Source organism: Epinephelus lanceolatus, chromosome 10 (genome assembly GCF_041903045.1).
Source record: "Epinephelus lanceolatus isolate andai-2023 chromosome 10, ASM4190304v1, whole genome shotgun sequence".
Lineage (NCBI taxonomy): Eukaryota > Metazoa > Chordata > Actinopteri > Perciformes > Serranidae > Epinephelus > Epinephelus lanceolatus.
The window spans coordinates 13,948,663-14,014,459 of record NC_135743.1 but is presented as its reverse complement, the minus strand read 5'-3'; the positions used below and the strand labels follow the sequence as shown (position 1 = coordinate 14,014,459).

The 65,797-nt window shown below is 42.4% G+C and overlaps 1 protein-coding gene across 1 annotated transcript; it reads right to left on the bottom strand.

The window, feature by feature from the left end:
• Nucleotides 1-5,314: 5,314 nt before the first annotated feature.
• adamtsl4 (ADAMTS-like 4) lies at nt 5,315-61,873 on the bottom strand. Its single transcript, XM_033640604.2, has 17 exons — nt 61,443-61,873; nt 59,922-59,985; nt 53,191-53,801; nt 51,063-51,777; nt 31,986-32,088; nt 20,336-20,475; nt 19,683-19,887; nt 19,054-19,238; nt 15,795-15,948; nt 14,942-15,211; nt 14,649-14,778; nt 12,909-13,113; nt 12,044-12,217; nt 11,779-11,958; nt 11,501-11,680; nt 9,588-9,735; nt 5,315-9,496 (listed from the first exon to the last, which is right to left on the bottom strand). The coding sequence occupies exons 1-17, from the start codon at nt 61,463-61,465 to the stop codon at nt 9,366-9,368; spliced, it is 3,618 nt and encodes a 1,205-aa protein (XP_033496495.2). The 5' UTR covers nt 61,466-61,873; the 3' UTR covers nt 5,315-9,365.
• Nucleotides 61,874-65,797: the final 3,924 nt, after the last annotated feature.

Below are 65,797 nucleotides of genomic sequence, written 5' to 3'. Positions count from 1 at the left end.
CAGGCCTGACTCATCATCAGTTTATCTAGAAGCCTTGTAGTCTTTCCTTCAGGCTTTTTGTTTCAAGATGTCTTCTTCAAACAAGCTTGCTAAAAATGTTGGCTAATTATAGCTCGCTAGCAATGCTAATTATTGCTAGCTAGCTAGCTAATAACATTAGCAAGCTGTTAAAACTACAATACTATGCTACTACTATATGTAGATATGAACTATATAAAATCACATACAACTATATACTAGATAATCAAATTAAATGATATTGCAGCCTTTCTTTTTGTAAATGATTCAGCTCTTTAAATTAAGACTTTAAATATGGGAGTTAGAGTTGATGATCAGACTGTGGGTATATTATTATATGCGGATGACGTAGTTTTGCTTGCTGAAAATGAAGAAAATCTGCAGAGCATGCTGAACACTGTCAAGGAATGGTGCTGGAAATGTAGACCAGTGGTAAATCAGGACAAAATGTTTCAGAAGAAAATCAGTGGAAAGAAGTTAAGTTGTTTTCAATTTTGGTTCATTAGTGCAGTCAAATACTGACTAGTATAAATACCTTGGCCTGATCCTGGATGAACACGTCATTTAAAGGAACTGTCAGGGTTGTAGCTCATTCCGCAGATATAGCGCTAGGATCTGTACGAAACAAAGTTCATACAAAGTTTTCTGGGTGTCCAGAAATTTACTCAAGGTTTAGCCATTAGTGGAGATAGGCCTATGGGATGGGAACGTCCAAACACCAGACATAAACGTCACATGTTTCGGCTTTGGAATAGACTTGTGAAGATGTCGGATCAGAGACTTACTATAAAGATATTTAATTGGGACACCTCCCACTGTCATCCCTGGGCTAATGAGTTGAAATTATTATTTTATTTGGACAACTTGCCATTTATTTTCCAGAACAGGCTAACCTGTGATATTCCGGACATTAGCGGTGAAATATTTCACATTTTTAGAGAAAAATGGTCTGGTGACATATGGTATAAACCTTAACTTAATAAAAATACATTGATCAGTTTACATTTAAAACAATTCTGGCAGAATAAATCTCACAAATACAGCAATTCAGATGAAATATCGTTGTTTACTGGAGCATATGTATTCAATACATGTGTTGAGAGTAGACTTAGTGCCATATATTGGTTAGGAGAGGCATTAAGGGGGTGGGGGGGCATTTTACCCCATCATACCCTGTGTGCGTGTGCAGAGTCTTGGAGGGATAGATTGAGTGAAAAGAGAGAGTCATAGGGTTCATGGTAATTTACTGCTAAAGGTCACCATCTGCCTGCCTTGCCTCGTGCCCTCTGTGAGCTAGCATCCCCCGCCACATTTATCCACCATATACACCCCCCACCCCCCTCACAGCACACACACACACACACACACTTATATGTATATCATCACACTAGGGGCTTTCTTACAATAACAGCACCGGCAGAGGAGGCACGCAGCGCCCTGAGGATGTGAACGGTGTGCAGACAGCGGGCAGCACGCCACCGGGGCTGTTAAGCCTCCCTGCACGATGGAAGAGAAACAGCTACACCGCACGCAAGTGCAGGAGCAGGGGTGCTGAGGAGGGAAACTTTATGTTACTCAGCAGACTATTCCTGGCCAACACCTTTAGTCTACGGACTGGTCTACCTTGTGCATACAGATATCACAGGTATCACTGGTCTGAGCTTATTCATGAACATAATCCTATTATCCAAAATAAAATAGCCTTGAAATGTCCAGAAACACTTTAGACATCCCAGAAGGGAATTTAGCTACCATTAAGGACACAGAGGACACTGTTCTGTTATTTATTACACCTGTGGGGAGTTCATATCACACTATAGGTGTAGATTTTGGTCTCCCTCAGTATGTACAACATGTGCATTTGTCCTCCAATAAAAACATGAAAGTAGCAGAGGATTTTATTTTGACAAAGAGAAAGACATTTACACTATAAATGGATGTGGGAAAGGCACAAATTGGTTCATATATACTCACCAGAGTACAGAAAATGTAGTGTTTGATATTCATAATTTTCTGCCGGACCCCACCTTTTTTTTTTTAATGTGTCGTACATAATGTTAAACAAAACCTACATCATTGCATTCTACAATTAAAAACCTACACACGATGGATATTGTTCATACCACCAGGCCTATTATACCTCAGACTTGTTAAGGATTACATCTGCTCCCCACTACCCAGCACACACGCCATAGCACATGTCGTCCACATCACTTTCCTCTAGGCTCATCACAAAGCTCAAGAATCTGGGATTAAACACCTCACTGTGTATGTGGGTCCTTGACTTCCTGACAAGCAAATCCCAGGTGGTGGGAGTGGGCGGACACACCTCCTCCACCCTCATCCTTAACACTGGTGCACCACAGGGCTTTGTTTTAAGCCCCCTGCTGTACTCCCTGTACACGCAACTGTAGCCAATTTAGAGTCCAACACCACCATCAAGTTTGCTGAGGACAAAGCTGTGGTGGGTCTGATCACAGATAACAACGAAAAAGCCCACCTGAAAGAGGTGGTGTCAAGACGTCAGCAGCACTAAAGAGATGATAGTGGACTTTAGGGAGAAGCAGCAAAGAGAGTACATTCTCATAATATCAATGGGTCCTCGGTAGAGAGGGTGGACATCTTTAAAAACCTTGGAGAGCCTGACCTGGGTGCTGCATACTGACTCAGTGGTGAGAAAAGCAAGGCAGAGACTGTTTTACCTGAGACACCTGGGGAAATTCTGAGTATCCCCTCACATACTGAGGAATTCTACTCGTGCACCATCGAGAGCATCCTGATGGGGAACATCACTGCCTGGTATGAGAGAGGACTGCAAGGCCTTGCAAAGAGTGGTTCATTCAGCTGAACATATGCTAGGCGCTTCTTTACCCTGCCGAAAGGATGTTTACACCAGATGCAGCAAAAGTAAGGCCAGAAGAATTATTAAACATCCCGCCACCCGGGTAACTGTTTTTTCTCCCTGCTGAGGTTGGGAAGAAGGTACCAGTTGCACCAGGCCAACTTAGAGGATCAGGAAGAGCTTCTACCCTCACCCACATGGATTTTAAATAAGACCTAGATTGCATTTCACTGAAGTGAAATTCTATTCAGATGATTTCATGCGACAAATGAATTGAATTCAACTGAAAATGTTAGTTTAATACAGTTGCTCAACCTTTTAAACTTTCAAACTCTTCTTCCCTGCTTTCACTTTGTTTCTCTGTTGGCTCTCCTCAACATAGTCAGACGCTCCTACATTTACACCTCAGGCATGAAGACATATCCGACCTCTCTCAACTTGGCAAAGAATGCTTTCTGGTATTATGCACTGTGGGTTTGGAATAATCTGCCTGATGAAGTTGCTTTGGAAATGCTGCCTTCATATCAGACATTAAAACTCACGTGTAACATAAAAAATGCTTCATGTCATTCAGGTCGTATCATTTTAATTGCGAACGTTGTAAACTGACTGTGTCGTTATCATTTGATTACTGATTGAACTGATTTTATGATGCCATTTAGGCCAGGTAAGAGATTATGGGCCTCGTGCAGCAACATTCTCTTAAATGTCTCCTATATTTTCCCTTAATGTTCTTTTAAGAGAAAGAAGAGTTTGTGAACAGGCAGTGGGCCCATACTGTTTCCTGCATAGTGAATTAAATGAATGAGATCAAACTGTAAATCTAAGATTCTGTTACTGCGTTTACTTTTTCTTGCATAAAGTATTTCTAGAAATGTATTTTACTTACTGTTCAACTGTAGTTAGAGATTGTTTGATACCAGCCAGCTGCCATTGTGTCACACTGATGAGTTCAAATTGGTCCGGTGCTGCGCTGTGCATCCAACTTCAAAAGTATTTGCAGCTTTCTATGCATAGACAGCCCAGATGTATGAGAAGACCATCTCTTTAACCATCCAGATCTGCTCTCACCCAGGTGTGCTCAATGATGAATCCCACCTGATAATGAGTAACCTATTTGCATAGGTGACACCCCCTAAACACAGGATAAAGGGCAGGTATTATGCTATGTGCAAATGCTCTGGCACAGGCCCAAGAATGGGAGAGACGCCACCAAAGCAGTAGTGAAATTAGCTTACTGTTATCAAACCTTTAAGTAAACATGATTTTTCTAAAAGGGAGTTACAGGAAAATCAAAAACCCAGCAATGGCAAAGCTGTAAATGGTGTGTCAGCAGCAGTGATCAAGGAAGTATTCAGATCCTTTACTTATGTTAAAGTACTTATACCACACTGTAAAAATACTCTGTTACAACAAAAGCCCTGCACTGAAAATGTTACTTAAGTAAAAGTATGCGATCAGGAAAATGTATTTAAGTATAATAAAAGTACTCAATGCAGAAAATTTAAATAAATCTAATGAATAAAAATAAATAAAATAAAATTGACAGTGTTTCTTTAGCCCTCAAATGTAATAATCCTATCATTATAATTACTCTAAAAGTAAATTAAAAAATATATATATTTTTATGTTCCTCAGACTTAAACTTATGTTACCTTGCAATGCACAAACAATTTGGGGAAATAACTTTTTTTTTTCTTAACTTAGTAAGAGTGTTTTAGACCAGTGGTTCCCAACTGGTGGGTCGCAGTCCAAAAGTGGGTCATGGGTCCATTCTGAATGGACCATAAGTGACTCACAGTCATGTCAAGTTTGTAAAAAACACACTTTATGTTTAAGTACAGTACATTTTCCACACAGAACTTTTATTTTGAAGTACCGTGTCCTGCTATAGAGTGAGTGATTAACCGCCAGCTACTTGACAGAGACAACAAACTAGCTCGACGACATGGACAAGCACAAGCACAAGAATGATGCTAAATACATTAAACTGTGTGGCCCTTGAACTAAAGAGTAAGGAGAAATCTGGACCCTGTGGCTGGACCAGTTGGGAACCACTGCTTCAGACCACTTGTAAAATTTAATCTTACATAAGAGCAGAGCAAAAATAAGAAAACACACTGATAAGAAATCAGCTGGTACTAACAAAATAAGAACAGAAACAGAAAATCTGCCTGTATATCAGGTCTTGCATGATGCCCAAAGTAACTCAAGAGACTTCCTGGTCAAATAATTATGTTCATTCATTAATTAAAACATATTTTGGATGACCTCATCAAGCTCACAAGCAAATTCAACAAACTATTTTTATTTAAAAACAAAGAGCTTGTCCCAATGAAAGAGGCATTTTCCCTGCAGACCAAACTGGGCCTGTTCCCTCATGTATAAGACTCAACAGCGCCATCGTTTGGAGGAAGCTGGCTACATCACCCAAAAGCAATCATGACACACCACTTAATTTCGTGTTGTTTTATTTAAAATGAAGCTTTGAGATAATAATTTTTCCACACAGTTTTTTGTTTTCGCATAATAAAAAAAAAAAAAAAAATCTGTCTGTGTATCAACAATAACAATCTTATAAACTCTGGTGGTAACAAAGAAAATTTGCTACAGCTTCTTAAAACAAAAATAAATTACATGTTCTTTCGATAATAGATAAATTACTATCCTTTTTTTGTTTTTATATAAAAAGTAATTTTTTTACTACGAGGGATTAGAGACAAGAATGACACATTCAAAGCCACGATCGCAACACACACACACACACATTCACACATGCACATACATGAGCACACAGACACGTCACGCACGCAAACATCCAAATCTCACGAGTACGACGACATCACTGATTCTCTTGTCGAATGCAAAATAGTTATATGACAGTTAGATGTGGATAAATGTTGGATAATTGTCTACAACAACACTTCTGATACCTCTACTCAGTTATAAAACATAAGCACCTACTATGTTCAAAGAAATTATAGACATTAAAACATATCTGACAAATATACAGACTCCTCACCTTTGAGTGGGCAGGGTGTGTGTGTGTGTGTGTGTGTGTGTGTGTGTGTGTGTGTGTGTGTGTGTGTGTAAAGAGTAAAGTAACAACAGTAGAGAGAAAAAGCATAAAGAGTACTTACACACATATACAGAGGTTTACTCTCAGGTCAGAGCAGAATGACTGCGTTTAACGTATTAAAGGACTGTCGTAAGACAGCAGCTTTCTCCGTCTACATGAGGTTTACTAATTCTGGCTTCACCTACTCTCACAGGACAGATTCATCATCATCTCCTCCTCAGATGGTGATGACGGATGCATAAAGAGAGGATATTGAGATGAGGCGAGGAAACAGGGAGGATATAAAGATGAGGGTTTTTTTTAATACCTTGGCAAATCATCGTGGTGCTGTGATCACTAAATTGCAAAATTAGGTCACTGGAGCCCGGTGGCCAGAAGAAAATGTTGGCATTGTACATTTCTGCAAAGCACGAACGTTTCTTAAGTGACATTATATGAGCTGAGTTTGTCATCTGTAGGTGGAGGTGGGGTGAGACGCCTGCCAAGCCGCAGACCTCTGTTTGAGACCAACAAATAAACAAAACTGGTTGTTTTTTGGCGAGTTAAGCGGGTTGATTCCTGCCGCTTCTTAGGCACCAAACGTGGGTGTTTTGCAGCAACCCGCTGCTATTTTTCCAGCAGCTTTATTAGCAACCAGTTGCTGTTTTTCCAACAGCTTTTTAGGCTCCATAAGGGGTTGTTTATTACTGGGACATAACTGCTTTTCCCGCCCCCTAAACTGGGTATTTTAAGGCCAAAAATGGTCTTTTTCTAATCATAACAGTGTTTTTTGTGCCAAAACCTAACCACAGTTAACCACAGTGCTGTTAAGCATAAACATAAAGTTTGAACTGAACTGAGAATTGATTTCAAAATCTTGCCATTTGTGTAGAAATCACTCTGTGGCTCAGCACCCAACAAATCTCTGTCATGCTTGTGACATATGACCCTTCTAGGATCCTGAGGACATCTGGGGCTGTCCCACTGACTGTCCTAAGAGTCAGAACAAAACATGGTGAAGCAGTGTTTTGTTATCATGCAGCACAAACCTGGAATAACCTCTTAGATGATGTTAGACAAGTCCCAAAGCTATGAAAAATTCTTTTTTTACACTGCCTATGCCACTCTGCAATGACGGCAACCTTATTTTTAAACTAAATTTCAAATCATTTTAAATAACTTTTGTATGTTTGCACCTGTTGTCTGCACTTTTGCTAATTTAAATTATGATTTTTTTAAATTGTAAATCATTCAGTAATCAATTTTACCTTTTTTCTCTTTACTCTTTTCTGTATGTTTCATATTGTATTGCTCTGTAAAGCACTTTGAGTTGCCCTTGTGTATGAAATGTGCTTGACAAAATAAAGCTGCATTGCCTTCAAAGTATCTGCTACATAATAATGTGCAATTGTAACATAGCTGTGGTTTGCAGAAACGTACAATGGCAACATTTCATCTGCCGACTGAGTTGGCCAGTGAGGAGTGAATCGTTTTACATCTCCAAACCTGTGCATCACCAAGTTCATGGTTTAAAGGCGACATTTTAAATTTTTCCTATTGTCAAGAAATCCCATGAAAAAAACACATATAGGCTGAGTAGCCTCAAAGAGCTTATTTCTCTGTGCGTAAAACTCCTCTTATAACCATGTCTGTTAATCAGCAGCTGAAAATAGTCCCTAACAAAAACATTATTTACTCCTTTTTTTTCAGTAAAAACTACACTGTCCAGCTGTTTCAAGAAAATTACTGAGCATTTAAAAAACAAAAGAAAATGTATCACACATTGTTGGTTTGGTCTTTTCATGTGATTTGTTGACAAGGAGAAAAGTATACACCAGTCTTTTATCACTTGATTTGTGTGTGTGTGTGTGTGTGTGTGTGTGTGTGTGTGTGTGTCGGTTATTCAGTGAGCAGCAGCTTTAGTTTAGTAAAAAGAAAAAACTATGAGTCTTTACACCAGCAGCTCTCTTTAAAGTGAAACAGACAAGTCTTTAGCTTTAATTGATCATTATGAAGTAAATGAGGATTGCATATGTAATGGCTATAGAATAATGACACCATCTTGGTCTCCTGGGAAAATTACGGCTCATTTTACAGCACAAAGGGAGTGTGTCGACTGTGGCAGCGGCACCAACAATAACTCCACTTAAAAATTTGAGGGAGTGAAAAGTTAAGAAGTTGTCTGTTTCCTCTTTAAAATCACTACATGTGTATGTAACTGACATGAATATGTTGAAGGACTGTGCAGAGTCTGTGCTGCTTGTTTAAAGGTAAACTATGCAGGATTGTTGGTTACTGTTTGTAAAGACACACGCCATTGAAAGTAAAAGACAACCCTAGATTTATTCTTGTTTGGCGTTTTGCTTCGCTACATTTAAAATTTTTGGGTGCAGTGTCTCTTGGATGCCTGCTGCTTACTGTCTGACATCCTGATGCTACCTTTTCATAAACCCCCGCCCTCACCTGAGCACTGCGAGGGTACACGCCCATAAACGTCCTGTGCACAGAAAATAAAAGGAAATAAGAAAATACAAGCACCGCCACACACTTTTAGTGGGTCATAAGTGAAGACTGAGAGGGATTACTTCTGTATGAGTCTGTATTTGTTTCAGGAAAATCCTGCATAGTCTATCTTTAACGTCCATGTCTCATCATCCTTCTAGTTTGGGAGGATTCTCACCTCTTCCCGCTCTGATATATTTGGTCACGTACTGCCATGGTCACCCCACTCCTTTGGTTCATCTGTCCAAATACTGAACTAGACAATAAGAGGACGCTTGAGGAGAATTTTTTGGCAAACAGAAGAAGACGTACGATATGTTAATGAAATCCTTCTAGCTGAGCTGGGTGCACACAGCAGATCTATTCCAGTAGATCCTCAGCACACGTAGCACTACAGTATACACAGTTTGTCTAGCACACATGGTAATTATTTGTTCAGCACATTTCTTTTCATAATTAGTGGTATGCATGTCTAATTATGTCTGTTTTAAGATCCCGTAGATTAAAGAGAATCTTAAAAAAAGAGGATAAATTTGCTGTTGAAACACAGCTGTGTCCATAGTGAGCACCTTCCTTTATAATCTCTCAGCCTTAGAAATGAGAGTTGAAACTGCAGCGAATGCATCACCCAGCCCCGTGTGTGACACATTACAAACCTGTTAAAGCTAATGCACAAAGTAAACAGATGCAATCTCAGTGGAGTACGTGGTTCTAATAGACGATATGAGATCGTATACAGAGAACTGGGAAAAAGGAACCGGCTGCTTTCACAGTGTTTTACCTGAAGAATCAGGAGAAAATAGCTAAATGTTATCTGACAGCCATCACAGGGAATACGTCTACACTGGGCTGTCCTTTCTACAGGTTTATCATGTCGGGGGTGATCAGCCCTTTGACCTCATCCTTGACTTCTGGCACACCTGGGCTGTCTGTGTGATTGGCTGGTCAGTGCCTCTTGGCCCGCTGAGCACTCTGGGTACACGAGGCGCAGCAGTTGGTCTTATAGTAGGAGTAGACGCACAGCCTGGCCTGAACCACCATCACACAGTTGTGACGTCTGTCCCGGCAGTTTTCATCTGTGAGCAGACAGGCGGAGAGAGAGAGAGGCTGATGGTGAGAATTATAAAAGACACACATAAATATAAGGTCACATTTTCACACACGCACCTGCGACTTGTGGACTGCAGGGTATTGTGTTGCAGATTTGCTCCTGTGCAGGTTTGGTGTCCAAGTCACATTCTTGGCTGTGCTTTTTGTCTGGTGTCAGACACCGTACCTCCCTCATCTGTAAGCCTTTTCCACACGAACGTGAGCACTGAGAACAAAGAGGATGTAAATAATATGGTTATAGATTAAAATAATTTTTTATTTGTAGCAGTGTGAGCAAACATTTCAACAAGTTCTTCTTCTTCTTCTTCTTCTTCAGATGCCCTTCTAGTGTTGCCAATCTTTTTGTGATGATACATTTCAATTAATTTTCAAAGACTGTCAAGGAAAAATTATTTTGAAATTAAAGGTCCAGTGTGTAGGATTTAAAGGGATATAACTGAAAATAAGAATTGTTTTGTTTTCGTTACCTTAAGCCCTTTTCCACTGCACAAAAAACCTGCTAACATCTGGCTTTTTAATGTAATGGGAAAGGTTACAATCACCATTCTCACCCGCATCAAATGACTCTTCAGTATTAACAGGTAATTTATCGGCTCCGGCTCTGATCAGCATTGATGGAAACACAACACCTGGGTGAACTAATTGTAGCCCCCTTAATGGTGATATGTAGTGATGCACCAACACAAAATGCTGTCCGTCTCCGCCCAAGCAACGCTCAAACATCAACCCAAATTAGTCTGCACTGAGTTTGACAGAGACTGAATAAGTAAGATATAAAGATATATAAAGACATAACTACCACAACACTTTAACTGGCCTCCATGCTGCTTTCTACTGTTGACTACCCTGTTTTCCAGCCTGACGTCCAAAGTGACACATCAAAAAGAAACACAACCAGGTCTGGTCTCCTGGCGATGGAAAAGGAGTCTATTGCCTATTTTCTAGCAGGTTTACACATGTTTAAAAAACCCACATAAACGCACTAATTTTGGTGGAAAAGGGGTATTAGAACAAGCCGTTTATATCTACATAGAGAGTGGATTGTCATCCACAGAGTCTGCCATGTTGCTCTACCCAGAATGGACAAGCCAAACACTAGTTCTACACAGGGTGTTTTTGCATCAGCTGCTGTACTACCACAATGAGAGTGTCACAAAAAGACAGATTTTTTAATATGAAACTACTTTATTCAGTGTTTTTACCAGATTAAATCACTGAATTCGCTTGATTTGGACAAGTTATCAGAGATAAAGGTGAGAACACATTTGCAAGTGCTGGGTAGGCGGCTTGTTTGTGATGTGCCAGAGCATCAGAGAATCACTGATTTACTGGGAAGTTTCAGCTGACTGCAATCTGCAGTCTTTACTGATAGATGCCACTAAATCATCCTAAATCTTACACACTGCTTCTTTAAGGGATAATAATTTGCATAAATGCTCATATATACCAGTCTAAAAATAATCTAAAAAATCTAATCTAAAAAACAATGCCAAAAATGCCCCCTTGAGCAGGCCCTTGGTGAGAGAAAACTACAGTAAACTTTATCTTATATATATATATATATATATATATATATTATTATATAAGTGTTTGAATTAGCTGCACTGTACTTTGAAACCATCAATAAAATTCAGTAAGTAGCAAAAACTGTCCCTTTCATTACTTTATATTTACTAAATAAATATACAAATGTTAATAAGACGGTAAAAAATAAAGTTCAAAAAACTTTTGACTTGGACAGACTGTTTATACTGTATATGAAAACATCATTTTTTCTGTAGTGCAAATAAAATTTTAGCATCTTATAACATTTTTTTTTACATTACATTAATATCTAGATACCCAACACAAGCAACAAAGACTCAGAGATTCAAGTAGGCTAAATCTAAACACTTTTAAGGCCCTCTTTTAATCCAAGTACTTTCTAGACCCGTGGTAACCCTGCCCCTCCCTCTGCCCTCGTCTCTCACCGCGCTCCACTCTGTTGTGAACCACTGTGGCTCACACTCTCCCATCTCACACTCCTGGACCGCGGCAGGCTTGTCCAGATGAGCGCACTCGCTGACTGGTATGACAGAAAAATCATTCCCCATTCTCTGGACACAAATGATGTCTCGTCGCTGGGTTCCATTCCCACAGGGGACATTACACTGGAAAAAGAAGAAACATCTCACATCAGTCTGTCACTGCAAGATGAATTCCTTTTAACTGTATTCTATTCATTTTTTACCTACTCTATCTATCCTACCTGTGTCCAGGGGCTGCTGTACCAAATGGTTGTCGGCACACAGGGACCCCCGTTGCAGGCCTTCATCTCTGCCGGTTTATCCCCAACACAGTCCCCTGCCCCTCCTCCCTCCCTGACTCCTCCTCGAGTCAGACACACCACCTCCCTCTTCTGCACCCCAGGGCCACACGGCGCAGAACACTGAGGGACAAAGTGGAAGATCATGTCGAGGACTGCTGTTAAGTGCTGTGGATGTTTTCCTCCTGTGTGTCCGTGTGTTACTCACAGTGTTGGACCAGTCGGTGAAGTACCAGTTGGTTACACAGGGGCCCATGTTGCACTCCTCAGTTCCTCGTGGGCGAATCCTGGAGTTGCACTCCTTTTCGTTCACCTCGCTTCCTTGATCGCTGACGCAGCGCACGCTCCTCGTCCTCCTCCCGACTCCACAGTCCACTGAGCACTGTGACAAATGAAAAGGAGGAAAAGAGATGAGAGAAAGGGCGTAAACTGAGAGATCCAACACAAATCACATACCTTACTTTGATTAAAATCTAAAGTTGACCAAATACTAGTTGACAAAAAAGGTCGAATTAATCATTTAAACCCTTATTTGTTCCCAAAGAGCTACTAGTTGAGCAGGAACACGACTGGGAAACATGATATAAATACAAAAGAGAAACGCGTGACTCAAGTTAAAACAATTTGAAAACAAGTTAAATATGAAGCAATGTTTGCTGGTTAGAACTGTGTGCTTTTCTTATGATTCATATCTATTTTAATTTTACAATGTACCAAAAATATGTAACTGATTAACTGAAAATAATAAATTAACCATGATCTCAAGAACATATTTGTTGCAACCCCACCCATGGCACAGCGTCTGCAGCAGCCTTCAAAGTGCTTAAATTATTGTTCACTGACCTAATGAAGCAATTTAAAAATTTATGATAGAGACACAGATCCATAATGCCAAAATTAAAAATCCATGCACACACACACTCTTGTTTATTTTAACCCATCCCCACCCACTCCCCCTCCTTTAATCTGTGTTGTTTACAGATTCTCAAATACATCACTTGGCCTCTTTTTGCATGTACACACACTCATTTGCAGATGCATTTCCAAGTCGTATACTAGTGCTGTTCACCTACCGTGCTCCAATCGGAGCTGACCTCCCAGTGGGAGCACACGCTGAGCTGACATGCCTGCGTGGACTCTGGTGGGGTGAGGTTGGCACAGCGCTGGGGGTGGACCATAGTGGAGCGGTTCCCAAAGCTCTGCCTGCACTGGAGCTGCCTCTGCTGCATCCCGGGGCCACAGGAGACGCTGCACTCTGACCATGAACTGGCCTCCCAGCTGAGAGAAACAATGAGGGGGGACAGAGAGGAGAGGCACATGTTGAAGTTTACGGGAAAATCACACATACTCACATGTCTTCAGATGTCTTCGGATACACAGCTGCTTCAGTAACATCTAATACTGTGTGTCAGTAGTAGATGCATTTATCAGATCATGTATGCACTGACAATGATGTCAAATATCATCCAAAAACGATGGGATTTCTGATTTCTGCGAGCATGTTTCGATATCCTCCTGGCTTTTCATCATGTCATCACACCACTCTCAAAGCCAGTCCACACTGAAAGTGTTTTTATGAGCATTCTTGACATTCATCACTGCCACCTCTCATGGAACAGATACCCTTCCTTTCATTCATTCATTTTCCATAACCGCTTATGATCATAGGGGGGCTGGAGCCTATCCCAGCTAACATTAGGCGGGAGGCAGGGTACATCCTGGACAGGTCACCAGACTATCACAGACAGACACACATTAATACCTATGGGCAATTAGAGTCACCTTCCTGTGGGAGGAAGCCGGAAATCCAGGAGAAAACCCATGCAAACACGGGGAGAACATGCAAACTCCACATAGGAGGGCTCCTCTACCCCGGGTTCAAACCAGGAACCCTCTTCCTGTGAGGCGACTATGCTAACCATGCTGCCAAGATACACTTCCACTTAACTAAATGAATCAGTCCATACCGACTCTGTGAGATGCACGTTTCAGGAAGACACCCATGTTTTTTATGCTGATGTCTATTTCTGCCATGTTTATTTAAGGATAATCTGCATAGACAGCTGTTTAAATCACAGATATCCCACCGTATATGTGTTTTGAACTTGACTGATCAGCTCCCAGACTGTCTGTGAGCTCGGCTGTTTCACAACAGGCAAATCCCCCTCACTCGCTACAGCGGGCAGGGAAATAAAACCAGTGAATCAATAAATACAAACACCGCTGAAGCCAGGTTAGCCAGCCACTGTCCACTCAGCTCCACAGAAGCTGCTGCTGACAGACGGCTGAGACGTTACAGAAGACGGAGTCAGTGTGGATTGGGTAACAGAACGCTTCAAGTGGGGATTTCCGATCTCTGTAAACATGGCACAAACTAAAAGCAGATTGAACAAGTTCGCTCCAATTTTGTCTATTAGTCATACTTTCGATTTGAGTGGCAACAAGTTTCCATCTTATTGAGTCCTTTCTATCTGTGAATGAAAATTCCAGACAGAAACATCACCCTGTTTACAGCAGAAATCAACTTGTTTCAAGTGAGTGCTTGTATCTTGAGACAAGACAGAATGAGGCAGGTTTTGCGCCACTTGAACAAAGTAAGAAAATACCTTCGTACCATACTGACAGGTTTTTTTCTTGTCTTAAAAAACAGACTTAAAATGCTCAAAGTACAGAAAGATTTCCCAGTGTGAATTATCAGCTGTGAAAGTGTGCTGGCATCTGAAGTAAAGTGCATTTTTTCCACTTCCTGTGAAGCTAAATATATAATATAATGCATATGATGTGTATCTCAAAGTCACTGTGTGCTTTCTCACAATGGTGGGCAGGGAAATGTGTTACAGGGCTCCTCCTCAGGAACCGGCTTGGCTGCAGAGTCACACTTCCTGTCTGGGACTTCTTCGTCTGTGTGGCGGTTTATACACAGAATGATTCTGTTCTGAAAACCTGAGAAGAGACAGACAGAAAGATAGGTTGGCCAGCTGTTAAATGTTGTTGTACTTGCACCTAGGAGCCACAGGGGGGAGACATCACTTTATCCAACAGCAGTAGGTAGGAATATTTTATGCACAGAGTAATGAATTAAAAAAAACATCACATGAACTCTGACCTTTGCCACAGGACGCAGAACACTCTGTGAGTCCTCCTCTCCTCCATACAAATGGTGGCTGAGTGTCTGGTGGCAGGTCAGTGCGAGGGGGGATGCGAGCATTCCTATTGGGCGCAGAGCCCCGAGTACGTGACCTTCCAGGTGTCCATCGGTCCGAGGAGGGGGGAGAAAACACAGAGCTAGAGGAGGAGGAGGAGGAGGAGGGGAAAGAAGGGACCGAAATAGGGGGAGGAGCAGGGAGAGGGTCTTCAACTGACACTGTGAGAGGACCTGGGAGAGAAGAAAAAAAACAGATTGACACAAAGACAAATTAGAAAGGATAGGAAAGGTGGGAGAGCGAGGTGAACGTGAGGAGACAGACACGAGGAGGAGGAGGAGGAGAAAACAGTGATAAAGCATGAGGAAAGAGGCGAAACTCGCCTGTTGAAATACTGAAAACAGGAGGAAGGTAGTGAGTCAGACGCTAACGATGTCATGATGAGGTCAGGGTCTCGTGACAGCAAACGTGGACCAGATAGCCTCGCATCTAGGTCATACACAAACACACAAACACACTTGCACAATAATCCCTCCCACTTGGCCCGCAACCACACCCATCCAAATCCATAAACACATCCGTCATGTTCATGGTTCACAGTTTTGTTTCCTTGAGTAATTTGGAAAGAATGACTCTTGAGATGTCTGATTTACAGTTCAATTCTGCCACAGACAAGATTCAAGTATGTGCCGAACATGACTGCCGAGAGATGCAGCGCCTCTGTGCTACTGTGAAAAACATGCAGAAAACTCGGCAGTCAAAGGGTCTGCCAAACAGCAGAGGGGAAATTAGAAAGATGAAGTGCGATGGACGTACTGCGAAGGGGTGCCCTCGCTGGCTCTCGCTCCCTCGGCCTCTCTCTGGGTACCTCCCACTCCCTCTCTGTCAGCCTCTCCCTCTCTGCCTCCTTCTTCTCCATAGGGATGTAAAACTCGTAGTCGATGCCCGGGTTCTCCTTGTGGAAAATGATCTGCAGAGCAAAACAGGGTGAGAGAACAGACAGAGGTGAAAAGTAGCAAATGACAAGAACCACCCAAAACCAGCTTTACAGCTCTCCATAGAGAAATGTACTTAGAGGTCAGGATGAGTCAGAGAGCAGCCACTAAGGGCCTGGCAGGGCACCAGTGTCAGGCCCAAGGATGCCTCAGCAGGGTGTATGCTTGTCACTATGTGTTCCCCCTCTTATTATGAAACCCTGCAGACCGTCTTACAAGACTTAACATAGTCAAGGTCACCTAAACTTAATCAGCTGGAGTGCCATGGCAACAACATTTGGATCTGCTATTTTCTGCCAACATGATTCAGACAGTTGCTCAATCTGTCTGTGCTTAAAGACTGCGGTGTGTGTTTGTTAACCCCCACAGCGCCACAGCTGGGTGGTTTCTTTTCCACAGCAGCTTCGGGTTGCGCCTGACACACATGAAACCCACAGTGAGGTTAAACCCGTAGGAAGACGTTCTGGGTTAAGATAAAAAAAAGGCTTATTTTGGTTAACCATCAACCAGTGGTGAATCTGTGTCCGTCGGGAAATAGGAGGTTTTGTTATGTTTACGGCTTCAGAGGCCTAAGCAACAATTTTCTCTTGGCTCCTTAATGACTGTTTTTAATTATATTTAAAAGTATTTTTATATTGAATTGCGTGGGGCCCTGTTTTTTTAGTTCATTCTATGTCTATTTTCATATGAAGCATGAATTCTTATTCTTATCCTTATCCTTATTTTGGTTTCACACAGACCTAAATGGTACTACGACAAACTTATGACCAACTGGGACTTTCTTGACCTGCAAAATCATCTTTTAAATTGACATATGTGTTTTTCAAGGTCCCACAAGGAACACTAGAAAGGGAGGAACTCAGCCTGATAGATCAACTTGAAGTTGGTACAACCAATTCATGGTCCCCAGTGGATGACTCCTCTGTTTCAGCACTATTAACTTTTTTATGTGGTTACTGAACATATCTGAAGACATTTTATAGACAGTGCCGATACGATACTAACTGCAAATAAGAGGACAGTTTTCTGACATGTTAAACAGTTTCAACCCATAAAACAAACACAGACACAGACAGCACAAAACACACCCATCACCCGAGAACATCCTCCCGCCCCGGGATATAAAATACACTTTCTTGAGAGACAGAAGGGAAAAAACTGGGACACAAAGAGGTTTTGATCAGATTAAATGTCTCTCTAGGTTAGAGAGTTAATATAGAGGAGAAAGGGGTCGCAAGTTCTGTGGAATCTTATCACAGATCCTAGGACTGTGTGATTGATCTTTTTCTAAGTCAGGGGTGTCAAACATACGGCCTGGGGGCCAGAACCAGCCTGCCAAAGGGTCCAATGAGTCTCAATGCTGCTTCAGAGGCTTTTTCACCCTGACCAGAATACATTTCTTGTCTTTCATTTTAGTTTGGTGTGGTGATGTCAGGATTACGACACAGGAGTGGAAGTGTGCAGAAAAATGCACATGAAATGACAGTGATTAGTAGACTGTGGGAAAACTGAGAAATATTTTTGAAATTGCATTTATTCTTCTGAAGACATCGCAGGCTGTTTGACATCTGTTTCGTAAATGGATTAGCGTTTTTTAAAAATGTACTTCTTTGAGCAAAAGAAGGGAAAAATTTGGAGTTGTCTGCTATTCATAAGATATTAGGCAATGGTTTCACTGCTCCGGCCCACCTGCCATCAAATCAGATCCCATATGGCCCGTGAACTAAAATCCACCTCTGTTCTAAGTGGAGAAGAGAGATGAGTAATTTTAAACGAGACATTCTTCTTGAAGGGTGAGGACTGTTCTGATGTAACAATATACAACGTTTGGCTATGAGGGTAGCAGATGCAACAAGGTCAGCTTGGTATTTGGTTAACCTGCCTCCCACAGGAGGGTTTGGGCAATGTCAAAAACTTTAAAACTGGTGTCAAAAAGGTGTCCACAAAAGAGTAAAGCTTTGGGTAAGAGAAGAATCAGCACTTTTAACTTCAGTGATTCAAACGATTCACCTCAATTCATGACAATAACAATGCAGTGAATAAAGCGATATGCATGACCCTCTGTAACACCACAACATGTTGTTTTTACCCTTTTTTGTACAGATTAAATAAACAACTTGTTGTGTGTTAATCACTGAGCTTTAAATGTGCTAATAAACAGTGGTTACCTTTGGACAGAGTCAGACTACCTCCAGTGTTTATGCTAAGCTAAAATAACCAGCTGCTAGCAGTTAAGATGCCGACCATGACCCACAAGATCCCTGCTTCAAGTACCTTACAATAAGTGCTAAGCTGTACTTGACCACTCTCCTCTTGATGTGCCTGAAGTGGTTGAATGCTGGCAGGAGCTGGTAACAAACCTCAGTTCTTATTAAACAATAGGTTTCGAGAAGGTTGTAACTTGTGCTTCACAGACAGAAAACCTGAGATGTCCTATTGTTTCTTTCATATTGTTTCTGTGGTGCCACCCACAAGACAAACTATAATTTTCTCCCACTGGTGGCAAAACTCTACACAGAGCAGATTCGTTTCTATTTCCATCCATCCACTGATTCAATTTACAGTGTGTAATGAGCATAACAGCCTCACAGTGCCACTGGCGCAGTTATTGACTTTTAGTCTTTCCACGTCTTATTTCAAAATCCCACAAAGCCTTAAAAATGCAGGTGATTGCAGCGGAGATCAAACCCTGACTTGGGTGGATGCTCGCTCATTTACCCCCCTCCTGCCCTGCAGCTCCTGGATGCAACGCTTCAGAGGAGTTCTGCTCTTTAATAAGATCTTAGCCTGAGGTTAGAATTGTTATTACTAAGTCCTGGATAGTCTGATGTGGCTCAGGCTCAGCTTTACTATAGCTGTCTTTATCCCACCATAATGCTAAAATAATGCTGCCTATCTGGAAGATCTTGACACAGAGCAGGAGAGCATAGCCTCGGGCTTACGACAATGCTATAGAGATGTGAAACACTCTGTGTACACACATGTGTCTATGTGTATGTGTCTGATTCTTATCATCAGCTTCATTTTGCCATGCCCAGGCTCATGTTTGCTCACAGGGTTTAAACAAACACTGTGCTTACATATAGCTGAAGCTGTGTGGTGGTTGGTCCTGGAGCCCTGAGGGACTCGCCTTTCTCTTCCTCCCCATCTGCCTGTGCTCTAGGTCGGGTGTAGGTGAAGGTGGTCCCTCCTGCCTGGTAATCCCCCGGAGGGTCCACAGCCCAACGCCCATTCACCACTGAAGCCCCGGTGCCGCTCCTCATGGCTGGAGAAAACGAGGGTGGAGCGTCAGAGGGACAGACAGGAGGAATGGAGCAAGATTTGGGTTAGGTTTTCTTTTCTTATTTTGACCTTGTTTAGTCTACATGGTGATGAATTCTCAGGAAACCCCCATAAGCTCAAACACAGACGGACAAACACACTCTGAACGGCCGTCTCATTACCAAACAGCAGGACAAACACTCATACACACACACTTCACTGGTTGCTTTTGGGCTCTAACAATACAAGCTTTATCTGCTTGGAGTCTGTGAGGCCACAAAATTTACAGTCTTAGTTCGAGCCAGTGCACACACACGCTCACGGGCCAAATCACATTCCCAAAACTCCCTCACCAACGTCTCTCTTTTACTGGAGCTGCAACCAGTATTATGTAAGCAATCTAAAAGTGTGTGCGTGTGTGATGTCGTCTGTGTGTATTAGCTCTTACCCAGGTAATTGGGGCTGGCTCGTCTCTCTGTAATGTTGATGAATGTAGCCCCGGGTGGGATGTCCAGGATTTTGTAGTAACCAAGGGGAACTGTGACATTCTGGAAGCTTCCCGTCACCTTTCGACAGGAGCTCTCCTTCCCACCACACACTCCACACTTGTCAATCACAGAGCCGGAACCCAGTATGCCATCGCAGCCCTCGGTCTGGCAAGAGAGGAAGGTGAAAAGTTGTGAGTGACGGGTCGGACAATGAGGGGGGAAAAAAGTGGGGTAGGGGAACAAGAGAGATGTGGGAGGAGGGGAGAATGTGGGGAGAAAAGCTGCTCCAGTGTGGTTGACATTTCACGTGTGACGCCAGTGTTTATTTCACCGTTGTTTGTGTAAATTGGTAACTGTTGCTGACGAGATTGATGCCAGAGACAGGAGTGCGCCGATGAGAGAATGAGGGAAAGACAGAGAAGAGAGGCCCGGAGAAGGGTAACAAAAAAAAAGGTTGGAGACTCTCTGAATTTGAATGCCAGGCTTAAATCAGCCTCCAGACGTGAGACTAAGAGCTTCTGGCCTTTGTCAACCACTGGCTAGACAGGACGGACTCAGGCTCAGACACCTGAAGCTAAAAATCTCCCACACATGCAGATTTAAATGCACTCACCAGACACTGACCCTCTACACACACATCGTTTGAGCTGACGTTGAAGCAAGGGGTGCCATCTCTGACACGCTCGGCCTGGCGGACGTAGAAACGATAGCCGGCAGGCCTGCAGGTCAGCTCACACTGTTTGTCCACACCAACTGCAACACAGAGGATAAAGAGCAGGGTTATTGCACAATGTATTGTTTTAAGTACATGTGAATGTGTCTGCATGAGTCTGTGTATCTTCTTTCTGCATCTGCCTGGTGTGCACAAGACGCAGCTGGGCGATGAACGTCTTTCCATGTGGTTTCCCCCCCGACTGTCAGACAGCACCAGAGTGATTAGCTATTTCCCCTGCTGCTCACTTGTGCGCGAGTGCATTCACCGCTGCACCTTCCCAGGAGACACATACCCAGAGGAGAGGTGTAAACATAAGCTCGAGGAAGGTTTGATTTATGAGGGGAACCCAACGGGCACGCACAGCAGGGAGAGATGTACTTAGAAGAAGAGAACAGAAGGGAAGAATCAGAGGAAGAGGAGATGGCTTCAAGGTAAAAGAGGAAACTGAAGTCCTTCAGTGCCGAGAGAATAGGCAGATAAATACATGAACGGAGAACACAGAGGATCTCACGGGGGGATAGGGGTGGTGTACAAGCAAAAAATGTGGAGAGAGTAATAACAATGTGTCTGTGGTGAAATACAATAAGCAGCTTTAAAGGAATAGTCCAACATCTTTTCTTTCTGAGCATGAAGTGAGAAGATATTAATCTGATGTCTGTACCAGTTACACCATGAGACCCCGTCTAGAACCACAAACTGTCATGATCACACAGTGTGTCAGTGAGCTTTAGAGGTGTTAGTAGGTGCACTTTTAAACTTCGGACAAAGACAGGCTAACTGTTTCTCTCCACCTGTTTCCAATATCTACACTAAGCTAGCTTAATCATGTCTTACCTCCAACTCTGTACTTGAAGGGGACGCGTGTTTATTTAACACAGGGGTAGGCAACCTGTGGCCCCAGAGACACATGCGGCTCTTCTGCCCCTCTCCAGTGGCTCCCAGTGGCTTTGGCAAAGAATTATATAAAAACTAATAACGGCCATTTTGTAACATTTTAATTTTCATTGTCATAGGCCTTGTGTGATTCTTACATCCTCAACTGTATATATGTGCAGAACTGCCAAACTTCAATAGCTGTGGCTTGTCTTGGATCTCTCTTGCTAAGCTAGCTGTGGTTTCCAGATGGAGAAATAAAAACCTTGGAGGACTAGAGAGAATTTGAAATGTATTATTTAAATGTTCATTTAGACCTACTGGTGATGTTGATAGGTGAATTTAGACTTACTGTTACCTTCATTATAAAGCTCAAATATGTTTTGTGGTTCCAGACAGATTATTTGAGAGCTTTTTTGGCCAAAAATGGCTCTTTAGATAGTAAAGGTTGCTGACCCCTGGTTTAACACGTCAAATTAAATTTGGGGGAGTGCTGCTGCATACGTGGAATAAAAGTTGTACAAAGCCTTTTTTTAGCTCCAGAGGGAGCTGTGTCGGGTGTGAAGAACTTTGAAAATGAAAGAAATTAAATGAAAGTGAGTTTACTTGGGTTGAGCAATTGGATGAATGTCAGCTAATTGACATTTTTTGGTTTGTTTGTTTTCTCTCGCACTGCTGGAGAGACAGAGGCAAACACTGCCAACCAAGTTACTTTGCAGAGCCTCTCTCTCCCTTTCACTGTCCCTCAAGTCCAAGTCCAAGAGCTGCCAGCATCTCTTCTGCAGTGCACTGAGGTTTTTGCACAGTATGTGTGCAGATGACCCCCTAAAAACCTGAGTGGAAACTGCAAAAAATATTTAAATTCTTAATATCGCAAAAGGTTTTTCAGGCTTGAAGGAGGTGGAAAAGTTTGTGTACCTATAAAAGGTAAATGCGACCAAGTGCAACGTTAACACATTCAGCAAATAAATTATGATGTGCAGTCACGACGCACCGTCATTACATCGGCCACTGCATGCTCTCTTTGTCATTGCAGCTTTTAACTTACGTATGAACGCAGAGCTGTTACTAGAACTACTCCAAGAGCTCATAGCCATGATACTGGTTGTTCAAAACTCTATTTTCATTGTCCATTGTTTACTCCATGATTATACATCCATTGTTTTCCTTCTTTTGAAGTTTGACTGGCGCTCTTTTAAATACGCCATCTTGTTGTGCCGTCCTCTGCTGTAGCACCTGACTGGAGAATTAGTGCCACCTACTACTTCTCAAGGTGAACTAACTCCCGATATTCACATAGCAGTAGTGAATGGAAAGCGCATAAATTAGAATTTTCTTTTGGTGATTTTATTGAAAATTTGGTTAAAATTTGTGTCACATTTAAGTCTAACTTGTCGAATTAAGATTTTTTTGATTGGTGGAAAGACTAAGCGAGACAGTTTTGGTGAGTTTAATTTTGTGTCTGTCAAGTTTGAATGATGTGTATTTTTGGATGAGTTAACAAGGCAGTAAGCTAACACCAGCCTTAGTTTGGTGAAAAAGAGAAACTTGGTTTGCAGAAGGTGTACGGTTGTATTTTTTCTATTTAATAACAATAACTGGTGTCGGAACATTTCTAATATTTATATGGCACATTTCGGCAACAAGGCAATTCAAAGTGCTTTACACAAAACAGCAAACTCATTCTAACACATCTCCAAGCTGAAATACCAGCAAACACCATTTGTTGGGCTGACAATGGCCAGTTGATATATTTCAACGTGATGCCCAACCCTAGGGCTTACAAGACCGCTGTAGCCCGCTCCCCATGAAAACGGTGCATTTCTAAATCGCTATAACGATCTTTCAACACACAGACATAATAAGGACTTTCTTGTCTTGTTCTTGGAAAAAAGTGAATAAGCGTATTTCCCAAAACGTTTAACTATTCCTTTAAAGAAGAGCGCCAGAGATAGAGGAATGGGTGATAAAGACAGGAAGTCAGTGAGTGGCTCCATTGTTCGTCATCCTGTTTGAGGTTAGAGATTTAGGGTCTAGCAGGGGTTAAAGGCCTCGGGCAGAGCTTGTGTGTGTGTGTGTGTGTTGTATAGGGTTGCATTTATGTGTGTGTGACATAGGGCTATAAACGTGAGCTCATAGCACGAGTAAGGGGTCATAGATTTAGTTTCAGACAGGAGGATGGAGTTTCTGTCCCTGGGAGTGCAGGGGTTAAAAGGACAAATTCTGTGCTTCTGAATTTGTGACTTCTCGCTGTGGTGTCATATTTCTCTGCCAAATTGAGACATAAAATGCACCCACCGTTGACTCATAGACAAATATGAAGAGCGCTACACCTTGTGGTCAAAAACTATTGTACAGTGATATTATTCTGCCCTTGAAGCAGTTTGAAAAATAGGTTTCTCTCCAAAAGCCTGTCTTTTGTAAAATATTTTGACATTTTAAAGGATTCAAAGTGTAGTTCTGATATTATACCAATTCCACTTAATTTTCATATAATAACACTGCAGATTGTTTCACCATGGGAAGATCTCTTTTCACCCTCCATTAGCCATCATCAGCAAGTAACCCAAAGCACCGTCCATCTTCAAAGTCAAGATGTCCGTAGGAGATAGCCAAGAACAAAGACTAAGGGTCAAATACCAGACGCCTGCTTTCACCTTTTGTGTGTGTGTCCAAGAGAAAATGCACAAAGTGTGTTGTGACCTTTAAATAACTCCATATGCTTTCACTCAATCTTTGTACCTTAAATCTCTCCGTAGAGTTATCACGTGTGAAAACAGCACACCTCCAGACAAAAAGAGACGGATTAGTTAGACTGGACTGCCATTTTGTTGTTGTGTTGATTTTCATTTCACCAGAACATCACCCAAAAGGAAGGCTGCAACGACTGATTATTTTTCAATATTTATTAATCTTTCTGTTATTTTCTTGTTCAATAGATTTTTCGTTTTGTCATCAAATGTCAGAAAATAGTAAAATAGTAATGGAGAAAATTAAATATGATATTTTTGACCAAATACCTTTATATCAATATTGTATGGTTGACTATTGGTGCTCTTAAAAAACATTTACACAAGGTTTTTGATAAATAATCATTAGAAATGTGGATATAATGACTAAGTTGGTAAAGGAGAATACTAGAACAGTGAAAGGCAACACTAAAGATATTATGATATCAAAAATCTAAGATGATATGTAGTCTCATATCACAATATGATAGGGTATGATTCGGTATGTTTTATCAAACCAACAGTCCAAAAATCCAAAACTATTAAGTCTATTACCATGCAGGACAAAGAAAAGTTTCAAAGTCTCACATTTAAGGAGGCAAAGCAGCACGTTTGGCTCCTTTTTGCTTTCAAAAACGATTATTCAGTGATCAAAAATAGTTGCCAATTGCCTGGGAAACACAGTTGACCTCCACTACTCCTGGACCTGGAGAAGTTTCTGCTGGAAAAACCTGATTCACTTTTTCACTACGCCCAACAGAAGTCTAAACAAACTGGCACCCAGCTATGCTGCTGGAGGGAATGTTAAGAAATCATGATTGATCATGCCCATATTTTTTGGTCTTGTCCTTCTATTCAGACTTTCTGGAAAGAAGTAGCAACATTTCAAAAACTTTGGGTTTTAGTATTAGTACAACATTCACATCCCTTTTTCTTGGACGCATCCCTGATGGACTAAGTAAAGATAATATCTATCTTCTAAAGATCCTGCTGGCAGCAAGTAAAAAGGCCATTACAAAATACTGGCTCCAGAAAAACTGACCCACTGCTAGCCTCTTTATTAATACTGTTACACACTTACACCTCCTGAAACAGATGACCTACTCCATACGACTTTAAAACGAGTTGGGAGAAAAACAGTGGAGAAAATGGTGTGTTTATTTCACCAATGAGACTCCACATGATAATTGCATGTACCATATATGACACCTTACTTTAAATTAGAAAAAACTGTCATGTCTTTGTAAACATCCTATGACCTAATATTTGTCTTTTTTTCATGTGTACTGCTTTTCTTTTTTCTTTCTATTCTTTTGTTCCTAAACGTAAAAATTTTTCATCCATACAAAGTATTTTTCAAAAAAAGTTGCCAATTACCTTTCTGTTGATCGATGAAACAGGCGTTGACTGCAAAATGCTACAAAAAGACGAAACATTCACAAAAGAAAGAGAAAAAAGGAAGCTAAGATACAAAACAGACTGCACTCTAATTTTAAAGACTTAAAGACTTTCTTCAGCAGATCTACAAAATGCATCTGCATCGAGGATACAACATGAACCACTGAAGTTTGGACTCAGACACCATGTTCAGGTTTGTGCCTTTGCAAGTTAAACGTCCTGATCCGAGGACATTAAGGACTGCATTTTATCTGACTGAGTGGCTGAAGTGGTCAGGAAGTCATACACGTGAAGCAATTGACTCAGGCTGGATGTTTATCTTTCCACAAGTTTGTGTGGAAGTTATGGTACATAGCTAGATCCATCAAAATACTCCAAAAATGTAGTGGTCCTTCAGCGTAGGTAAACATCTGCTCCACGGAACTTTAGGGAGCAGAGACGGATTCAGTGGTACAGCAGATTAATCACAGTTTACTTTGTTGCTGGTTAAATGTTTGATGTCTGTAAAATATGGTGAGAGACAGCATATTGAACATTAGAAAATAAAGTCCTTCAACAGCATACAACAGTATATCATCAGCATATGTGGAAAATATCTAGTGCCAATTAGAGGAGGAATGAAGGAGTTGTCTTATTGTCTCTGAATTAAAAAATGTGGGACCAAAACTGCTTTCATTCAGAAACAAAAACAACGGTATGTATTTAAAAACTAATTGCGGTTTGTGTCTCCTGGGGTGATTAATTGAGCTATCGAGCTGTTCACAGCTGATCAGATCAGAGAGGAGCAGCTGCTGCAAGTCAAAGCAAACTTTTAGACTCAGCAGAATGAATGGTTAAGTGGAATGGAGTGGTGTGTAGCTATACTTTTGAACGTGTTGGTGGCATCTCGGCACGCTAAATTGACAACTCCATCATATACTGTACACTATGCTTGACTTGCACCACACTCCAGACTGTGTGGTTTGTAGCTGTTCCTGTTGGAGTGTGAGCTACGTGCCAGGGACAGTTGTGAGAGTCCAGCAGGCTGCACACTCACAGTGACAGGGTTAACGTTAGCATCTCATGGTTATTATCGGGTTTGATGACAGGTACAAGCTGTTTCGGTGTCAGCGTGACTTTGATGGAACCGCCTAATGGCTCAGTGTTGGATGTTCGCTACTGCTGCTGTGTTAGTTTGTGCTAGCCAGGCAGATGTTGTACTGGCAGTTTGCAAGGAGGAGAGCAGCTCTGAAGATGAGACCAACAGTTTGCTGATCTGGCGGAGAGTCAGGATGGTCCAGGATCAGAACCCCAGCACAAAAAGGATCTAATGCAGATACTGGAGATGTTTCGATACTGTTTGGCATAGGTGAGGGACTTGAGTCACATGTCATGACTTGAGTCAGACTTAAATCTCCAGTTGAGGACTTAAGACTTGCTTGACTAACTTTGACGAACAACTTGACATTGACTTTGTATTCACGGCTCAAGACTGGACAAAGACATCAGACAGATGACTTGAAAGGACTTCACTTTTTTAAATTAAATACTTGGAGAAGTTATGTTTTGTTTTTTTAACATGATTTCTGGTGCAATTCCTGCACACCTGGCAACCTACTAGGCAGAGGCCAATGCATAAGGCAGCTATCACTGAGGGGACTAGTCCAAAAATAATAAAATTTGGATTCAAGGACTATGTTGTCGATGAAGGTCGTAAGAGGAGAACAGCGGTATGCAAAGTCTGCAGCTCAAAAATCACCGACAAGACCGCCACAACATACATTTTTATCCATCACTAAAAAATCCACAAAAAAGGTACATGAATTTGCCTTTTCAGCTAACGTCTTAGCTTAAATCATCAGGATTTTATTTGACTTGACTTTTGACTTGCTTGACCTGAGCAATAACTTGACCTACCTTGCTAGACTTTATAGCAGACTTGACTTGACTTGCTTGATTCTCTCCACAGTAACTTGAGACTTACTTGAGACTTAAAAAATTAAGAATTGAGACTTGTGTGTGTGTGTGTGTGTGTGTGTGTGTGTGTGACACTTACTCCCACCTCTTCTACCTGGTACCTGTGTTATTCTGGTCGATATGTCAAAGGTATCGAGTACTGATACCCATCCTTAATATCTGCTGTACAATAATGTGAATGAAAACATCCAGTCAATGTCCATGACTGCCATCCGTGAGCCAAACGTTCTTAAACTATCCACTTCTTTGCTATCATTCTTTTGCTGTCTGATACGTGCAACGAGACGGATATACAGTACATATTTAGAAAGACAGAGAAAGGGAGGCAGTGTTCCCACCCTCTCTCTCTTTCCACCCTCGTCCTCTCTTTCCGTACGTCATAGTTATCTTTGAGAGATTAGACTGGAGACAGTGACAGAAAATAGAGGGGGAGACGTGTTGCCACTCATGTACTCTCTGCCTCTCTCTGTGTATTCTCCCTCGTTCTCCATCTCTCCTCATCTCTCGCCAACACCTAATCATCTTTAACCTTTCTCTCTCTATTAACACCTTTATCTTTCGTTTGTCTTTAGTGACTTCACTTTGCTTCTCTGTTCCTCTCTTCGCCTCGATCTCGGGCCTCTCTTTCTCTTCCACTGCCTCCCTCTCCCTCCCTGAGCTTAGTGTTCAGACAGTGGAATATATGTTGTCTAAATATACTTCCCCACTATCTCTCCGTCTAAACAAACTCCAGCAGGGAGAGAGAAAGAGAGAGGCAGTGGGACAGGAAGAGGGGAGGATGGGTGCGCAGAGAGGGGATGAGGCCTGAAAAAAAGGGAATATTCAAGTAAAACAACACCTGCACGTGCAGCACTTACAAAACTAGAGGTACTGCTATAGAGCCGAGCATATGGGGGGAAAACATTACCACTAAAATGAATCACTTCTGCAGTTTATAACCGTCGTGGCAGCTTTACAGTTTAAGCTTCCAGTTCCAAATCATAGGCCACAACACTTTGCAGTATATACATAACAGGGCTGTCACCTTGGAGGAAAAAAATCACACACTAAGTAGCGGGAGCTGCCTGCACGGTTTAACATAAATACTAATGTGAAATATATGCAGCGGCATACAGAGTCCTACACAGATGAGTGCAGCTGGGGAGAAACTAACACACCATTCGATGTCGAAACACACACACACTCCTCGCAGTCTCCGGTGTGTTGATGGGAAGCTGGATATGAAGGTCTGGGCTGTGGCCAATGGGATCGGACTGAAGTAAACAGTGAGATACAGTTTACTTAGCAGAGTGGAAAAGGATCATCTCCAACTTAGGTCAAGTGTGTCTGACTTAGCTGACGTCATGTGCAAATACCTTCAACACATACAGTACTGTATCCACCCCCGCCGGAGTCATCACCACCAATAAATGTGACATCCTGCATTTGGTGGCTCCTTTTATCCAGAAAATATCCTCACAGTAATTTTGTTTCTAATGCCAGAAGCATGATTTACCCATGTGCCCCCCTCTATGAGGTCGTCTCTGTTTTCCTTCACCTCCTCTCTGTCTGTCCGGTCCTCTCCTTTTTCTCAGCAGATCTCAAGGACATACAAGTTTAAAATAAGCCCGAGTGGAGCAGAGGGCAAGGACACACAGCAGATAGAAATAATTTAAGAGCAGCTCATTTCAGGATAAATACAGTAATCTCACTCTCTTCCCTCACAAACACACACAGAAGAGGGGGTGGTGGGTGAAAGGAAAGCCCCTGCGTGTTTATGCAGACAGTTAGGCTCCGGCTGATACCCCTGCAAGGACTCCCAGTTCGGATGCTTACTGGCCTGAGACTGCTCGGACATGGCCAAATAACATCAGTACAGTCTTTAAGGTGTTCTCCCTCTGTGATGACCTTTCACACAAGTAATGATAAGTGATGTAATCCATCCATTACATATAAACACTTATCCTTTGCAAGGTCACAGAGAGATGACCAGCCTATACTTGGTGAGAGGTGACCTGAATACACCAAAGACGCTCATACAGGCGAATAAGAATTTCAAATTCGCCTGCATGTGGGAACAATATGGTAATATATACTGTTAGACCAAGCAGCAACAACTGGGGCTAAAAGATGAAACCAGCGCAGCAGTGCCAAAAACTGTAGTTCCTCTAAAGGCTGGCTCCAGAAGCGAATCAGTTAACACGGACTTCCGTGCTAAAATGTCAAACCTTGGAGCAGAAATAAACATGTGTACAGCCTGATACAAAAAAAATATAAAGCCCCATAAGTCCCAAAAGTTGAATTTTTTCAAAACAAAACACCATAATTCCATCCATATCAACCAGTGTTAATTTCGTTGATGAAAACTACGGTGAAAATTTTTAGTCAACAACCTTTTTTTCCATGACAGAAACTAGACAATGACAAGCTAAAAATAAATCTTGATGATAAAAACTAAGATGAAATCTATGCTTAATTTTCGTTGATGAGATGAGACGTGATAAAAATGTTTGTGGCCAACTATCAGATATTAAATACTGTGCTTGTAATTATCTTCAAATGTTGCATCAGCGTCAGATTGGTTAACTCCAGTAAATAGTCTGTGCCAGGATGTTTCGCTAGCCAGCAAAAACACTCACACCAGAGCACTGGTGTGTCAGCAGTAAATAATCAGCAGTGTGTGTCTGACTGTGGATGGTGGAGCTGCTGAATGGATTTGTGGAGTTTGTTAGTTGCAGCGGTGACTGTTGGCAGCCGCCTGTTAGCCTCTGAATGGCAGCAGAGCAAGCAGCCACTGGCCGCCAGACTTCACAGCTGATCCCCCCAGGACTCCACTCAGTCCAGAATGTCTCAGGAAGGTTTATGGGTTGTTGCTGTTTGACAGGCAGGTAGGAGGCTCAGTTATCTGTGAGTGTAGCTGTGCTGTAAGTTAACAATCTGAACTCAGACAGAGATGAAAGTCTAGTTTTAATCACCAGCTCTGTAAGACATGAGTTGAAACTTCCAGACTAACATGTTGCACATTAAGAAGGAATTCAGGCTTTAATTAAATTATTTCTCTGCTTCTTAACAGTGAGCTTGATAAGTCAGAGTTTATAATGATCCTGATATCAACCGAAGAATCTGAATCCAATATTCACTCCCCTTTTAGCTCTGTTGCTCACTACGAGGAAATATCTGGTTCTTTAGCAGCTAAATGTCCAACAATCTTCACCAGCTACTCGCTAAATTTGTCCATCAGGTATGCAGCGAGTTTATCTGAGCTTTTACACCTAAAACAGCTGTTTTCTGCATCTGGAAACAAGGTCAATCAGACTGGTGACAGCAACAACAGTAAAACTGTGAGCTGTAAAACCCTAACAATTAGCTGAAAGATACAAAAATGCCCCATGGAGCAGAAGGGAGGTTTGTCACCAAGTGCAAGCCTGTTATTCGTCATGACATTTTATTTGTGTTTCATGCTCTACTGTGTTTTTAGTTTGGTGTATTGTCTATACTTTGACAAGGTGCTATGTGTGTATTAAGACAGAATAAATCCAACTACTATATGTGGTTGGTGTTGCTGATCTCGTGTGTCTGGCTCTACACTCTCACAGAGTGTGTGTTGAGGAATTTCAGCCAGCTGATACAGTAATCACAACTGGATAGACAGACAGATAAACATACATGCACAAACATTTCTCCACATACCATTTCGGATCCATTAAGCCATTCATCTACAGTGCAAGTACACTTGCCATTAAGCTCAGACTTTAAATACACAAAGACTTGTACACATACGTCTAAGTCTAATGACAAATACTGTTGATATCATCTCGCAGCTGTGCTCCTCTCTACATTCTCTCACTTCCAAAACCCCCATGTTGGTAATATTTCCTCCGTCCACTCTTCCTCTTCTCTCAAATTCCTCAAATATCTGTTTAGTGTTTTCTCTCTCTTTCTTCCTCTCCCTCCTCCCTCCAGCATTGGAAAACAAAGATAAATAGAGCCAATCTCCCCTGCGCTGAACTATTGTATGCTTAACAGGAAAGTAAACAAACACATGGAACACACTCACACGTACAGTACGGTGGAACAAAGACACACAAGCCACGTTGCCTCCCTTCTTTCTCAACGGTCATGTGACAAAACACTTGCGTCCCATCACCTCTCACCTCCCCTTCTCTGTCTTTCCCTCTTTCTTTATCTCACTCAGTAGGAATCTGTGTGCTTGGTCAGAGCTGGGAGGAGAAGCTTGGCAGGAGAGAAGCAGGGAGATGTTGGACAAATGAGAGGAAAAAGAGAAGAGGGAGTGTTTTTTGCAAAGAATAAAAGCAGTTTGAGTTCCAGTCATTCTCTTTTTCTCTTGACTCTCACCACCCTCGACGCTACATGTACTGCAGGCCAATCAGAGGAGGGATTGTGGTGGGTTGGGCGTGCAGTGCAAGGCCTGCCAACAAACACTCACACCAGAGCAACATTTAACTCACTTAATCACACTTTTACTGACGCGTTTCACCTCCTTTCCCCTCTCCTAGCATTTAATTCCAGCAATAAGCCTATTATCACATGGAAGCACTGTGCAGCTAAACCCTAAACTACCATGTGTGTGTGTGTGTTAACTCAGTCCTCACCCTCAGTGAAAGGCTCCCAGTCGTAAAGGCGACCCATGAACTCCTGGGTGTTAAAGGCTGCACACTGCTCTGCTCTGGAGTCCAACGCACCCACTCCACACACCTGGGGGACAGAAACACGATTAGACAGAGGGTTTAGAATGCAGTGCCACACATTCAACTAATATGAAATCACCCGGCTATTAAACCAGCGGTTGTTTCTCTCCCAGTCTCTGGAGAGGCAAGGGTGGAGTGGACTGTTGTGAGAAAACTCAGCTAATAAAGAGAGGGGAGAATTAATTTGAGATTGTAGAGGTAAGCGCAAACACGCAATAGCAATATACACACACACACACACACACACACACACACACACACACACACACACGTAGTCTCCATGCTGCTCTTGGCAGTCAGCGGGTGTATTACAACCATATGGAAATAATAGATTTTTTGGATGCGGCTGCTCACATAAATCCACCATGGTTTTCAGTGCATGGCCACAGAATGTGAAGTGCATGTGTGTGTGTGCGTATGTGCATGTGTGTGTATAAGCACATGTCCAGCTTGTGCTCGTTCAAGCAGAGTCCTTATGGAGCCATGGAGTGGAAAGAGTTTCAGCATACCTGCACTTAAACTACAGCTGAAAAATCAGGCAGACACGACTCTGCTGGTTTATCCTGTACTGATCATAACTCACTGAGCTTTGCCCCCGTCATCGGGGACACACAGACATGGACACGACTGTGATAAGAAACATGCGCTCAGGTACTGTACTTCAGTACAACTTTGAAAAAATGGTACTGTTCTTGAGTGTTTCCATGTTATGCTAACTTACTTCTACTCCAAGCCGCGTTGGTCCAGACTGAAATATCTCAACAAATACAGGCTTCAGTGTTTATGTTTTTTTCACTTGTCCAGGTGGGCAAGTGGGTCAGAAATCTACTTCCTAAAAGTTGATTCTTTCTTGCCCATATACAGAATGTTGTAGTAAGTAGTGGTTATCGAATAACAACAAAAACTAAAGTTAATTGTCATGTGGAGGAGTGGTTGTTGACAGCCCTCCTAGCTGCCATGCAAGCGAGATGCTGTCTGCTTTTGTTGTGGCACTCCAGTGCCGTTTTCGGGAAACTCCGACATGCCTTTGAAAAAACAACATTATTTAATGCGACTTTCTCTGAAACTTGTGGCAAACTGCATATTATATAGTTGGCGTTTCCCCAACATCCTCTAAAGGCACCAAACTACACTCCTGTTTCCAGGATAAACTGAAGGGCTAGCTTGGGCTTCAGCTCGTAAACTTTGTCTTTATCTGCCGCCATTTTCTCTCAACTCTCAACAGAGATGAGAAGGAAGCAAGATGATTCCCTCCTTAGCTACCTCCATCAAAAATGTAATTATTTTTTTACCACATGCCTGATTGGGCAAGTAGGTGGCTAGGATTTACTAGCCTGATGTGGCATTTTACTTGCCCAAGGCAATCGGGCAATCATTATTGTTAAGTCCTGGGTGATATTCATCGACCCCAGATGACAAATCCCCATGACTTTGGTGATCCCCTGAACATTTGTTGAGTGGCGCCCTGAGATCAATAAACCACAAACAGTAAATTTAATACCAGCAAAACTAATGACATTTCCATCAGTCTCTGCTATAATTTCTTTACTTATAATTAGCAAACGTTAGCATGCTATTATGATATAAAGATAGCCAACATTGTAGTATATACCTGCTATGGCATTGCCAAGGCCATGCCCTGTTTTAGGGGAAAGAAACAGGCTGTCACATATGGAGATAAACAGGAAAATGCAGAAAAAGTGCTAATATGTTTCTTTTTCACTGTGGTAAAAAAGAAAACCCATACTGTCACAGCTCAAACAGTCAGTATAGCAGCATTAAACTGTCTCAATCTCATTCGACATCAAACAGTTGGCTATGGACAGGTTGCAGTGTAAAAGCACTTTGAATGGTCAGAAGATTAGAAAGGTGATGCACAACTGCAAGTCAATTTACCATGTCCAACTATTAGACATGTCTACAAATAAATGTTTCACCAAACACTCGTCAACTGCACTGACATGTATCCGATCTTCAGTCTCCTGTCCCTCAAATAGGGGTACAGTCTTGACATTATGCAAAGTACCCACATGTACCAGTCTGGTCTATACACCAGCATGTTACCATTGTCATTGTGAGCATTGTGGTGTTAGCATGTGGCTCTAAGCACCTCCCTACCAAAGCCCATGCATGTCTAAAGAGAACTGGACACAGAGAGTTTGCTGCATTTATTTCTATAAAAGTTGCTCAGCAGTGCATGTAGCCAAAAAAGTTTGACCTCAAGGTGTAAAATAACCCTAATTTTGCACATCCATGAGCCCATGGAGCAGGTGCACTGGAGACTTTTGGACTGGAAGGATCAAATCCCGATAGTGAAAGGACTCAATTCGCAGGAGTTGTGATGCTCAAAAAATGTATCCACTGATTTACAGATGTCTCCTTCACAATGTAAGCCTATGGGAAAGAGTCTCTTCAGGCCTAATAGCGTCATGTGGCGAACTGAAGGAATTTGTAATTCCACAATTTGGCCACTATGTCAAATTGGCCTCAAAGCCCAGCACTGTTCCTGGGTGCTTGGTACAGCTTCACACAGCTGCCTGCTAACCAGCTGTAGACGTTTACTGCATTTCTTGGACAGCCACAGTTACTATTAATAATGTAATATACAATATGAAGCTTCTGCTGGCAGTTGGTTAGCTTTGCTTAGCATCAACTCTTTATATTCAACAGACAGATATGAGAGTGGCATCTGAGCATTTTCCCAAAGTGTTAAGACTATTCCTTTAGGTACATTTTGCTGATTATACTTCTGTATTTTATTTAAGTAACATCTTGAATGCAGTGGAGTATTTTCACATTGATGCACTTTCACTTAAGTAAGGGATCTGCGCACTTCTTCCACCACTGCACACACACTCACAAACACTCAGGTATCATTACTGTGGGAAGCCACAACCATCCTGCCTGGTCAAAAAACCCACTGAGTTTACAGCCCTCTCATGTACAGCTGGCTCAAACACACACAGGCACACACACACACACACACACACACACTCTTGCATGCCGCACACAGAGCTCTCAGATTTCCTTGCAACTCTAATCTCTGTCAGCTCTACAATCATCTTGTCTTCCACTCGTCTCTTTCTTTGATTCGTTCCTCTTGTCTTTTGTGTTTCTGTGTGGATCTCTCTGCGCTCACACAGCTGTCACAAACAGCTGGAAAGTTCCTAGTCACTCATCTGGGGAGACAAGAGCGAGGGAGCATTCAAGTTTACACACACACACACACACACAGATCGACAGTTCCCATGTGAACCAGCCTCTGCGACAAAGTGTAACTAAAAGACTCTCATGGATAAACCGTCAAAGCATGCACTCATTGACACCGGCCATGCTGAATTTCACAGTTTCACTGTGTTTCAGTGAAGGAATGTATGTCGCCGTCAAGTCACAAGGCACTCATAAGGATCATCTGTTGTTTCTGTTCTAGTGGAGTGTGAAACCAGCTCATGAAACTTTATGTGGTACACTCCACCACAGTTTCACACCGCTGAAACAGACTTATTTCTGTGTTATTTATGAGCAATATGCTGTAGTCTGGTTTCAGCCTCTTATGAGTGTGTGTCTGAACCACTGAATACATACGTGTGTGTGTGTGTGTGTGTGTGTGGGAGGATGGTGGGGGGGGGGGGTCAGCGCACGTATGTGACCTGATGTTTTCAAGTAACCGTGTAAATCTCCCCGGATGTGTGTGTGAAATGCAGTCGGTAATGGTTGTAAATATTCCTGCTGGACATAAACATGCTGGGCCCCATTTAAAACTGGATAGTTTCTGTGTATCTGTGCCTGAATGACCATAAACAATGACACACACACACACACACACACACGCAAGGACACTGTGGGGGATGCTACAGTGCAGTAAAAAAAGAAAAAAGAAAGATAGAGCTTTCATAAAAGACAAAAAGGGGAATGTGAAATGAAAGGAGAGAATGTAAGTAAAAGTCAAGTGTGTGCAGTCATGCGTTGGTGATTGTATGAGCGCTACAGGGCGAGTGGATTCTCCTCCCTAAAGAGAGTTTAGGGTGTGTAAAAACATCAGGAGGCTAATGGACTGAATAGAGGGCAGAGGGAGGGGACGTAAAACGAGAGTAAAAACTGGTGTTTCATGGTTGTGGAGGAGAATTTGTATGTTATTGTAAAGGCTGGTATTCTCTGGTGTTCCCTCATTTACTATGAGTGCAGGGTGAGGGGATCTCCCCATAAGAAGGGGAGCGAGAACAGAAGGAGTGGTGACAGGAGGAGGGGGGAAAGAGAGAGTGGTGGTTATTGAATGGGCCGAGGAGGGGAGAGGAGAGAGAGCAATGGCTTTTACAGAAGTGAAATACTTAAAGAGAGAGGTTGACGGAGGAGAGAAAGGTGGTGTGTGGTGAAGGAAAGGCAGCGAGGATGAGTCTGGGCCTGTGGATGAAATCAAAACACTCATACCACAAGTACACCCCAAACAAAGTCAAAGCCATTCAGTCATGTAGCAACATTCACAAAATGCTTTTACAAGTGTTTTAAAATGTCACTTGACTTGTGTCAGATTATTCTTAGTTTTTTATTTCTATTTAACACTTTAGGCTCCAGTGTAAGGGATTTACGGGGACATATTGGCAGAAATGTAATGCAATAAAATAAGTATGTTTTCTTTAGTGTAAAATGACCTGAAAATAAGAATCCTTGTTCTTTTGTCACCTTAGAATGAGCAGTTCTTTTCTAAGAAGTCGGCCACTGTAGTTAGATGCACCTCTGTGGCAAGCTGAACAGCATTGGAAAACCACTCATTTTTAAAGCAAAACTACATTCATTCATTCATTCATTCTCCATAACCACTTATCCTGTTGAGGGTCGCGGGGGGCTGGAGCCTATCCCAGCTGACATTGGGCGAGAGGCGGGGTACACCCTGGACAGGTCACCAGACTATCACAGGGCTGACACATAGAGACAGACAACCACTCACACTCACATTCACACCTACAGACAATTTGGAGTCACCAGTTAACCTGCATGTGTTTGGACTGTGGGAGGAAGCTGGAGTACCCAAAGAAAACCCAAGCTGACACAGGGACAACATGCAAACTCTGCACAGGGGGGCTCCCCCACTTAGTTTGAAACAGGAACCCTCTTGCTGTGAGGCAACAATGCTAACCACTGCACCACCGTGCCACCCCCAGACTACTTTTTTAAGTGTTTATACTGGTTTAAATCATCGGCTTTGTTTGTTTTGGAGAGAAAGAGACCTCTGCAAATAATTTGACTCACAGTAAGAACATCTTGACCCTCTGGGCCGGACGTTATCAAAGACAAAAAGGTCAGCACACATTTGTGCTGGGCTAGCAGCCTGTGTGCAACAAGCCAAACACTGATTTGTAGTGTGAATGTGTTTTTATCTGTTTTAATTATCAGGTCCAGTTGTTTTGGAGAGGAAGAGACCTCTGCAGATGTTTCAGCTCGTGGTTAAAACATCCTGAATATTAAATACAGAAGGAATTCTAACTGGGAGCTCACGCTTTGCAGATGGGAAGAGTTTCAGCTGGTTGCAAACTGCAATCCTCACCACTAGATGCCACTAAATCTTACGCACTGCTCTTTTAAATAACCAGGAAAAGCCTCATTAAGACTAAAAATCTCCTTCACAAGAGGGAAAGCAGCACATTAAAACAACTTTGCAGACATACAACATGTAACAATTACAGAAAAAAAAAAAATCAGATTTACAGCATAACAACAAATCAGATTATCATATCTTGGATCACATTGAGGCAAATAGTCAAAGCATCTGCAACCCAAAGCACCTTTTTCCAATTCCCTTAATCTACCATTGAAACACACTAAGAGCTTGTTTCTCTACCCCTCTGGACCCAAATCAGTCTGCAGTAGATTCCAAGCTGCAGGGGCAGCATACCTTTTCCCATTGTAAGACGAATGTTGGAGACAAATAGCAAGAGTAAGTCTGATAAATATATGTCACAGAGTGTTGAAAGTGAGGCTCCAGCATTTTTCAGATGGATAAACTTAAAAAGATAATAAGACAGAAAGTTAAGAATTGCCTTAAAAATAAGGACATGCTGGTGACAACGTCTACAGATGGACAGTTAAGCTGCGTATTAACTAAAAGCATTTTGAACAGGCTTAGATAACGCTGAAGGACTCCTAAGAATTTTAAATATCTCTTTGGTCTCTGATTCACTGTGACAGTTGTTTGTTCTGATTATCTTTTGGCCTTTCGTCTGTATTTTTTCACAATGTCACTAGAGATACAGACAGGAAATGAGAGAAGACAGATGTGCAACAAAGGTCCCTGAGTGGAATGCATCTTCACAACTATGTCACCACAACACCAAAGTTGTCATTATTTCTGTCGTTTCAACACCAAGGCTGAGGAACAAACCGCACAGAATACCTAAAAACTGTAAAATGCTGGAAGGAGGCATCGCCCATCTGGTTTATATTCATCATCCTGTTTACTTATTCTTTCTTGGTTCCAGATTTAGATCCAAATTTTGCCAATTTTTTGACAATTTTATTTCATACAGCTGCTTGTGTTTAGACAATGTCGAACATTTGAGAACTTCAGCTTCATTTGTTAAATTAAAAACGTGATTTTTGTCGTAAAACATTTTCATATTTCTCAAAGTGAAGTACAGAAAAAGTATTGTTTTGATATCGAAACTCAGGTATCATACCGACACTGGTATTGAGAGATGTAGGACAATATGCAGCCCTGTTTACAGAGTAAATAAATAAATGATTACAAACAAAGAAACAAATTTCTTCCCATTCTGCAGGTATCATTTGTCAAGAACAACACCTGAATAAAGGTGATTAAAGGAAAAGTGAAGTCTCTTCCAACTTGGGTCTTGTTTTTGTAGCTCTGGTTATCATTTACACTCCACATGGCAATCAATCAGTTATGATAACATTATGCACTGAAGTAATGACTGAGGTCTGGGAGCACTGCGTCACTACAATAAAGTCCAACGGGGCAAGAAACCGGAGTGGTCAGACAATCAGACGGGATGTAAACAACACAACAGTTTGGCCAGACTGAACTAAACCGCTTTAGAAGTAAAACAGAAGATGAGCATAAACAAAACATTAGTAAAAGTACTTTATTGCACGGGGAAGCTGGTCTGAGATGAATCAAGAAGTCAGTCTGCCAACTGTGCTGGATGTTTACAATGAGACAGTTTGGGAAGTGTGCCTCAGTTTTAGTTTATCTTACTTGGGCGTTTGTCTGAAATCTGGTTTGTCTGTCTGACTGCTTGTGTTTCAGTAGTGATTTCTACTCAGGTTGCCAATAAGAAGGATGGTTAAAACTAGTAAACTAAAACCTGTGTTGCATACCACTGGGATTTTTCTTTAACTCCGATCACTTCTCAGTCACTATTACCACAACTCATCGCTAAAACACAACCTGAACAACTTTCTGACACAGGAAGCTTGTTCTACAAGCCAGGTCAGCTTACCCAGGATATCTTCTAGTTATCTGGTTTGACTAACCCAACATTGGCCGTCTGGATAACCGGTACTACGAAGCTGGTTATCAACCAGTTCAACAGCATATAGGCTCCTCTTTTTTACCTGTCACTCCGCACTTTTGTCCTTGGATGCTTTTTTCCTCAGTGATCTGATTGATCACAGGTCAGTCTGTTGACAGGCTGTGATCCGATACCCTGAAGTTAACCTGGTTAAGCAGGTTAGCTGTTCAGCATTAGTTGCCACAGTGATTTACCCTGGTAAAACGAGAACCAGCTTTGCAGTGCTGAAAACCCTGATTTAACCCTGAAGTTACCTCGCTAACTTCAAATCCTGCTTCATCGTACAGGCCTCTGAGGTCCTTAAGTCAAAACGTTAACAAAAGACAAAGCGATGCTGTCATTGCAGTCAGTTTCTTCCAGTTAGGATTCCTTTAGTGTCCTTTGTTCAGCAGGTTTTTACCATGAGCAGAACTTTCCGCAGAGGTCTTTTCCTCTCTAAAACAAATGGACCAGTGGATTTAAATGAATAAAAACATTGAATAAAGCAGTTTCATGTTAAACAGCAGGGTTTTTCTAGTGCTGTTTTGCATGGCAGGGGATTAAGATGAGCTGCTGCTAAAGCTTGCTCGGCTTGTTTCTCTGATAACTTAAGATCCAGATGTCCGATGACTAACGCTTCAAACCTATAGTTAAATAAGAGCAAGATCTAAAACGTGTATTGTAAAAATGTGGCTTAAAACTGGATAAACGTCAATTTATGACAGCTTCGGGCAGACAAGGCGAAGGGGATATGACGCCACTGAGAGGAGACCAAATGACACGGACTGTTTCCTTGATTAAAATAACAGATTTCGCTGGGTTTGAATATTGTTGGAAACATTTGGGATAATGTAAGTCTACAACTTAACAAATCAGTATAATATTGATCTAGTCGTTTTTAGACATTTTAATGTGGAAAAATTACATAATATATTTTCAAGGCCACTGACAGGCTTCATGATCCGTAAGTAAACACACAAGAAGCCTGAAGTGAAAGACATAAAAACTGTCTGCTACTGAACGTCAGGCTGACAGGGGGACAGAGTGAAAGATGGATTGCAGCAGAGAGCAGGTGAAAGAAAAGTAAATGCAGCTGAAAGACAGACAGTCAGTGTTTTTGTACAGGAGCTGTGAAAGTTACAGATGTGTTTTACTACCAGAGAGAGGGCACGAGAAGAAAGGTCTGCCTGCAATATATAGGAGCATGTGAAGGAGCAGGAGGGGGTTGCTGCCTTAGGGCTAAAAGCTTTGTTCACTTTCTTCACACACACACACACACACACACACACACACACACACACAAATGCCACACACATTTAAAAAAACACACACAAGTCAATCCTGGTCACACATAACATTCTTACGTGAAAGACAAACAGCGACCCAGACAAGACTAATGAGTTTTGAGCAGGAACAGATTACGAGGAAAAGCGGGAACCTTTCACCACATGTGTGTTTCTGCAGGGAAAGCCCAGGTGACACGTCGTCATTCTCCATGCAAGTCTCTGCCTGCACAGCTGGCCGTATCTCCTCAGTGCTACATACAGGTTAAGGCTGGCCGGTCATTCCTTCGGCATTACTGCGACTTTACACAGACAAAACAACTGACCGTTGGCCCCCGCAGCCATAAATCAACACACTCCACACGCCAGAGCTGATCACTGTATGCATGCACACAAATCCACGACATATGTTACTATATGTGTGTTTGCTCTCAGCGATTAACATTCCCAGGCTAATCTTGTGACCGAGGCCGTGTGTCGGTGCTTTGCAGGGCACCACCCAGCTCTCAGCCTTGAGGTCAAGGCTGCCAGTCCTCCGGAGGAAACATGGCTCATCTATCAACAAGTGAAGGAGGCCCCATGCTGCGCCAGACGAAGAGCGAGAAACATCAGTGTTATTCTCGGGAGAAATCTAAGTTTGAGCCACAAAACAAGTGAAGTTTTCTAAGAAAAGGAAAGACAAGAAAAGGAGAAGAAAACACTAGATAAACACTGTAACCACATGATCAATAAGTGAAACCAGAATTTTGCTCCGAGGCAGTGGAAATGACAACCCTTCCATGTTCCACTTTCCGTGTAGCGGCTCTACAAACCCACATCTTATTTCAACAAACCAACAGAGTGATAACTCTTGATTTAATACATATTTTCATAACAACACATGGGTGTGAGAGAGGTTGGAAGTGTGGACAGCTATGATCTTTGTTCCCAGGGCTCATTTTTATTAGCACTTCTCAATGTCTGCACTGAACTATGTAAAAGAGTTTTTACTGTAGACAGTAATGCTGCTTCCTCTGCCGGGAACCTTCTGCAACTGGATCTGAAGTTGCAAAATTTGGACCCTTTCTGTGAATTTAAATCATTGCCCAGAAACTGTGTGCTCTGTCCTCTGCCTGCCAATGCTTTAGTTGTTTTTAGGATAAAATCTTTTGCATTTTGTTTGTTTTAGAAATGCCGTTATTTTGTGGCATATCTTGTTTCTGTTATGTTCTTTATAGGCGCAATATGGCCAAAATCCTTCATCACAGTACATGTGATCGATATTCCAGTAACAATATATATCATGATACAGTCTGGAAATTCAATTAGGAAATGGTAATTCATCACATTTGATTATTTCTTCTTCTATGATGACTTTGTGTGTGTCTGTCGCTGTGTCTTGCAAGTCCTGTTGGGCGGAGCTGACTACGTGCAACCGCGAACACCTGGCCAGTCTCCCAGTGGCTGCTTATTTAAGCCTGGCTGTGCAATCAGTCCGCTCTCTTCCCCTCATCCGGCACCACGTTCTTGTTTATTTGGCTTCGGCCTGGTTTTGTGCCAGTTTGTGTTCTACACCATACACCCTGCATACATCACTCACTCACCCATTCACCTGCTGACACACTGAAACACAGATTTACACACCTCAAACTTAATTATGTTTTCGCAATTATCTTTTCTTAACAATGAATTTGTGCACTTTCTAGTTGTGTGTGTCTCCCATTTTTGCATGGCCCATGAGCCGGGTCATGACATGTGGTACTTTCACACTAACAAAAAAACAACAGCCTCACATGAGACAACACTTGAGTCTAAAACAAAGGACATAAAACATTCATTCATTCATTTTCCTTAACCACTTATCCTGTTGGGGGTCACAGGGGAGATGGAGCCTATCCCAGCTGACACTGGGCGAGAGGCAGGGTACACCCTGGACAGGTCACCAGACTATCACAGGGCTGACACATAGAGACAGACAACCATTCACACTCACATTCACACCTACAGACAATTTAGAGTCACCAGTTAACCTGCATGTCTTTGGACTGTGGGAGGAAGCTGGAGTACCTGGAGAAAACCCACGCTGACACGGGGGAGAACATGCAAACTCTGCACAGAAGGGCTCCCGAATCAGGAACCCTCTTGCTGTGAGGTGACAATGCTAAACTAAAATTCTTTTAAAATGGAAGCTTAAAGATTCCTGAGAACAATAATTACAAGCTTTACAGGTTTCTGTATTTCTAACTTCACTCTTCTCCATGTCTGCCCAAATCACGTTACCTTGCAAGCAGCTGGATTCGCGAGCTCATGCAGCCCTGCTTTGCCCCGAATAGCTACCGCGGTAGAAACAGTATTGCTGAACCTCTACCAGTGGACACATCTCTCCTGCCACACGGTGTCAAACATAAGACCCGGGGGCCAGACCCGGCCCGTCAAAAGGTCCAATTTGGCCCACTGGATGACCTTGCACACCTAATAGTGATGCGCTTGAGAAGGCTGAGAGGTGCCAGGTTTCAGGAGCAAGCTGAACTTCTTTTCTTTCACTTTAGTTTAGTGTGGTGATGTCAGAATTACGACACAGGAGTGGAAATGTATAGAAAAATGCACATGTAATGACAGTGAGTAGTAGTCTGTGGAAAAACTGAGAGTTAAATTGCATGTATTCTTCTGAAGACCCCACAGGCTGTTTGTCATCTGCCTTGTAAATTAATTTGCCTTTCTAAAAAGTACTTCTTTAAACAAAAAGAAAAGGGAAAAACTTGAAGTTGTTTATTATTTTTCACTGGTCCGGCCCACCTGCGATCAAATCAGACTGTGACTAAGTGGCACGTGAACTGAAATGACTTTGACACCCCTGATATATAACCTCATATCACCAAACCCTAGGTCCTTATCTGTAACTCAGTGTTATCGCTCACTCTCTTGGCCTGGACATAAACAAAAGAGATTTTTAATCTAAATGAGGCTTTCGTAGATAGAGGACTAGTTCGACATTTTGGGAAATACACGTATTCCTTTTGTATGCAGTGTCAGACGAGATACTGATCTTATATCTGTCTGTTTCATGTAAGGCTGCAGTCAGCAGTAGGTTAGCTGAGCATCGCAAAAAGACTGAAAACTGACGTGTAATAACGACTAATTGATAGATAGAGAAATAGATACTTTTAATTGTCCCTGTAATTGTGATTTTACAGGCGTTTATATGCCAGATTATTTCCTGTAGTCAGTGTTACACTTCAGTTCGTGTTTGGATTGAACAAACAAGATATAATCTGCTAATAAGTAAGATTCAGGGGTGTTGGTCGGGGATTTTGTGACTTTCTGACAGAGCCAGTTTCTGCTGTTTCTGGTCTTTGTGCTAAGCTGAGTTAACCATCATATTTACCATTCAGACATTAGAGTGGTATCAACTATCTAATCCAACTCAAGGAAGTAAATATTCTGCAAAACGCTGACCTATTCTTTTAAAAAAAGATTGCATCAATAAAAAGAGTGAGAAATTAAAGGTGTGGTGGGAAGTGAGTGAGACAACAGGCAGAGATGGATGAAAAGGAAGATGAAAGAAGGAAACTCAGGGCACACAGGAGCTGATATAAACAGACTTTAACAAGCAGACGTACCTGGTCTTTGTAGAGAAGCAGGTACTGCTTGTAAAACTACTAAAGCAAAGAAATTACAGATCAGTCTGACTGAAAGTGTTTGCGTGTGTGTGTGTGTGTGTGTGTGTGTGTGTGTGTGTGTGTGTGTGTGTTCAAGCTCTACAGACAATAACATCTGGGCCTGTTTGTCACTTCGTGAGAACAGCAGTAAGCGTGGCAGGGTCTGCGCACAGTCATTAGAGCTGACGAGTGTGGCTCCGCGCTGATAGTCGTAATAATATATTTCCTGTGTAACAACGCCTGTGTAATGACAGAGTGTGATTAGATCATCTGATTCTCGCCGCCGCAGCCTGAAGCCACGTTAGCGTGCAGAGTTGGCACAACACAAACTTCTCAGGTTTCAGCTACAGGAGCGAGATCACTGACATTTTTGTGTGTGTTTCAAGTATTACGTGTTTTTTTTGTGGTGTTATTTCTGTGGTGGGAACAATGAAGTCAGAGGTTCTTTGGTATGTGAATGCTTTACCCTGCATTTATTTGTGTTTAAATCAATCTAGAAAATAACCAGTTACCATGGGGCTGGTTATAGTGCACTTACCAAACTTAAATTGATGTTTGGTTTCCTGATGGAGACCTGACAAGTTATGAAGGGCAGTGTTATATTTGTATCTTTACTACAAGGGTTGTAAAAGAACTTTTTTCAGCCCCGCAGTAATCTCCACCAGTGTGTATTTAGGTGGATCAGACTGATGTTGCCAGACCAAACTGCAAATGCAAATTAGTCTGAAACCTCTCAGATTATTTTTGATTTCCAATGGGTGCTATCGACAGCTGCAGATCAAAATGCCTCTGGACACAGCTAGGCAGATCTCCAACCAATCAGAGCAATGAAACGTGAAGTAGCACTGAGCGACGGACAAATGTAAACAGACCACAGAGTGCAGAGATGAGCTGTGATGGTTGAAGCATCAACATGTTTGTGAACGGGTGTTGCCGTTTTTGCCATGAGAATATGAAAATGGTTCTTTAAATAGAAAGTTTTACATCAGCGGCAGCCATCTTGGTTGTTTTTGAAAATGCCTCAACAGCGCTCCTTTTGATTAAGCTAGGTTTATGCTCGCTCTAGTGACCTTAGTATGAGGGTGCGCCAGCCATAAATGACATCATCACGTAATTTGTGGAAAGCGGGAAGGCTCTGCAAGTTGTCAGTCATCATTCTGAAACCTGCCCCATATTGGATAAACAGTTGTGATCGGCCCGACCTGGCCAGGTCAGCTGGAAATCTGTCTGAACGGCAGGGGGCACAGACACATCTGCCAGAGCAAATAAAGCATGCGCTCACAGATTTATCTGGTTCTCATGCTAAGGATGGATTGTATTAGCACGGAAACATTTGGTCTATTAAACAATTATTTGATTGACAGAAAAGAATCCCCAACTATTCTGATAATCAATCAATCATAGTAGGTATTTTTCATACCAAAATAGTGTGCTTGAGAATTTGTTGCTTTTCTGTCATATATCGATGTAAACTGAATATTTTTGGGCTGTTGGTCGGTCAAAATGAAACATTTTAAGAGGGCTCTTTAGTCCTTTTTTGTCATTTCATAGGTTAAACAATTAATTAGTTAATCCTTCTAAAAGTCATCGTCACATTTATTGGTGAAAACTAGAAAAAGGCTCTCAGTAGAAGGCATATCTCCACCACATGGTCATGTTCTGGCTGCTATGTGGCCACCTGAGGAAATTGCACCCACTCTAGACAATTTTAGCAGATACACTGCAGCACATTGAAGCCTATCAAAATACAGACCTCATCTATTTGTGATGGAGCTGCAGTGTGTTGCATTAAGCAGAACGAGTTTTCCTGCTAACAGACACTGTATGTAAAATATAGATGCAATGCAACTATGAGGATCAATGTATTTTTATAACTAAAATATAGCAAGAAATCTTTCATCCAAGTTGTTCATAATTCGACTTTTAACAGTATTAACTTTTTCTGTAGGTTACAGCACAATCAGCAGGATATAAAAGCAATAAACACAATAAAAACAGACAAAAAATACACAATTTAACTATGCAGCCCACTTATGTATGGTAGAAGCAAAAACATCAAGGGAAAATGACCAAATCAACAAAATCTGCAAGTCTGTAAAATCAGGCAGGCAAAACACTGCTTCTTAAACTCCTGGTGTGGTCATACGTAATAGGAAATGAAACCATGTCGCAGCCATGGCAGCCAGAACGCTGCAGGGTGATAACAACAACAAAACATAGATTTATTCCTCTCCTGTCATGCCTAACTTTAGTAGATCATAACATATCATGGAATAGAACTGATCTGTGGATGCCACCTTTCGCAATGAGACCAGACTTTTTATGGATGTCAGTTTTTGAGCCATGACAAAGACCAAAATAAAGCCTACAAAAGACAGTACGGTTTCTTCTTCTTCTTAGCCAAGACAGTTATGGAAAAACTGCAAGCACTACCTGCCGGTTAAGAGGAGTGAGGATTCAGCAGTCAGTGACGATATGAAACAGCCAATAAACAGTCTTCTCAACAATTATTATTCCCTGCAACCACGAGAGGTCCTTGAACATACAGTCATCAATGTGCACACAGAATATTAGGCTGATTGGTCCAGTAGTTTGCCAAATTAGCAGCACACAGACGGGTACACACACTCACACACACACACACACACACACAACCAAATACATGATCCCCTTTAGGCTTTTACCAGAAGAAATTCGTTGCAGCACTAGGAAAAAAACTCTTTCTCATTTTCACTGACACAAAGCTTTTCTCTTTTGTGTTTTGGACATTAAACAGTGCTTTCAAACAGCAACAGTTGCTGCCAGGATATTTTCCATTGGAAATTACCCTCTCATTGTGCTGTAATTGATCTTATTAGGTTCTGTGGTGATGACCTCCTACTTACACGCATCTTAAATCCACATGCTTGTGATCTCGCCTCACTTGCTGTTGCAGAGGCTCACACTGTTAGTGATTCTTTGCAAATATTTACTCTGAAGAGGAGGACAGAAAGGCGAGAGGGAATGCTTTCAGAATCACCAAAATCAAAGACTTGAGAGAGGAGAAGACGGGAAGAGGAGTGTGTCTTTCTCTGAAATGACTGCTTCAAGCTGGTGTGTCTCCATTCCTTTTTTTCCTTTTTTCACTCAGCTTCTTCTCAAATTCCACCTTTTCCTCCCCTCTCCCTCTGACAGAATAACTTCTCCTCTTGTTACACTCTGCGCTCCCTCACACCAACACACACTTTCCATGAATCCCTCTCTTCCTCTGACACAAACATCCTCTTGTCTTCCTGCAGAATCTTTTTCTCTCCATCCCGCTCTATTTGTCGCTGCCTCCACTAACGGGACCGGCTCTGTCCTTCCACACACACCTAAACACACACATCCTCACCAGCCTTCATCTCCATTTCTTCTTTGCTTCGCTCCCTCCCCACCTTTTCTCGCCCCTCGCCCTTTAGCTCGCCCTCCCACTACTGTGTGCAGATTTTCTAAAAACAGAGCTCTCTTTCACTACTACTTAACTACGTCACTTCCTTCACTCTAACACTTACACACACATCACCCACATCACACACACACTATTCCCCTCTTGCCCTTCTCATTTCCTCTGTCCCTCTCTTGGTTCCCCACTTGCTTCTACGCAACAGTAAAAACATGCACACACACACACACACAGCCAATCACACTTGTGATGGGCCTCAGGCGCGGTGTGTTATGACAAACACACCTAATAGATAATAGGATGTGTCACACTCAGTCTGGCTCACTCCCTCAATCACACACACACACACACATATATATGTATAGTTCATACAGGCCTGGGCAAAGTCCTGCCTTCATCAGCACTTGAACTTTTAAACAATGAAAAGACATATAAAAATGTGGACCCTGCAGGAGCAACACGGCTAAAGCAGCGGCTAATGTTGGGTAAATATGTAACCCTATGAGTCAGGCTCAGCCGTCACAGGACTGCTATTAGCGTTGCTGGCACACACAGGGCGAGTATTCTGCCAGCTACTAAATCTGTTTTAACATGGGCGACTATCACACAGAGCCGGGCAGAGACACAGAGGAAGAAAGAGAGGGGGATAAAAGAGGGCAAGAGAGGCTGCCAAATTATCTAAAGAGAGACAAGTCAAGGGCCCACAAGTGCCAACCTGGCCCCACATTCAAGAGTCTACTTCCCCTCAATGAGAGCCAGTTTTGGAAATAATGTGTGAGGGTTAAAATGCATAAGTGTGTAGATGTATTTGAACTTTAATCTTATCATCTCCCCCTATACGCTCTCACTTAAGACAGACCTGCTACAAGTGGCCTGCTGGAATAAATAACCCGGTCACATGTCACTCTGAGTATTTTTATCCCTACGATCAAATCTTAAACGGGACGATGGATCAGTTTGCTTCTGTTTTATTTCACTCATCTGTTCCTCCATCCATCACATGCGATCTCTCACACGTGGTTGATTGATTTTCATGAAACTCGAGCATGAATCATACTTTACAACTGGTGCATTTTGCTTTCTTTTTTAAAATGTCACTCTGATAAGCCCAAGAGAGATGTTAGATCATACTGTTTTTTTGTTTTTATCCATATCTAGGACTAGTACTGTTTTAGTCCACATACCAAACAATACTTACTAATATGTAATATTCTGTTGTTACAGGTCTCTCAATCAAAACAATGACAAAAGTAATGCCATCATTACAGTGAGTTTCTCTCTGTTAGGATTCCTTTAGTATTCAGGAGGTTTTTTAACCTAAGCCAAATTTTTTGCAGAGGTCTCTTCCTCTCCAAAACAAATGCACCAAATTATTTAAACTGGTAAAAACACAGAATAAAGCTGTTTCATGTTAAAAATCTGTGTTTTCTGATGCTGTTTGGCACAGCAGGGGCTGAAGGCGAGCTGCTGCTAAAGTTTGCTCAGCTTGTTTCTCTAATAACTTAAGATCCAGATGTCCGAAGGCTAAAATCCTTCATTCAGTTTATCACAAATAAAAAAAGGCCTGAAACTGGATATAAAAGTCAATTTATGGCAGCTTCTGACAGACAACGCAAAGGGGCTATGATGCCACTCAGTATGTTTACATGCAGCTTGAGAAAATGAAATTACTGGCTTAGTCCGAACGGACTTTTAAATGCATGTAAACAGCTTAGTCTGGCTGAAATTGGACTATCCGTAGCTCAACTAACACACCAAGATAATTCAATTGAAAATCAAACTATTGCTGCATGTATCCACTTAGTCCGAATCAGCGTTCTGTTGAAACTACACACACATTTCAGAGTGAACCAAAAGAGTATTTAGGTTCAATTTCCAGTCCTACAGGTATCATGCACAACATCCACAAATCAGTTATTTCTTACCAAATGCCTCACTACAAGTTATCGTTCACACTTATGGACTGAAGGAAGATGCTGCAGTTGCAGGTGTTAAATTTTCGTGCTTGTGCAAGAAAATTTCTTAAAAAAACATTCAAGCTGAAGTCTGTGACTTTCCACATGTCGCTCTCTCCAGGGCCAAGAATTGATTGATTGAAGTTTGAAAAATGACAAAGATGGCGGAGGGTTGTGTGATAGCCTGCTCTTAATTTGAAGCAGGCAAATGTGCATGCCAGCCAAGTGAGACACTGCAGCTGATTTAGATTAACATATGTGAAATGTGTCACATGTGTTTTTGCACGTTGCAGGTGCCGCCTATAAATGTCTAACATCCTTGGACTTTATGCTTTAAATTAAATATTCCCCCGTAGCAATGGACGCAGAATAAATTTATTTAAGGTCATTGTGGGTGTGATCTCGAGGAGGAACACTTGATGACTTCAACTCTTTATCCATATTCACCCTCAATCTCACGTTTAATTGAGTGAAATCAAGCGTGGCATTCCTGTCTCTGAAACCTGAGTTACAGCGAGGCCAACCTCAGTTTCTCACCTGTGTGTCGAGGGTGAGTTTAGACACAACTGCCCTGTCTGTGTTGAGGGCTCCTCTTTTTGGCAGCACGTACGCACACTTTGTTACTGATAATGCTTCGCACTGAGCCGCACTGAGAGGTATGGAGCAGGTCGCAATCATCCAATCATCCCCGCAGGCCCCGAGCCAGACAGCACATCACATCGATACACACTGTGCCACTGACACAAACGCATTTGCAACACACTGACACACAGGTTCTGGCATAAATTTATCCTCACACGTATGTGCAATCACTCACACAGACACGTGTATAGCTTCACAGCGGAGGTGTGTATTCTGGGTCGCAACCAGAATACACACACGCAGTAGCAGTCAGTTTCCATCCGAGTGCTCATGGACAACCGGCTAGTGTTGGAGCTGGGGAATGATCTACCTATCAAATACACTCTGCTGACCTTCAGCTCCTCCGTTTACGCCCGCCTAACTGCTCCCTTCAGCACACGGCATGCATATAAATCGAGCATGACTGCAGGCTGAATAAAGCAGAGGTGAGTGGGGGAACACACACTGAGGAGTTGAAAGTGAATTGCTGAGGTTATTAAAAGGGTGTGAGGCCAGAAAGTTGATGTTTCTGGTGTCTACATGTGAAGATCTTACCTGCGAAAAGCACCTGCGGTACTCCTTCTCTGGCCCAGGGCATCTGTACACCTGAGGAGCTCCTCTTCCTCCATCCCTGCCTGGTTCCACTCCCAGGTGCGGGATGTGGGGGTGCTGTAGCGGGTAGATGTCGCCAGGTGGTGGGGCGTGGGGGGCGTGGGGGGCGTGGGGGCTGAAGCCTGGTTGGAGCGCCCTTTCTCTGTGCACTGGACTGGAGCGGTGGAGAGGAGGGGAAAAAGGTGACGAGACGGCGGGGGAGTTTGGTCGGGACAGAGGAGGGACGGGAGGAGGCGGGGCAGTGACAGAGTGCCAATCAAACCGATGGCGGCTGGATAGGTAAGATGGTGATGAGGAGCGTGAGAAGGGGTGAGAGGGCGGGGCTCGCTCTCTTCCCCTCACATGCTCTGTGTTGGTTTGTGGGGGTCGGTCAACATGGCGGTGGGGGTTGCCAGTTGTGGTGGTTGTCGTGGGAAACTCCTCAGCAGCAGGCCCCTCTGTGCCCTCCTCCTCGTCACGCCTCCCTGCCTCACTATCTTCTCCATCACTCCCTGTCACCTCTTCCTCTGTCCTGTCTACGTCATCTTCATTGACTTCAGTTGGTGTTTCAGCATCAGTGCCGTTAATAGTGTGGCGAGCCTGGCGGTTGGGACGATGCAAAGGCAGAGAGAACGGGACTCTGCCGTACCCAAACTGACCTGGACGGATGGCAGAAGGCCTGCGAGTGAAAAAGAAAGAGGCGAAAAAGGAAAAAGGAGAAGAATAAGGAAGTATTTATAAAGATTTAGAGACGGACACAGAGAGAGCCAGAGGCAGTGACAGAGATAAAGAAAACAGAAACACAGGATACATTTCAGATACAGTTCATGTTAGCTGTCCAACACAATCATAACTAAGACTGAGCCAGCAGGCTGCGGTGAGCAGGCAGAGTAATGCCGTGCCTGTTTGTATGACAAGAGCCAGAAGTACTGATGTAATAACACAGCAAATACCAGCTACGGGCATAACTCCAACTCCCAACACTCAAAACTTCATAACAAACCCTCTCTAATGCTTAAACAATGTCAGCACTTTAACTAATGGCACCTGAATGAATCATGAGCGTGTGCATCAAATGGCACTCTGAGGAATCTTTTGTTTTGGTGACGTCTTTGTTGATAACTCATCGCTCTTTCTGAGTTGCAGTTCCCAGAGGTCACAGAAGTTTCATGCCATGTCATCAGTATGTTTTCTGCCAGCAAGGCAAATCTCACTTCCTGTTTGCTTGAGTCACTTTTTGTGGAAAACTCGTGGGGCTCAGCAGAGCCCACATAAAAGCATCCTCTGAATGAAAATTGATTAAATCAGTATTGCTGTGTTGTCTGCTGCCTTCTGACCTTTAAAAACACTTTTAACTACAAGAAAATGTTGGAAAAGTGTAATGAATAATAAACTGCATCTTAAATACATACTGAGTGGTGCATTTTACATTTGAAAAAACGTTTGACAAACTCAACAGCAATGTTTCTGTTCAGATATCATGACCTGGTTACTCAAGATAATCCACAGACCTTATTGGGACGTTTTCATGTAGGAACCATTTTCTTTCAACCAAAGTCCACAAACACCCGCCATCCGAATCATGCTGCTGAAGGAAACGTGCATCTAGTCTTGGACAAGAGGCTTGTGCTTGTGACAGCACAAGATGTCAACATCAATGGCGTCGTCTTCGGCTGAGCTGTAACGTTAACTAGCTCAGTGGTGCTAGGTGAGCTAGCAGCTGATGCACGCTTCTTTTCGCGCAGTTATTCAGTTGGCGGGTGTAGTTCAGTAGACAGAAAATAGTTCCTACATGAAACTGCTCACAACAAGGTCTGTGGATTATCTTGAGTAACTGGGCCATGATTTCTGGAAAGAGACATTGCTGTCGAGTTTTTTAATTGTGCTTTTTTGGCGCGTTGAGCACCACAAGCTGAGTGCCATCTAGTTCCATTATTTGAGAGAAGGCAGACATCTCCACGGCTGATATCTCCGACACTTTGTAGCATTAAAACAATCCAGATTTATAAACAGCACTACAGGTAGGAGGAAAAACATGTATTTTTGATTTTACGGTGAACTGTCCCTTTAACTCTTTGCCAGTCTCACTCACCTCCTCGCAGGCAAACCGTCCCGATTGGCAGAGATCGACCTTCTGCTCCCTGCAGCCCTCGCTGTTCCTGGATTGGTTGGTCTCCTGATGATGCGTGCTGGCTGGTTGTAGCCGTGTGAAGGGGCGTGGTAGGGCGATCGGTAAACAGACACATGGTCTTGATTGGTTGGGGAGAATTCTGGCTGGTAATAAGGAGGGTTTGGATTGGCCTGTCCTGGTACAGGAGCTCCTCCACCTCCACCTCCTCCTCCTCCTCCTACTACTCCTCCCCCGGTGTTGGTATTCCGATACAAAGACAGCCCCGGGTTGTGATGGGTGGGGATTGATGGGGAGTGATAAGGCTGGTGTTGCCCAGGGTAACGAGGAGGGTAAAAGGGGCGCAAAGGTGAGATGACAGGACCTCCAATGCCTCCGGGCACATAACCTGCCCAGTTAGGTGGAGAGTGGGAGAGGGGAGGGTTCTGGGGAGGTGGAGGAGGTAAACACTTCCTGCTCCTCTGTGAGACGCCTACGCTGCAGGTCTGAGAGCATTCAGACCACTCCCCCCAGACTGACCACACCCCCTCCACAGGCTCTGCGTCAAACACCTGTCTGGACCGTCTGCCTGCCACCTGGCACACACACACACACACACACAGAAACACACACGTATTAATTATGTTCAGTATACACACCACTGAGCTGCCAACCAGTACCAGTCAACAAGGAAACCATATGATTTTTTAAAAAAAAAGCAGAGTAGTAATTCCCAGAGTCCAAAGTGACGTCTTTAAATGTTGTGTTTGGTCAATCAAAGTCCCACACCCCAAAATATTCAGATATATGACCTATAACTGATACAACCAAGAAAAGAAGGAGGAACTGGAGAGTTTTTCACTATTGTTGCTTGAAAATGACAGAAATTAAATTTTCTATAACAACAGCACAGAAAAAAAACAAGATACAAAGTGATTGAGACCATGTGGAGCAAATAAAGTAGATCATTTCCATGTTTTTTGGGGCAGACCAATTATTACACTTTATTGGGTGGAGCTAAAAAAATGAGAAATAAGTGCAAAATTTCACTTTTGAGGTATTATTATAATATGACATATCATGTAGGTTCTGCTGTAACTTAAGTTTGCAGAACCTTTCTGTACATTTTGAGTAGTGTATGTTAGTGGACTATGCTAAAGTCTCATTATATTTTCTTATTAAGAATACAAGCACAGTTATTTATGCCAGGTTTGGTGCCATATGGAAGTTTATTGAGCAGAGAAAAGGAGATTGTGTGTAAAAGACGACATAAAGTTTGTGTTGGTTTGGATTGTAACAGGTTTTTGACCGTGTTATGCAGTGCTGAAGTGTAGTGAAGGGATACGATGAGAATATACAGAAACAGGACATTGAGTCAGTAGTGGACCGCACAGGATGTGACTTAAGAGGGACTTGGCCTGTCGTCTTGTTCCCTTTTTTGTATTCTCAATAAAACCTCATTCAACTTTTTCTGATGCATGTGAATACTAGGGATCTTAAGAAAAGGAACTGAAACATGAGTCAAAACTGAGACACCTCGCTGACTAAGTGGCCCGGGAACTGTGGTATGTTGAAACTGCCATTATAACATCTGAGGTGCCTCAGATTGAGGACTGGGTGGATGTAAGACGTGTATGTGTTGGAGGTATAGATTTTTTCTTCCAGACTGAAACTGGACAAATTCAATAGAATTTGGGAAAACTGGGCTGAGTATGAATCACCAGTAAGATCAGACTTCACATGAAAGAGGAAACAGTCACTACAGATTTTGAATTAATGCTCTATTACTTTTTACACTGGAATCATTCCTAAAATCAAAAGTAGAAACCCGCTGTATGAGGTGTGGTACAGGGTAGATACAGGTGCATGAGTTAAAACAGAGAAGAGAGAACATTTTTTTCTTTTTAGTTTTTTTCAATTAAAATGACATGTGGATGGATATATGTATGTATGTGTTTATATATATGTGTGTGTATACATCTATGAGGATAAATATGGAAATAAGTACTGATACACTCGTGTATACACATGGGGTCAATGTTAAGTCACTGGAAGTCCTTTCAGGCTATTTTATATCCGTCGTTATTAAACATTAAGTCAGTGGTTCCCAACTGGTGGGTCGTGTTCCAAAAGTGGGTCGCGGGTCGATTCTAAATGGGCCACAAGCGACTCATAACCATGTCAAGTTTGTAAAAAATACACTTAATTTTTAAGTACAATGAATTTCCTTCACAGAGTTGTTGTTTTTTAAATATCATTTCCTGCTGTAGATTGAGTAATTAACGAACAGCTATGTGACAGAGACAGCAATCTAGCTCGACGACATGGCCAAACACAAGTATGACACTAAATGTATTAATCAGAATCAGAATCGAAAATACTTTATTGATTGCCAAGGGGAAATTGTGAATACAAGTACAAAGAAAGCTAAAAGTTGGTATCAAGAGCAACTGCAGCATGCATAGTTAGCACACGCGCACTAAACTATGTGGACCTCAATCTAATGACGAAGGAGAAATGTGGACCCTGTGGCTGGACCAGTTGGGAACCACTGCTTTAAGTTGTTTTTATGTTTAAAAAAACCCTCAGAAATGTATAAGAGACGACAAAATGTTGGATATGGTGGATATTTGGTTGGTTATCTCAATAAAAAGAGGATTAAAAAAAGAGAGAAAATGACTGAAATGATGATTACCAAAATAGTTGCTGGACTAATGAGGACACTGAGAAAATATTCACATTTGACAAACTGGAATCAGTGAATTTTTGTCACTTTGATTTTCAAAATAGTTGCTAATTCATTTCTTATCAATGGATTTATCAAATAATCTTTTAAGATCTAAATACTCTCTGAGATTAAGTACACTGTTTCTGTGGTAATTACCTTGAATCTGTTCTACACTTTCCCTCATCTCTCCTCCACCCCCAAAAACAACTGATTTTAAACAAAAGCTCATCTGTTCATGAGGTAACCAGTCCATCATCACCACCTTTCAGCATTCAGCTGGACAAAAAATCTGTGTGAGGCCACCGTGAGTAACTTTGTAGTTTTATCTTAGCTCCTTTAATCTGGTTACCACAATAAAACTGTGTTTCTATTTCAAAGCTTTAAAAAGTTAGGAGTCAATAGTTTGATTCAGCATCTCTTTCTCCTTTCACTCCACTTCCAAGAGAAAATGTTTTTAAAAAATTCTTGATTTTGTGTTGCATTTAATTCAGAAGTCAGTTCTCGGTATGTTTTGTACTTTGAGCTGAATGAAAAGCTTCTGGCAACAAATAAGTCAGTTAAAAAAAAAGGTTGACTGGCTGAAGAAACTTAATTGAATTGAAAGTGCTCTTCAAATGACTGTAACTCTATCTCTGCTGTAAAAAGGGTCAAACTGCCAGCCTTGGCGATATTTTGAAGAAGTACTCAACTTAGCAAAAACGTTGCCATTGCAAAATCAAAAATCTCTGGAGGGACTTATTTCTTCACAGTAACTGAGTCCACTGATGAGCTGCAGTCTCGTGAGTTTCCTTCCTCTGAGGCCAAAATATAAATCCTGAACTTTCATAGTTCACTCGGGCTTAGAGGAGACTCGGTCACCTGCCAGCAGCTTATGAGCAGATGGATAAATTCATTGGAGTTGGTGTCATATGAACGCGCTCCAGAAACGACAACACTGGGGCTGATCTGGCTGTGCATGTGTTTGTATATATATATCTACGTATATATTATATGTGTGAGTGCACGTATGTGGGTGCCAGGTTCAGGCTTTGATGTCTGCCTCTGTGGCTGCAGATAAATGTTTCTCCTCTCATTTCATAACTGAAGCATTGGCCTGGTTGGCAGAGCAGCAAACATGAGCGCTGAACAAAAGTTTCCATTCAGAATGAACCAAAACATAAATCTGCGCTCCACTTCTCCCCTCTCCCTCTCTTTGAGTGTGTACATTTGTGTGTACATGGGGGAGTAAACATACTGTACAAACTGTTTGTGGGTTTGTGGGGAGCAGGGGACAGGTGTAAGACGCATACTTGTGTGTTTGTGTGTCTGTGCATGTGCGCTCTGATGTATTATCCAGATTAAAAGAGTTCCTGTCTCTGTCTGAGGTAAAATGGCAGGAGGGTGGGAGAAAAGGAAAGAGAAAGGGGTGAGAGAGATGGAGGAGAGGGGGCAGACAGGCCTAATGACTCTGAGTGTGTGTGTTTCTGGTGGGGAGGTGTGGTCTGTTGTAATGAGTGACATCAAACACACAGCTGCCACATAACTGGGACCATTAATGAGCTCCGTGCAGTGACCCTGCAGCAGCCACCGCTGACCTCTGGAGCTACTGGTTAAACTCCTGCGACACTGTACAGCCAGGCCTGAACCAGACAGGAGTGAAGCTGTGAATTCTTCTACCGCTGTTATTACATTTAAAAAACAAAACAAATGATCTTACTATTGGGGGCCCCCTTTCAGCTGTGGGCCCCTCTAAAAGTTCACACGTTTTAAATTCTGTCTTAAAACAATATTGACGTGCCCATATGAACATTGAACTCTTTCAGTTTTGTAATTTTTCTCCTCTCCATACTGGCAGTGAAGAGATCCAGTCCTTAACCAGTGTCCAGCGCATGAGATTGGGGACCAAATCAAATTTTCTCCTTATTTTTTAGTATTAAGAACAACTTCACTGTGAGAGACACATTTTGGCTTCAACATGGTCAACACTTTACTGACAGTACTTTTGTATATAAGATGAAAACACAACAGTTCTTAGTTTCAGATGATTACAAACTAAGGAAAACCTAGTTATAAATATCGTATTCTGTCTGTAGATGCCTCTAAATCCCACACACTGGACCTTTCCACCAGCAGCAACAGATTTTTGCCACTTGGTGGCAGCTAAACAAATTGTGAACACATTAAAACATATCGTCACTTTTTAAAGGTCTCGTGTAGCAACTAGTGGCATCTAGTGGTGAAGTTGCAGATCGCAACAAACTGAAACTTCTCCCTAGTGCCAAGTGTGTAGAAGAACAATGGTGGCCAACTTAAAACAGGAAAATGCAAATGGCCCTTTCTAGAGCCAGTGTTTCATTTGTTGAAACAACATGGCAGACTCCATTGACAAAGACCCGCTCCTCATGTAGACATCAATGGCTCATTCCAAGGTAATGAAAGCAACAGGTCTTACTTTTGGGTGATTATAAATGAATGAAAACATAGTTATGAATATTGTATACCATTTCTGCCAATAGATGCCCCTAAATCCCACACACTGGATATTTGTATGTAAGTCAAATATTAACTCTCTTTTAGCTCTGTTTTTGGTCTTCACCGACTCCTAAAGGCAACATTTGGCTGATTAGCTGCTGTATGCTCCACTTTGTACACCGGCTAGTCCCTAACTGTGTCTGCTATGACGCTATGAGAACAGTCAGAGTTAACCAAAGCGGTAAATTGCAGCCGGACAGCTAAACAATAACCCAAAACTCACAATAAAGCTCCATAAAGCCAAGGGGAGCTGCAGATTCAGATGAAAATACTCTGGAGTTTCTTCACTGCGAGCAACTTGTTTCACATTGTCATACATGCATACATTCTTAGTATAAAAACAACTAATATTATAGCCACTTGAAGATAAATAAACTATTTGAAAAGCCTAAATAGATCATCAGAAAAAAAGCTGTTTTTTTTAACAACAGGACATGAAAAAATGTTGTCTAACAAAAATAGGACTGGGTATTGATAACGTATCGACTAAAATAACCAAGTACCAAGTAGCATCAACACTTCTCCAATCAAACGATACCTGTATTTGATCATTTTCGTACCCACATAATCACTATTTCTATTGTTTTGCTTGCAACGGGTCCGCTACTGCAACAGCTAAAACCCATACCATGTGAGGTGTGGTGAAGTTGAGCGCTGTGTACTTGACATTGTTGGCAGTTTAGCTTGTTGATGATATGCCACCAAAAAAAGAGTTTAAAGTATGGCTATACTACACGGCTGTGGCTTCTGGTGGCATACGCAACTGATTGTTTCCATTGACATGATGGGTATTTAATGGAGTCAAAAAAAGGCATCGAATTAAGTGGTGTTGGTATTACTTTAAGGGCATTGGTATCGTAATTTGTTAAATGATACCCAGCCCTAAACAAAAATGAGATCCAAGTTCAGTGGAAACTGACAGGAAGCTTTATCAGTCTGAGTTAGTCATATCAAGTGGCTTTCTTCCAAAGTAGTGTTTCCTTGCTTAGCTGCAGTGGAGGGATGCGAGCACAAAGAGGGAGTTTAATACTGAAAAGACTGCAGGGTATCCACTTGATTTGACTGAAGAGTATCCACTTGATTTAACAGAATGCGACTGGTGGTGAAGGCTCACATTAGCTTTGGCTGAACATGCATTTTTGCAAAGAATGGTTACAGCACATGCCACATAACCGCAACGGTCTCCAGCCGGGGACCTTTGTTGCATGTCATACCCCATCTCTCTCCCCCATATCCAGTCTGTCTCTTCACTGTCCAATAAAAGCCAAAATGAGGGGAGGAAAAAAAAGAAGGAAGGAATCTTTTTGCCAGTTTGAACATTTGCAGCATCTGATAACTCTTTTGTTGTACACATGGGCCAGTCAGGATTGTTTTACAACACTAAAGTATGTGAATCTTCCCTTTAATTGTCACCTTTCACCCCTCTATCATGATGCTGTTGTCTGTGCATCTCACTTCTAATGAGTTAATGACTCACCTTCCTCTTGGCTGCCTTGGTCACGGAGGTCGTGACCACCACAAAGCCCCACAGCACATAGAGCCTGGAGGGATGAAGAACAGATTTCAAACATCAGCAGGTTGAATAAGGTCTTTTGTAAAGGACATAATTGCTCCATGACCTAAACATTGAATTGGTATATGCTGTGTGAACTCACAGAGACTTTCATTGTTCCCTGTCCAATGGTCATCAGCTTTCTTAAACTTTTTTCCCCGCAAATGTACATTTAGTTTAGAAACAGCGTTTAACATGTTGAGTGAACACCCGATCATATGTTCCAGTGACCTAACTGTACCTCAGCGACCAATTATGCCACTTTCTTTCCCACTACAGGTGGCGTGAGGGCTCCAGCCGGGGTGAACATAAGTTTATTTTTCCCTTCAGGGGTTCACAGGCAAACAGCTCAATCAATGTGGGGAGGCCTGGGAGGCGCTAACAAACTAATGGGTTTAAACAGCAAGTATGTTTTCCCTCCGCATGCCTCTCTCTGGGACTGTATACACACCCTGAGGATGTGGCTTTAACACGCACACACACAGACCAACCACATTCAATCAGTCACAACATCCAAAATCATCTTGTAAGGTGATGAAGTTTTAATTTGAGGTCTGATGTTCAAAGTTTGGGTTTATGATGTGGGATGGTGTTGGATGTCTCCTTTAATTTTGGGTTGGTGTCCTTGGATTTGACGCACTACAGCAGTGCCATCTGAGATTAAGTCTTATTTTCCTCCTTTAAAGTGAATAGTTTCAGATAAATGTACCAGAAGTTGTTCTGTCCATACTTGTGGTTTATCACAACACTTTCCATGAGACAAGTGCATTGGAAACAAGTGGAATACCATCTGTTCATCTGCCAAGAAAACAGCCTGAACATGATCCTACACGACTTGCTAAGATGGACATTTCAGCGCTCACCACGCGAACCAAACCATCACCGCAATCACCAGTCCGCAGGCCACATGTAGTCAGAGTAATTGGTCCCTTCTTCCCAGTGTGGTGCACCGCCGTGGTCTCTGGAAGCCTCCCCTCACCAGACTACATAACTACCCCGAAAAACACAGACAAAGGTCCCGCACAGTCCGACACAACAGAGCCGCTCAGGCCGAAGTAACGACCCCCTACCCGGTTCCACGTTTCCCTGGCCGCTACAGTGGCACATTGTAGAATAAACTCAGAGCCGTGGGGACAGAGACGGAGACAGAGATATGCAACAGGGGGGAAATCTCACAAAAATCCGCCCTGAGGAGAGAGACTAACCTAAACACAGATGCCATCGGGTAAATTCCTATCATATATCTTGCACAGCGGCCAGTGCGCAAAAGAAAGCGTCGTGCGTAAAAGTCCTAAACTTTGCCACAAAAGTAAAAACTTTTTAAAAAAACTCCTCCAACATAAACACCATGCCCGCTACACGCAGGATGCAAACCCTCCATGTGGTGTTGTGTACAAGCGGGCTGAGAGAGGCAGCAGGTTGCAGCTGTGAAAGTCAAAGTTTTACCTGAATAGTAAACCGAGCCGCATGCTCCTCCAAGAGTCTCCCCACAACAGGTCTCACTCCGCGACTAATCACCGCTATTGATAATCAGTCCAGGTTTGGTGATTAGGTTGTGGTCCGTTTGTGGTCCGCGCAGTCCTGAAAGAAGTGTGATGAAATCCTGCGAGGGCTTCTTCAGCTCTCTCCCTCTCTCTCTGTCTGTCTGTCCCCTTCCTCCTGTCACAGTCACTCCCCGTGATTTTTGGAGAGTGGGAAGGGTTCCGTTTTTTCCTCTCTCTTTCACTCGGTTCGCTCGACAACTTTTTTTGGGGTCCTTATTATAAACTGGTGTGACGCCTGGCAGCCAGGGGGCCAGGGGGGGGAGAGAAAGGGGGGAGGCAGGAGACACAAAATGGACAGATTATCTCTCTCTCTGCCTCTCTTTCACACGCATACACTCCCACTGCCTCGCTCTCTCTCTCCCTCACACACACACACACACACACACACACACACACACACACACACCTCTATGGCCCCTGACTAAGCTATAATAACTCTCAGAGCCGCTTTCTTAGTTGCACAATCCAACATAAGAATGCTACATTGTACTGGGTCACACTGATCTGTAGTAATGATCTACTCATTGTCGGAAACAGCCCTGAGCTGGCAGCATCTGCAGCAGGGAAGTACAAAGCTTTATGGGCTCACCATTGTGCCAAAACAAACACTAATTGTTCTATAACAAAGTGGAAAATGAATGTGGAAAGTGGAAAAGGATTTTTATATTTTATGGGATGAAATATGGCTGTCGGCTCACTGGCAGCATGTTAGTTACTGGTACTTTTTTGAATGATATAAACATGGCTGTGTTTTCTCATAACTGTTTAGCGCTCACAGACATGCTCCACCAGATAAGTGCACCCAAGAGACATGCCACTTCTGAGCAGGAGTGATGACTCTGTGACTGTTTATGCGTGTGTGTGTGTGTGTGTGGGCCGTGAACTCGTCTTGGTTGAGGTCTGAAGCAGATGTGAAAACTGCCTCATGCCAACTTGTTTACACTATATTTATTTGGTTGTAATCCACGGGCCTTCCCAGTGTGTCTAAAACAGAACAAGCCGACCAAGCACAGCCCACAGGGGACAGTGGGGGGTGAAGAGTGACAGAGGTGAAGAGGGAAAAATGAAAAGACCTCCATGGGATAAAGAGCTTTACTCAGCCTTTTTTTAAAAGAGGGTGATATGTTGTGTGTGGTGTAATGTACAGTAAGCTTTAATCCAAATAAGAAAAATGGTTTTAAGATTTATTGTCAAAGCAAAACTCTTGCACAAAGTTGTACAAATAAGAACTGGTGTTCCTCCTCTGTCTGGTGAGGTTGGCAGATTCAAATGTACTGTTTTCAAGAGTGAAACTGATCGTGTGAGCTGGATGAGTTGAGAGAAGTGGAAAGTGAGTCTCATTTTCTTATGTTTTGTACAAACTATGATAATACAAGAGTGTTAGACACTAAAAAATCAGAGTGGCTGTTTAATTTTGACGGGTTTAAGTTTTCTAATTTTTCTAAATTTTGTTGGAAACGTGAGGGTCTGACAATCTGATTATGAAATCCATGTGAGTTGTTTTTCTTTATTTTTGGACTCACTGTAGCATCGTTTAAAGTGTATGTGCTGCCTTCTGGATTTGGTTTATATTAATCAGTGGCGGCTTTCAAGGCTGTGAGGCATAAGCCCAGTCGCCAGAAGAAAATGTTGGCATTGTACGTTTCTGCAAACCACGAATACATTACATTTGCACGTTTCATAAGCATCATATCAATGTTTCTAAAGTGACGTAGTATATGAGCGTCCAGTTGTGGTGTGGATGGTGGATGGTGTGACGCCAGGCAGAGGTGCCTGCCAAACTGCAAACCACTGTTCCAGACCAACAAACAATTAAAAGTGGCTGTTTTTTAGCGAGTCATTGCTGTTTTTCCAGCGGCTTTTTAGGCACCAAATGTGGGTGTTTTGTAGCCACTCATTGCTGTTTTTCCAGAAGCTTTTTAGGCACCAAACGTAGGTGTTTTGTAGCAACCCGTTGCTGTTTTTCCAGCAGGGATAGTCACAAAAAATGTTGTTGTTGTTTTTTTTTTTTTACTGAGGAATTGCTGCATTTCCATCATGCCCTTTTCCTAATCATAACCAAGTGGTTTTTGTGCCTAAACCTAACCACACCTTGGACACAGCATTGCTGAAATGTAAAGTTTCAAAATATCTGCTACATAATAACATGCAAGTATGACATATCCATGGTTTGCAGAAGTGTACAATGCCAGCATTTTTTCTGGAGATTGGGGTGGAGGCTTGGGCACAGTTGTATACATGACATACAACAACAACAACAACAACAACAAAACAGAGAGAAGAGAGATGATCAGTGTATCTGCTACCCTCTGGATTTGGTTTATCATAATCAGTGGCAGCTTTTAAGACTGTGAGGCTTTAGCCCAGATGCCAGAAGAAAATGTTTGCATTGCACTTTTGTGCAAACCAAGAGTACATTACATTTGCACATTCTTACATATTATATCAATGTTTCTAAAGTGATGTAGTACATGGGCTATATAGGAATTTGCCATCTGGGGGTGGAGGGGATGGTGGATGGTATGACACCAAGGTGAGATGCCTGCCAAGCTGCAGACCACTGCTTGAGACCAACAAACAAAAAAAAAACTGTTTGTTTTTAAGCAAGTCACTGCGTGTCTCTGGCGTATTATTAGGCACCAAACATGGGTGTTTGGTAATGGCCCATCGCTGTTTTCCCAGCGGCATTATAGGTACCAAAAGATTCTGTTTTGTGGCAACCCGTAACTGTTTTTCAAGATGGATACTTCCACAAAAAGTGGTTGGTTTTTACTGAGAAATCACTCCTTATTTCTCCGGATAGACAACGCTTTGCCTCTAAAGCCAGGTATTTTCAACCCAAACATTCTTTTCCTAACCATAACTAAGTAGTTTTTGTGACTAAACCTAATCACACGTTAACCACAGTGTTGCTGAAAAATAAAGTGTCTACACATGCAAAAGTAACATTGCTGTGGTTTGAAGAAACGTACAATGCCAACAGTTTTTCTGGCGATTGCGTTGGAGGCTTGGGTTCAGTTGTATGCAAGAAAATAATAAAAAACATGATCTTCCACAAGACAAAAAAAAGACAGAAGAGCACCCTGAGATAATCAGTGAAGACATAAGAGGATGAAGAATGAGGGAAGAGACAGAAAGCAGTGCATGAGAGTAAAAAAGTGAATGAAATATGGATGGATGATGGGAAATGAGGAAAAAATGGGAGAGACAGTGATACTAATGTGATACTAAAAACATTGTTTACTACCAAGGAGATCAGAGCCCAACTCATCAACACAACATTTCCCACCCTGCTGCCGCTGAGTAAAGAGGCGAGATGGTGGAAATGTGAGAGAGGCTGATGAGTGGAATGGAGGGCGGGTACGCAGTGAGTTATGGTCTAACACATATTAACACACCCAGGGTTTGAGACGTCCCAGGGCCAAGCTGCTGCTGCTTTTCTTGGACAGGGATCCTGCAACATGGACGGAGTGATGGTGATGGAGATTAGCGACTTCAAAGCCTGCTGAGAGCCAACAACCAAAGACTTAAACCACATTACAGAGTGGGCTTAAGATCAGATCTGTCAAAATAAAAAGTTAATGTTAAAGGCGTACCAAGAATGATGAGGGTAGATTCCCGAGGTTAATGCACATGCTTAGACACTTACGCAGTAGACGAAGGGTGTGTGTTAGTTTTGTGTGTTATTAGTGAAATGGATATCTCTGTACTTCTAAGCAGCATGTCTATCAGTAACTACAATTAGCCAGAGGTCATTGCCATGGCCACCAGTGGCCCGTGACCACTTATAGCCCTCTGCTCCCTTCCTCTCGCCCTCTTTCTTCCCCCTCTTCCTTATCTTTCTTTCTCTGGATGCCTGAGGAGCAATAACTAACGTGTTGGCCTGCCGACACGCACCACCAACCACAGAATTCTGATTAGCAAAATGTCTGTATCAAGTCGTCACCACAACATAAAGATGTTTGTGTGTGTCCGTATGTAGCAGCAGATCTGTTGTGTGTCTCGGGTGGCTGGTTTGAGTAATAGCACTGCAGATCACAGTAGTAGGGCCCTGTAGGAGTGATACATCATTTGAAAAACTCCTTGCATGTACACCCACCCTGACTCCAGAAAACACACACACACCCCGGCCTCGAGTCTGGACACAGTAGGCTAGTAACCCTTAAAGTTAATGAGGCCTCCAGGCTTCTTCAGATCAGCAGAAGGTCGTGGCACCTCTGCGAGCTGCAAATACAGCAGCAAGACAGAATGACTTAA

Excerpts from the sequence above, each read along its gene's own strand:
- adamtsl4 (XM_033640604.2), bottom strand. The coding sequence starts at position 61,465 with ATGCGGCTCGGTTTACTATTCAG. Across the intron at positions 15,212-15,794 it reads AGCGAGGGCACCCCTTCGCA|GTCCTCTCACAGTGTCAGTT; the intron begins GTACGTCCATCG and ends CTTCTCTCCCAG. Across the intron at positions 11,959-12,043 it reads TCACCGACTGGTCCAACACT|TGTTCTGCGCCGTGTGGCCC; the intron begins GTGAGTAACACA and ends TTTGTCCCTCAG.